Here is a 54,342-nt window from a genome sequence, read left to right as displayed (position 1 = left end):
CTTTGAACCTGATGCGCTGCAGGACTTTTGGAGGTGATGAGGCATTTAAATTGATTTTAATTGTGCACCGTTTTGAGGCTCGTTTGAAAACGTTTCTTGTTAACACATTAGTTTGTGGGAAGCAGTTCCTTAATGTGTCTGCGCGCCCGTGTGTGAGTGTATAGCTTTAGACAGACAGGAAGAAGGACGCATATTTTGCCGAAGGATCTGAGACGCGCCTTACAAATCGAACGCTCCACCACTTGCCCACGCGTCGACGTTGTACCGCCCATTGTTGTTTGTGGTCTAGCTTTATGGACGCATCCTTCGGCGCACTTCAACCACAGCACATCCGTTCCGTTCTTGCGCTATTCGAACGCCATTCGGACCCACGGATACCGCAATAAAACTGTAAACCCTTGGGAAAACCGCACAGGAAACAGGCGAAGCCTTATCGGGGCCCGGCACAGCGCTCCCTATCCCGACCGCCGTGTGTCCCAGAAAGGGGCGGAAGGGCTCTTTCACAACAAAAACAACAACAAAAAATCGACAATATTTACCCCCAATTAGCCATTTGCCGACACCGGAGCACATGCTGCGCCCGGTGCTGGAGGTTGACCTGGAGGGACGGGTCACAAAGCCTACGCGCCGAGCTCATTAAACCAGGGATGCCTGTGGTTGTTTTAGGGTGGATTGCTGTTGTTTTTTCGTTCTATTTGTAGGTGCTGCTTTTTGGATTGTCTTGCTTTGTGCGCGGAGCCCTTTAAACCTAACCAGCGGGCCCACCGTCGTAGTGGGAAAGCGGGAACCTTACTGAATACATTTGCCAAAACTAGGAACACAACCTGCGCCAGCAACAAAAAATCATTCTACACACACACACACACACACAGCCCTCAACATCAACAAATCACACGAACCCGAACACAAAGGCAACACACAAAGGGAGCGTCACGAACGATCGCAAAAATCAAACGCTCGACACCGGCAGCCGCCCAACCAACCGGACCCCGGGCGGAAAGGACGACACAAAGGGAGGGACGGGGCGCGCAGCAGGAGCGGACACCGAAGGCACTATCCTGAATGGTGAAGCCTGCACAACCTGACAGGACCACCGAGGCAGCCAGCGGCCCAAGCGATCAGCGATTTGCGTGCGCGCGGCCAACGTCGAACGCTTTTGACAATTTGCCGCCCCGTTCTCACAGGATGCAGGCAGGCAGCCTGACGGGCAGTGGCGTCTATTTTGACACATTTCTTTTTCCCCTTTAAAACGGACGGGTGTGTGTGTGTGTGTGGGCAGGGTAATGGTGGTATCAATGTTTTGACACACAGCAATCTTTTCGGGATCGGTAAGTGGCCGCAAAGGGCGGTTGGATGAAATTGGTGCGGACTGGCTTGGCCTTTGTTGCCGTCCTCTTTTGCTTGGGCGGTCGTGGGAAAGGGATAGCGAAATGTTTGTGAGTTTTGGGTTATAACACGTAATGTTGCAGTTATATTTTATGCATCATAAGTTGAAAGCCCTTCCTTAAAACGATGCAAATAATTAACTTTAAGCACACATGATTTGAGACAACATTTAAAGAAGTAAGGCTTAGCGACCTCAGCGACCCAAAGTAACATTAAGCAGCAGTATTTTCACCTTCCACTGCTTGAAACATTCAACGCAAAGGCGCCAGCAAGCGAATTAAACTGGAATGTCTCACCGGGTTCGGGGTGCACCAAACACGAAACGCGGAAAACAACCCCAAAACCAGACTGGGCCGCAAAAAGGGGTGCCCAAAAATCAATTACCTTATTAAAACAGTCCCGAGAAAAAAGAGAGAGAAAAAAACGCCCGGTACGATGGCATGAGGTACGGAAATAAAACATGCGAACAGACACTCACCCACGGGCCATCAACGGGCCCCCGTCGTCTCGGAGGGAGTGGGCAAGCGAACGGGCCTGGGCAGGGATAGCGTCAGGTTAATAATCAGTTAAGCGACGCTGAACAGTTTTAGGGGTGTGAGATTTCGGACGAAAACGGAACTTTAGGGCGCAACGGAAGGGACGACCGAAAGAGAGAAACAGCACAGAGATGGGCTGAGAAAGCGAAAGGGAGGGAATAAGAAAAAATGACTCTAGACAACCGTATCGATGCTTAGTTTAAAGTTCATAAATAAAACACCTTAAAGAGCGGACGCAGCTCCCATTGCCCCTATTGCCGGCCTAGTAGCGGCAACTATGTGGCCGTGTATTGGCCGGGCTTGCCGTGGCCGACTAGCCTCGCAGTAGTGGGCCCGACCGTAACAAATCGTGATCGACATCCCTGACAAGAGGACGCAGCAGTGCTTTGCGCGAATTTTGCGCGAATCGATCCCGCGCAGAAGGCTCCAAACAAATTCACCAGAAATGAATCTTCCGTCTCCGCTGGCCGGGGATCGGAGCTGCACATTCGCTGGACGCAACGGACGCCGTCCCCCCTCCCCTCCCCTGTGAAAGCTGAGCCGTACCGTGCCGTACAGGTATCGGTTCGATCGCAAACGTCGGTCGGTCGGTTGGTCCACTTGTGCCGTTTTGCCCCAGAGAGAGCGGGACAGTACTTTAAAGTGAAACGAAAAGTCACAATCCTGCCGACGTTGGGGATGGAAATTGAAATTATTCTAGAAATAGGCTTCTGTATAATTCTGCAAACATTATGATCACTTAGCTATCTGTAAGTGACCATTATGAAGGTAGCATTTTTGTAACACAACTATCTTTCGTCATCTTTTCGTAGTGCTAACGCTTCCTTTCACCATACAAGCCTATCTTTTAATTAGATTAAGCTTCCAAAAGTGTTTGCTCAGACAGTTAACCCCCTTCAAACGCTTATTTGAATTCACCCTGTAACACTTCCTTTTACATCCAACGGCGTAATTTGCCGTAATTGCTCAACAGAACCGAAGATCGTTGATCTTTAGTTCTTCCCAGCGCAGCGGTATCTCAGAAACATCTTCCACGCAGCTCCCATCTATGTGGCCTGCCTTCTTTGGAGCGAGTGTCAAACGGAAGATAATAAGCGTGCCAATTAGCATCATTTAGATAGGCTCTAACTGAAAACGGGAAAACTAGGTCCAACCGAAATCACTGCTAATGAAGAGAGCGCGGAGCATACGATCGAGGGTGTGCGGTTTTTGGGCAAAGCACTGGCTCGGCACCTTTCCGATCCACCTACACTGAACGGTGCCCGGGGCTGGACAAACTGGCGGGCGTATCATTTAGCATGGTTGGCTTCCGTCCTTCCTGCCTGCCTGCCACATGCCTGCAGTTGCTCCTGCAGACTCCCCTTCTTCGCTGTCCATCGCGACGATCTCACCGTGTCGTGGTGTGTGTGTTTGTGTGCGGGTGCGGGAGCAAACCTCCGGCGGACGGATACTGTCCGATCGATTTTGCTGTTCTTGTTGTTTTGTTGCGTTTGCTGTTGTATGTTGCTTGTGTTGTTTTTTTTGTTTTCATTTTATTTTCATTTTATCTTTAGTTTTATTCTCTCTCTTTCCCTCTCTCTCTCTCTCTCTCGTTCTCTGTATCTTTCTTCTCTTTGTTTCACTCTCCCTATGTTGCTTGTTTGCTGCGGGTGTTTGTGTTTTGTACCTTTTTTTCGCTTTGTTGTTACTTTCATACTTCATATCTCTTCTTTTCTTCTCCCACATTATCTCTTTCTCTCTTTCTCTCTCTCTCTCTCTCCGACTCTTTCTTTCACTTTACCTTTTCGCCCTTTCTTCTTTCCGTGTGTTTGTTTCGTCGTTTTTTGTTTTCTTCTCCTCTCTTAAACTGCTGTTACTGTTACACACAAACACACACACACACACACACACGTACACCGTCTTTCCTTCCTTTCTGTGTGCCGGGTTTGTCGGGGTTTCCTTCGCAGCTTTATCTTGTTCACCTTTACTTTCCCGCTCCCGCTACTACACGGTGTGCATGTTGCCCCGGTCTGCCCTTCTTTTACTGCCCTGCCCTGCCGCCCTTCCGGCCTCATCTTCCCACCGCCTTCGGGCCCGGGCGTCGTTCGGGTTCCCGCTGTTTCATGTTTTCCCATTCTTCACCGCTTCACACACAACACTAATATTCAATTTAAAATATTTTGAAAGGCCCATCTCGCAGGCAGAGGGGTTGCGGCCGAGGGGCGGCCAACTGCCGACATTCCTGTGGCCCAGCGCACCACCACCACCATCACACGCCGATACACAGAGCCCGGGCCAGGGGGTTTCGGCACAGGTTGACCCCTTGGTTGGTTAGCAGGGGAAGCGTGTGGGAAGGGGGAGGAGCAGCGATGATGCTGGCGGGTGCAGGACCGTGGAAGGCCGTGGCGACGACCGCGGGAAGGGGGCGTGAGGCAGCGGGCAGCAAATGATCTCAACGGGGATGAACGAGCGAAGAGCGGGAACAAAAGCGAATCAGCAAGAAAGACGGGGTCGAAGCGAAGGGAAGTGATCAAAAAAAGCGTACCGACGACGGTGATCGCGACTGACAGGACCACACACATACAGGCACGCGCGAAACCGGCTTCTCTTCACACCGCAGGCAGCCAAGTGGCAGTCAGAATGTTATGTTGAATGTTGCACGGGAATCTGGAGGGGGGGGGGCACGGGACAAGGGCTGACAGTGGGACAGAGGGAGGGGTGGGGGTATGGTTGAGAGATGCACACACACGCACCCCTGTTTTGCTGTTGGAGCGTGCGAACGGGAGGCGGCAAGGGAGAGCCCGTTTAGGAGGTGATGACGATCGGACGGGCCCAGTTAACGATCATGGGAAATGTGCAATGATTATGGGATTTCGACCGTTTTCTCGTTGCTTCGTCCTTTGCTTCGCTTCCACCGCTTCCCTCCACACCACACCACACCCCATCTCCCTTTCCCGTCCCATCGCCCTGCCTGTTTGTTGGGCTCGTTGTCACTGGTTCCGTTCCGTTTTGCAGGCCGAGTGGATACTTTTTGTTGCTTTCCTTGCCGTGGCTGCTCCAAGTGGCTCCACTCGTGCGGGGTGTTGTGACCAGCCACTTTACCTTCTCCGTTTCCCGTCCCTCCCCCCCCCCTCTCCCAGCGTCGCCATCCGATGGAAAACGATCTGTACACATTGCAGGAGCAGCAGGAGCCGCAGCGGATCGAGCAACCGAAAAACCAGTGCGTCCATCATTGTCTCGATCGGGCGGCGGTGGATGGGTGGGTTGGGTGCGAGAGGTGGGGGGTGGGAAATCGTGTGGCCGTTGAGACCAGTGTTTGTGGCTGATCTTTACCCTTGTCTACGTACCCACAATCTCTCACACACATACAACGAGTTTTGGACGAGAGCTACATGCAATGGATCATGCAGCATAGACGCAATCGCTTGAAAGCTTTGCTCCCGATTTACTAGAAGAAACGGAACGAAAGGGGCACGAAGGGTGTGGAAGGGGAAAGTAGTTGATGTTCCCGAAAGGGGGGAGGGGGGAGGAGAGAGAGGATCGGCACAAGGAGCATGAGATCATGTTGTGAGGAGCCGTTGTTTCTCCGTGGCCGTTGTCGTAACATGCATTCGATTTCCGCCGGCTTGCGACGGTGACGCTATGACCTGCACTGTGGGCTGTGGGGGTTTCTCTTTCACTCAACCAGCAACCCCCCCCCCTCTCCACCCTTGTTCGGTAACATGGTGGTGACCAAACGTGCCATTTAAATTGAATGTGGCAAACGTGTCCGATCAGGTTCCTTCGGTGCGCTTTTGCGTCTGGTGAGGCGAGTGGTTTCGAGCGCAGAAGATGAATGGACTGGTGGCAGATGAAATATGGGCCTTTTTGGTGGGTGCAATCGGAACAGTTTTTCCGCTCGGAAGATTTGTGAAAATGGCTCCATTTCGGGTAGTTTTATTGCGTCTTAACGTTCGGCATGGAGACGGCACAAGCACTGGCAGTCAAATAACGACCGATTAAAACGTTGTTGTACTCATATTTTCAGTCACGTTTTATGGTTTGTGTGAAAGTGTTCCTGACATCATGGCTTACAGCCATATGAAAAAAGAGTTTTAATTAAATCAAACGGTAGGCAACCGGATATATAACAGCACTTGAGATTCCGATTCGATGATGATAGTAGAATATAAGTGGCTTGATCTATCTCATTCTCTTCCCAACATATTACAGAGTAAATTGTTCATCCAAAAGAATCTATCGATCAGATGTCAAGGGTTGTCTCAAAGGTTTCAAAAGCCAGAAGCATGGAATGTTACTAAAATACGCAGCACATAGCAATAATTTAATTGTTTGCTGAATATAATGTATAGATGTGTAGATTGCATCGTTGTCGAACTTTTCTATGCAAAACTGTTCAAATCATGCAACTGTATTCTTCCTCATGTGTTGTGTGGTGTTTGACACCCTTGCTAAAGGCCGTTAGGACTTTTACACGCAGCGAGAATCGGAGCGGAAATTGATTTGTGAGAAACGTACATTTCTCACTAACGCAACACGGCAGACATTATTGTTGGTTGAAATCAAAGAATGGTAGAGTTTCTTCTTTCACATGTAAATCAGACAAATTATCATTTTGGCGTAACGACCAAGTAACATTTGAACATTTTTTTATCTGATATATTGGTGCTACACACACAATAAATAGTGGATTAACCAGGTTCAAAGCGCCAATATATCCCGTGTGTGTGAAATAGAGTTGGACAAAAATTCCAATAAAGTGGATCTGGGTTCGGACGGTTTTAACAAATTTCGGACGCAGTTCCAAAGGTTCAACTCGACAAGCCGGAACCACCCAGAATCGTCCGGAATCGTCGATATTTCATTTGCAGTGACTCGCAGATCGTGGTGTGATGGATGTTCTTTCCATGCGATATGGATAGTTGTCAGTAGTGTTATGCACTCTGAAGCTATTGTTAGTCTGATTTCGACTCCGACGAAATCGGAATCACTAGCTCCACCCGGAGTCGGAGTCAGAGTTGGAGCGGTCCCAAGTGCCACAAATCCACTAAACGACCACTAAACGGGTTCTAAACGTCTCAAACTCTCAACCTAAAAGGAATCTAAAAAGACTTCGTTTAGCAGTCGGTAAACCACCGATAAATTGTAAGAATAGAAGATAAGCAGGTAGCGTCATCTGTTGGTGAGATTGTCACATAGTAGAGCTCTCCTCGCTTTGAGAGCTTCCTTCTATGTAGGCCATGAATAGATAGAGCTAGGCGAAACAATTTGCATGAAAAGGACGAAAAAATCTGGCGAAAAAATTGGCATGAAAGGGACAGCAAAATGATGAGGTACTAAACGCCATCTTTTGAGCAAACCAGTGAAGCTATGGAGCCTTCCCTTTTTCTATGGATATTTGATTTTCCAGTCTGTTAATCTGTGGCGCTTGGGGTGAAGAGTGGGAGTTGGTGACTCGGACTCCGGACGTCTCCAGACGATTCCAAAAGGCTTCGGATAATGCTGGACGGACCTGGCTTCCGAAGTCGGTTCCGAAATTTTCCGAAGTCGGATCGTGATCGATCGCTGATATGATTTTAGTACCAAGCGAAATCAATATTCAAGAAACGTTCTTTAGCATTCTTTCATATAATTTTCACGGAAAATATGCGATGAAAGTTTTGTTTATTTAATAATAATTATTATTCGTCATATTAGATGTTGTACTAAAAACTTTTCATCAAAATATGTGATTGTGTAGACGCGATCTGATGCAGCCAATATTTTTAGGGCACTATGGGCAATGAAACCAAACACAACACTCGTAAAGAAATACCGGAAACAGTTTTCGATGCATAATCTCTTATCTTCCGCTGTTGCACTTGGTAAAAAACGTGTAGTTTGTGAATTTCCAACAAAACTTTTGCAAAATTCATGTCTTTGCTCCACTTGCAGTCAAATGTCACTTCAACGGAGAACTATGGGCCTATCAGCAGCTCAGGCCTGGTCAAAACTGTCCTGGCCCGTGACAGCGTACAGGTGCACACTCGACCGCGGAAATGAGTCCAAAAAATCATTGTGACGAAGATAGGGGCATAGAATAACAGCTCAACGGCAAATCTTCGCACTGCGGATTCAACCGAAAAGCAGTAGAGAGGGCGTTTGTTGACCAGATGAGCAAAGATTCGCTTCTTGGACGTGCTGTTTGATAGTGAACACAAAATCGCCAGCCAATTCGTGTGGTGAATGATTTAAAACGATTATTGTGCGATAAATCACATCAACATTTGCTGATAAAAAACGATACAAGCGTCGGTTGCGGAAGACCCAAAACGATCTTGGAAATTGGAGTGAAGCTCTGTCGGGGTGTGTAGGTTGAAGAGTAGCTTTTAAAAACGCACACATTTAATGCGCATCAGTCGAGTGTTGTTCGTTTTTTTCCCTCTCGTGTGATAGTGTGCCAGCTGTTTACATTGCCGTTACGTTTCCGAGAACCTCCTGCCTTAGATTGCACGCATTAATCACACGATACTTCCGTGGGTGTGTGTTTGGAAGCGCAGTTTGTTTTTTTCCCCCATCCCGGAGTGCGAGTGCGAGGTGACGCGGTGGAAAATTTGGATCCGGAGCACCGAGCTGTGTGTATTGGATTCCCGCTGGCTGACGAAAAAGCCCTGCGCCATTACGTTGTAAACAAAGCCGTCGGTCGTTCGGTGTGTGCGTGTGTGTGCGTGTGTGTGTGCAGTGCGGTTACACGAAAGGTGCGTCTCTTGGAGGGTGCAGTGCGCGTGTGTGAGTGAGAGTCTTTTGTCTTTCCAGCGCGGTGCAGGGTTGTACGCGAGTGTGTGTGCGTGCAGTCGAAAGTGGTCCGAGCCCGAGTTTGTTGTTTTGCAGCGCGGCCTACGTGACGTAGCGCGCGAACGTTTTCGGGGTGGTGAAAACGCCAACGGTTTGAAGCGTACGCGTCCGTTTGCTGGCGTTCTTTGTTTACAAAACAGCACCAAACCAGCGCACTCACGATTGGAGCGGAGTTGGAGCAGCGAGCAACAGCCAAACACAGCGTTATTGTGTGCGTGTGTGTGTGAGTAGTGTAGTGGAAAAAGGGATCACGCCACAGAGAGGAAAAAGGGGGGAACTTGATCTCGCTTTCCCGTGGAGAGAGGCATGTTCCGTACGATAAATCTGTCCACCGATAAAAACAGCCTGCTGAGCAGCAGCACCAAGGCGACAATGGCCACGTCCACCAGCAGCCAGCTGTCGAAGATGGGTCCGGAAGAGCTGGGAGGTAAGTAAGCTGGGTGGGGTGGGTGGTTGGCCGCGAATGCATCAGCGGACTTTCCCCGCTCTCCCCACAATCACGGAAGGCGCAATCAATAATTTTTCCCACGCAACCAGAACGTGCGTCGTCGTCGCCGGGAGAGAGGCGATGCCTTATTGCGTCGTAGGCGATTGCGTTCAAACACTGTGTGCATGTGTGTGTGTGTTTGTGGGGGGGAGTGTTTGCCTCCCTTTGCAACGCTATTTTGTTTTTTTTTTTTGTAGGCCCCGCGCCGGTGAAGCATGCTTTGTTGTCAGTTAACACTCATCTCATCGTTGTCGTCGTTACGGTCGGCTGGCGATTCTGCGACGAGGGCCTTGATAGGGAATCTAGCAAAAAGTAGAAATTGAAACCAACCGCCGGCCTCCTTGCCTCGCACACCGGCAGCAATGGCCATTGGAATGCACTTGCCGCGTGTTTTCTGTGTGACGACCAGGCGACGCCGAAAACGCCGGTTCCGCCTGTTCTATTTCTGTTGTTTTCGATACCTTTTTCTTTTCTTTCGCGGTCGCTGTAGCTGTGTAGCGGCGATAAGAGGAAAACCAGTACACGGTGGCAATGGTCTACTGAGCACGATAATGCACGGTGTCCGACAGCCACTCACTCAGTGGGACGATGACCTTCGGTTGGTAGGAAAACATGATAACAAATACGTTTCGTGCCCAGAGCTCTGTCTCTCCTGAATTGGGTTTCCGGTAGCAGTTTCGGTTGGGCTTCACAGCGGTGAAGAAGCCACCGAAAAGAGGGAACACCAAGAGGGCACTTTTGCTTTGTCAAACCTGTTTCGAGCTTTTACACCGGCCAGGGTTTGACATCCTGTGTGAAGTCCTTTCGAGTTCTTTCGGTAGCTTGTAAGAGTGAGTCACATGCAAAACATGGGGGAATGAATTTGGGTCACGTATTATCAACAGCGAAAAAGCGTGCACAAACGAAGCAAGATATTACATTCAGGCAACATCGTTAGCAACAGTGTTGCAGTGTAGTTTTGCTGTTGTGTACGTACATTAATAATATTTGAACTGTAAGTATCAGAAACACACAAAGTATTAAGTGCTTGTTGCTTAATTACACCGTTCGCAGCAATAGAACAAAAGAGAAAAGAAGCAGATTAAACAAACAAGCGAGTTGAGGAGCGATAAGAAACCACAGGCACCTCACCACAACCATTCCATTCCAATCCCCATCGCCTGGGTGTCGCGCAATGTTGCGCAAAACTAAGGCCGCCCAGACACTTTCGCCGATCGAGCAACGGGGTGATGCAAATGGTTCGTTTGTTGTGGGCGAGCGGAGAAGATTCCAATGCCAACAGGAGGCGAGGGAGAGGCAAAGGCGCGCGATAAGAGCGAAACACGATTCGATGCTATTGCTCTCTCTGTCTCTCGCTCTACGCCGTGGTCGCTGACGCGTTCGAAAAGCGAATAAAAAAAGGGTCTTTCGATCGGGTTCGATCGGGTCACTGCTAAGGGCTGCTACGTATGGTTTGCTGATAAGATATCATGTGCTTTAACCCGACGAATGATGATGGGAGTTGTACGACGACGGCGATGATGATGGTGATGATGTAGTTGGAAACGGTTTTCCAATGATCGACTCGATCGTCTGTGCTGACGATCAGCTGTGATGACGAATTTCTAATTCGACTGTAGAATCAGGAAGAGAAGGGAATTAAGCTATAGAATCGAATAGGATTCTTCTAGATGCCGCTGTGTACTTGTATGCTTGCAGTTTGCACAGTTCCAGTAGGAAATCGGTCTAGGCCCTTCACCAGGAAAACGATCAACGATCTATGAAGAACGAACATTGACACAAACGGAACTCTCTTTGTTTTGTTTCTACTGATCGATTTCTGTTCTGGTCGCTTCACACTTTGCCACCAACTTTCCAGCTGAATCACCACAAACAAAAGACGCTTTAAAAAGGAAAGCATTTAAAATTAGCAAATGTGCCAGCTCGGCGAGAGCCATATGTTGAACTGCTCTGCCAGCGCCGTTTTTATGTCTGTTTATGTGTTTATGCACTTTTTTGCGCAGACCAACCCGCGCCCCATCAACCCGGTTTGGATGATTTACAAGCGTATATGTTTTTGTTTTCCATTGCGCCACGGCTTACTCTGACACAAACACACTGGCGTGTACTGCAAGTGTGTGCAACGCTCCGTACCAAACGCACCAAAAACCGGAAACTGGGTTGCATTTGCTCCATTGCCAATTGCACTAAGCATGCAGTGCAGCTGTGTTTCTGTGTGTGTGTGTGTTCGTATCGTGTGCACGATCGGTGAATGAACTTGCGCCGATGATGATGATGATGCGCCAACCGAGGACTTAGAGGCGCAATTTTTAGCGCCAATAGAAACCGAATTGATTGTACCTGTTGGGGGAGGGAGGGTTATTTTTATTGCATGATTAGTAGGAATTGGTTTAATTTTGGACGTAAACACGACCTACGAGCATTTGATACCGGCAATGAATGCAACGGCACACGCTCTGAAGAGGGAAACCCCAAAAATAGACCCCTGACGACGTAGTTGTAACGCTGTGTAAACAAGCAGAAAGATTAACGTAGGCCTGCGACGAGAAGGGGGCATTTTGGGCCCGTTTTTTATTGTGGCACCTTCTGGACGGAATTCGTGTGCGAATGCAACGAAACAAAAGCACGTTTTTAATGATAAGCGCCATTTGATGCAGTCTGTCCCGTTGCAATGTGGGTCATCCGTTATCAAAAGCCAGTGGTGGGGTAGAATCGTTGATTGCGTCAAAACACTCTATTTTTTAACGTAAAATTTGCCTACAATTTCGATGAGTGGAAACAGAGATTGGAAAACGCTGCTCCTCAATTTGATCGTGTTTGATCTTGTTCTGCAATAATGTCGCCTTGCTCTGTGCTACACACACACACAAACACCAGTCTCGCCATCGTCAGTCAATATTAACCCAGATGACAAACGTTCAAATGGTCAATAAAAGTGGGACATCATCATCATCACCATCATCAGCGAATGTTCCGCCACGTTCTCCAACACAACACAATGCCACCACTCAAGGAAGCGTCGTCTCCTTCCCATTTTGCGCGGCATTCGGTGGCGTTGTTGATGGATGCCGTGACACCTGGCCCAGCCCCCTCCCCTTCCACCAGCGTGTGTTGTTTTGAAAGAAACTGCGACGAATCTGTGACGGTCAGTTTGCCTCTCGACCGAGCACATACCCACACACCTGAGTCACCCCGGACACGGGAGCTGGTGTTGTTGTTAGGTTGGATTTTAATAATCTCCGGTGCAAATTGCAGCTGCAGTGCAATGCAGAGTGCGGTAATGGCGGAATTGCTTGCCCCCATCCCTTATCACGCATTAATCGTTTGGCTGATGGGCGAATGCACCCCATGCTCCTTGCTGGGTGATGAAAGGGACGAGGAGTAGGACGGTGCATTGTTGTTTGTGTGGCGAGCTTGTGAGAGTTTGTACATTTATTTGTATACGAGATCAGGTCCCTCGGTCGGTCCAGCCGAGTCTAGACGGGACAGAGATTTATTGTCGGCTCTCCTTCACGGAGGAAAGAGTGTTTTGGAAGCGGGAAGGAAAATCGCTAATTCACCCACGGCGCTCTACTTCGCAAATGTCCATTTTGCAAGGCGCTAGTAAAAAGAAGAAAACGGTGTATGTGTGTACATTGATAGCGGTTACGCTTCGAGCGAGACCAGCGAGACGTTTGCGTTTTGAGTGTGTGTCCTCTTGCTGTTAGTTTCACTTGTCCAGTCTTGGTGGACCCTCCAAATAAGACGAGCGGTAGGCGGCCACCCCAACGCAACTGGCTCTACACTGATAAAGAAAAGGTGGTGGAGGTTCGTTTCTTTTTGGGCAGTTTGTTGATGTTACGTTCGTTTTCTTAAGTCGTCGGTGGGTTTTTGTTGTTGTATGGTTTCATATGGTGTTGTTGTTTCACGTACTTCGCGCCTTCCGTTGGTCGATGGAGGTAGATAACCGCCACAGAAGAAAAAAAAACATAGAAAACCTCCATCAATACCGACCAAGGATGGGGGAATTGAACTGAGTAAAGCGTTGGCTAGTTTGTTTTGTTTTACAATTTGAGTTTTTTGTGTGACTGGTGGTGGTTTGAAAATGAGGTCAACACACATTTGAAGAAGCGCATACCGCTGTGAATTGTGAGTGCGAGTGGGGATCGGGTGGTGGTAATGTGTGGTAATGTGTGTCTTGCAACGAGTGTTGCCTTGTGCCTACCTACGGCTCCAAAAGTGCGTCGATGCGTCGTTGAGTTGGTGTTACATTTTCCACATCGAGGGGGGGGGGGAAGGTGTGAGAAGAAGCGTTTCATATGCGTTTGATTTGAAGGCCCCAATCGATTGATCGTACGATGAATGGAATGTAAACACCATTGCAGGAGAGCATAGAGAACGCTTTTCCATTTGATTTGTCTCGAAGAGTGCCCAGTCCAGTTACTCGCAAAAACTCTTGTGTAAACACACAAGCAATGAACTGCACCAAATTAATTATAATTATTCTGTGCAATTGGTCAGAGCAGCATAAAAAAGGGAGTGATGAGTAAGCTAATACGGTCAATTTCCTTAATTGTGCTAATGTCTCATTAATAAGGGAGGGGATGAGAAAAATGGGCGTGCAACTGCAATGGCAATTGATTTATGTTTGTGTCATTTACTTCACAAGTGCAACGGAGAGCTGCAGCGCACAGTCATTGGAAGAGGTGCAAACCCATCATCATCATCAGCATGTGGTGCATGGAAATTAAAGCTTAAACTACGTACAAGAAGGTGTGAGAGTAATCGTCCGAACGGGATGATGGTGGATTGGTTCAATCGAAGCGTAGTAATTAATTAACTACGCCTGCTTGCCGGATGCGTTTCCGTTAATTTACGTCATGAAATCGATGCGACATATCTAGTGATGTGCTGTCTGGATGTGCTTCCATGACTCCGACTTTGATTATTGGTAGTCCGATTCCAACTCCAGCAAATTCGGTTCCACCCAGAGTTGGAGTTATCTAGAGTTGAAGACGGATGGAGATGGAGTCGGCTCAGGGGTTGGCTCAGGATGACTCCACCGGCAACTTCTGATATCTCCGACTCCGACTCTGGATGACCTCGATTGCGACTCCAGATGACTCCGACTGTTACTCCGGCTGATTTCGACTCCGGATGACTCCGACTAAGACTCTGGATGTCTCCGACTCCGACTCTGCATGACCTCAACTCTGACCCCAGATAACTCCGACTCCGACTCTGGATGACCCCGTCTGTGATTCCGAATGATTCCGACTACGACGCTGGACGTCTCGTAGGTAGGACGTAGGTCCCAATTTTTTGGAGTCATAAAGGATTCGCCTCCGGATTTTTGCCAACTTTACTCATCACTACATCACGCCGAAGTTCGCGCTTGGGTCAGCAACACCTTGTCTCAATGTCATACATCCATCTCTGCGCCATCTCTCATACGATGGTGTGCCGACAGGGGCTGCATGACTATGGAACGGTTCATAATCAATCGATTCATTTAATGACTCGATGGAACTGTAGTTCATAACCCCCACCTTCAATTTCAGTCTGGCTTTTCACCGTCACCTTCGCAGTCTGGCAGGATTAGAAAGATTAGAATGCAATAACTTGTGATCCACGGTGTGATGCGGTGTGATCCACGCATGCATCCAGGCACTGGCACAACGTGGTAGTAGCGCTGGACGTGCTGTGTTGAACTGCCAGTCTATGTTTCCTTGAACTTATCGGCATCGGGGCCGGGACGACCGGGGGGTGCGGTTTGTTTTGTAATTAAACTTGCTCGCGAGCGCACCATCAGTCTAGACAACGGCCAGTAGCGCTGAACTGCCGGTGTGTTGTTGCTGCCTCCTGGTGGTGGGCCGTTTCACTAACTTGTTTCTAATCCCTCAGTGCAGTGTCCGTACATCGTGGACGTGATCACGGAAGCACCGAAGTGGCAGAAAAAAAAGAAGGAATGATTTACTCTCGAGAGGTGTAGAAATGGCACACATGGTTGCTCCCTACACTCACGGCCAGGCAAGGCGGTTATTGCCTCTTGCGCGCGCTGATGTCCGTGTGGGGGTGGATGGGATCAAGCTTGACCTACGCCAACACAACGCCACAAGCGCCGCATTGGCTTCCTTGGCTGGCTCCCTGGCGTACGTGCTAATGTGAGCACACGAAAGCGCATTTGCAATCAAACGTGCAAACGTGCAATGCGCGCAGTGATTTGTTTGTTTCGTGGCTGGCGACAATAAAGGGTATTCCCCCACATCACGAACACACTAGGATGGTTTGGCGTGTTGCCTAGAATTTACTTGGGATGTACCTTTTCTTTCCGTTCATTCATTCACAGAAAGAGAGTGGAAGTTTCGGCTGTGATTAGACGATTTATTAATAGGTTGCGACAACATACGGGAATCGGGATTTTTTTTTGCTTAATGAAAAGTGCATCCAGTCGCTTCATGCGAAGAAATTTGTATGCGCAGTCTCCACTTTGTCGACGAGGCTGGTGGCCCTGGAATGTAGGACAAAGACATCCCAATTGAACTGAACTTTTCATGGCGAGTTTTTTTTACGACCAGACAACAAGGAAAATGGTCTTTGTTGTCCTGGTTTGCTTTTGCTTCTCTTATTCCGTGCGATAGACAACACGCATGCATCGATGGTCATTGACGTGTTTTCCATCGTTGCTCCCGTCACACTGGGAAGGATGTGTGTTTCCTTGCGTCTTCGACTGGGGTCGAACGGATTGGCATATTATGGTGTCTGTTGTGCACCACCACGTCGGCGGTGTGCAATTGACGTCATAGACGCTGGGGGAAAGGGAACGTAAACTCCCCTCGGAACGGTGCTGGATGATGCGGTTTGTGGTACATTGGCTGGCTGACGTCTTCCCTTGAGCTGGTAGTGTGTACGAGTTCTTGTAGCTTCGTATACTCCCGTCAAAGGGTAGAGGGAATATTTACCTCTGTTCTACTTTGTTTACGTCGCTTTGTGTCCCCCGATGGTGCCGCCAATGCAGTGCTGGAAGGGAATAAGGTGCTAAAGGAAAACAACACGCTATACCACCTCACTGCACTGCCTCCAACATACATAGAAGGTGTTATTTTAGCGCACAATCGAGCTATTTGTTTGGTTCTTTCTCTTTTGGTTCGGCAGCGTCGGCAGTGGGGGTTGTGAAGCGGTACTTAAGATATTACTTTTGTTGTGTTTCCATTTACTGCGTTCTATGAAGGCAGCAGCGGTGGCGTGTTATCAGCCCTGTTTGATGACCTTAAGAGTCTCGAGATGTTTGAATTTCAAGTTGAAGTTCGAGTTGTATGCAACCTATAGAAACTATAGGTACTTGACTATTGCTGGTTGAATTGTACAGTAGCTTTGTTTTGATTAAAGTGTAGAAAAAACAATAATATTGAACCAGGAATAAAACCAACAGTTTGTGTGGAAACAAAACTATCACGTCTGATCGTGGCCAACGTGGTCACGTAATAAAGCAGATGGTAAATATCGTTTACGAGCCACGCAGCCGTGTGCATCGCGATATAAAAAAAACGGGTTAATTACAGGCCTCGTGAGTAAACACAATTACTAAAGTCTAATGAAACAGCGGATAGGCGACAAATCCAGATGGCGATTGTATGTGTTTTTCCTCTTTCCGCCAGTGGAGGGTGTATGTGTGTGTATGATGCGATTTCCTTATAGAATCGTGTTGTTGGAGGTTGAGCTGGGATTTATTTATTGGTTGTACGGTGTTTGTTTCTTGATGCTTTTTGGTTTCGGCCTACCTTCACATTGGAATGCACGTGAAACTCGCGTGGCATAGAAGAGTAGGTAGCAGTAGTAGGGGATCATGGATAAAGCTGTGTTAGTGTTAGTGAGGTTGTTAGGCCTGTCTATTTGTTTACCAAATTTTGTTCGAATTTGGAGGGGGTTGTAGATTAGTGTGTGACTTCTTCACGAAGCTGGTATTGGTAAGGCAGCGATGGTGACGAAGAATTTTGGAATAATATTTTACTGAAGTTGCTTTGAACATAATGCCACATTGTTCTTTTTTCTAACCACGAACTTGATGCTCTTCCCTGAGCACATTCATCCACGGCCATTGGTGAGTTATGGAGCGAGCGGGTTTTAAGTTCTTGAAATAAGTTCCATGGAGATGACCTACATTTAGTGTGTGCGTTTGTGTGTCTAAGTTTAGCTACCAATAGTTTAGCAAACAATGCCCCAATACAACCAGTGCCGGTGTCGAAGAGGGATGATCGTCTTGAGCAGGGTTCCTCGCTTGCTGCACTCTAACGAACGATTCCACCATTACAAAGGGTGTCGTTGTGTGGCGGACGACGCGTGTTCTAGCGCATTTGGGCATTGAAGTGTATCCGATGCGCAAACTCTAATGGTACATTGTCTATCCAAACCATTCATCCTCCAACGGAGCTCTCCCCTTCCATCCTTCCGTATCGTTCGTACTTCCAGCAGTGTTCTGGTGCTCTGAGTGCACGACACCCCAGCACACACTAATCAGTATTCCGAGCTGACCTGACCGGGCAGTGGAGGAGAAGGAAACGAGCTGCTTAACCAGCGCGCTGCGCGCTTCTTCGTGATAAATATTAATTTGTGTGTTGCCCTTCGGCTTAGCCTAACGGCAAATCACACACACACACACTAACAGGGGCAACAAAACGTGAAACTAAACGAAATGCAACAACAAAACACAACGAACCGAGCTCGACAACGCTGGGGGACGACGACGCTGTAGACCTTGAGCTGGGGCAAAGCGCATTCGTGGCTGGGATTGTGAGCGAAATGCCGCTCCCGCGTTTCACGAATCAGGGGATGAAGAAGAAAATGTGGATAAAAACACAAAATGGATGATGTTGGTGGCGTTGTTGCCAATGTTTCAAGGTCACACCTGTTGTGGGGGCTCCTCCACATCCGATCCGATCGTACGGCCGGAGGGGAAAAAGGTTGCACAATTATAATTCCCATCTTCCCGGTTTGCGCAACGTTACTCGCATTTGCCATTTCTTTGCTTCTTCATTTTGTTTTTTTTTTTGTGTTGGTTTGTCGTCATGCTTTAATCTCCACATTTCTCTTGTTTACATTTACGCGCAGAGTCCTGGATCGAGCTGTCATCGAACACAAACACGGGTGGAGCAGGAGCGACGAGCGGATTAGTAGGCGCAGGAACCACCGCTGCTGTTGTTGGTGGTGGAAGTAGCAACAATTTCGTCCCCACCGGCACCACGATGCTGGCCGGTGCTGTTGGCACGAAAAGTCCGGACCGGACGACACCGCTGGCGTTTGCCTCGGTCGAAGAATACATAAGACTGCTGCGGGAGGCTCAGCGCGACGAGTCGAAGGAATCGAGCCGGGTCGCGTCGCTGACGAGTACGCGCAAAAACTCGCCCCGCGGAAGTCCCAAATCACCGCCCAACAGTCCAAACACGGAGCTGGCCGCCACCGAGGAAGATCTCCGGAATGTCTACATCAACTACGTCAACAAGGTAACGCTAACGCTTCGTGCAGAGCGTGTACGGTTTGATAATCGGATGCTGTGGGCAGAGAGAGAGAGAGTGTCAATGCGAGGTGAATGGGGCGACATTTCAAATGTCAAACGGAAACTCAACCCCCCAAAACGCACACACACACACACATTCACGCACCTGCCTGCCCGTTGGGTTGGTTGACGTAATGTGAGAGGCCTTTCGGTTGCGGTGTGGCATTGTTTTTGGTGGTTTTGTTTTTTGGTTTTCAACCATTTGGTAACATCATCCGCCGAATCAGATTCGTGGCGAGGTTTTGTTTGCGGTCAACTGGAGCGTAACAAAGCTGTCGGGGGAGGGAGATAGATTTCAAGCGCAACGGAGCTGTTAGAATGCAAAATGAGGGAATCCATATTAGTTTGAGGGAAATTGGCGACCTTCAGTTGGAAGTTTTCAAAGCGATTGTTTCTACTCCAAACGGTCTCGAATGGTGCTGCAACACAATATGGATGTATCGACATGCTCTCTAATTGCTTTGTGGTGCTATCAGTTGTTTTATATCGACAGATGTAAATGGTGTTGTTGTTGTTGCGTCAACTTTCGTTCTGCCCAGCCACACAGTCCCTGGCACAAGTTGGCGATACACAGCACCCTTCAAACGAACGAAGGGGATCACGTTCCTGTCGTAGCCTATGTTTGCGATAATCTTGCTAATTAACTGAGAATTTATTAGAATTGCATAACGTTGTGCGGGCGCTGATAGAATTGGCGGGACACGGACAGCACGAACGAGCACGATATTGCTGTAGCCAAACCGGATGAAATGAAGCGTAATAATTGATTGTTTTTCTTTTTTTACAGGACGGTGACATTGTGAAAGACACAGACTGGGTGTGGGATTGGAGCAGTCGGCCGGATCAGCAACCTCCAAAGTGAGTGTCAATTGACGCGCGCGCGCGTGTAATTCTCTGCTGCTAATCTAATGGAAACACTTTTGCGTCTGTCTGTCTGCCTTTCACAGAGACTGGAAATTTGAACATCCCAATCAGACGCAGGAAGAGCGAAACAAACCCATCCACGCCGGCTACTCAATACGGCAGGTCCGTGTTGGGAAGAATTCCCTGTTCTCGCGAGAGTTTCTATACTCGATCGTGCTGACGAACGTCCTGTCGCTGCTGCTGGGTGCAGGCATTGGGTGAGTTTTTTTAAAGTTATTTGGAGGCATGGGAGCTTAAGCGGATGAATGCTAACGTGTGATTCGTTTTGGTTTTTATTCCAGCGCCTGGCTACAGAAACGAGGTTTGTTGCTAACTCGCGTCTCGATCGAGTAATGTTGCACCCGAATGCAACTCGAACCGACGAAACGCAATTTGGAGTCGTCGTCGTCGCTTGTTTGGGAAAACGCACTGTGTAGTTGATCCGTATTACGAGCGTATGCGTGTGTGTGTTTCTGTGCTGACGATAATAGTAACTTTACCCTGAAATTGGCTTCAATGCAGGAGACATTCTAACAACCCACACCAGCAGCGCAGTTCCCCAATAACACTGCTGTACTGTGTGTGAAAGTGTAGTGCAGTAGAACGCATTTATTTTGTAATCACATTCGAGGAAATCAGATTGGTTAGTGGGTTATATCATCCAGGTTCAGCGTCTCAATTTTAAGCAGCGAAAGAGAAGGGGCGTGCTTTACGCAGCAGACGACACTGATGGAGGAGGATAGTTGGCCAAAATCATGGTTATATGTGTGGAGCATTAGAGGATGAAAGAGAGGAAGGAGTAGCGAAGATCAATCGTAGAAGCCCGCACTTTCGCGTGGAAGAATCTTATGGTAGAGGAAAATGTGTGATTAAACCAAAACGAACGCAAGAATTTGAACACGTTTTAGCTAGGATGGAGTGAAATTCGGACGGACCACGGGGGCACCAGGTGTCAGCAGACATTCAGTTAGACGATTCGATGGCGATAGAGGGAAAGTTGAGTGTATTTCTTTCGATAGGCTTCAATTCTAGAGGAGGAAGTGAGAGATAAAGCGAAGCGGTGATCAACCGCGTGCATTAGGTGAATATAGAGAAGAGGATGGAGAGGATGTTAGCTTTATGAGGAAACAATCAGAAAATGAAAGAGATTATACTGGCCACGGGAGTCTGGAGCGGTGTGTGTGCGCATTGAGGAAGGGGAACAAGAAGTAAGATTTCGAACGATTTCCGTCAAGGGCCATGTGTCAAGAGGGTGGCGTTTGGAGCGACACAGTAGATTTGATTTGATATAACGATCATGGATAGAGAGGGAGTGTGTGTACGGAAGCAATGTAATCCATTCGAGTAAAATTCCATTTTTTCATACATTATGTAGCGGACAGTTTTTAGCCGTGTTGTGCTTGTGTGTGTGTTTGCAGGTGGTTTTGATTCCCACATACCACAGCAACGCACAGCAACGACACGAGCCGCTTACAAAAGCGACAGGCCAAGAGAGAGAGAGAGAGAGAGAGAGAGCAGGAGTAGAATTAAGAACACGTATACACATACCGACCGGAAACGGAACGCGCGCGCGGATATTGTCGCGACAGGATATTGCTTTTCGAATGTTGAGCTTGATTTTCTTTTATAAATTAGCTACCGCTTGTTATACTTTATAACCATTTTTTTAATAGTTTCTGTACGTTTTTTCTTCTTTCTTAAAATGTCGCACGTTTTTATCGTAATTTTTTTCTATCCCGAACGGTAGCGCCACCTAGCGGGCTCGGTTGTCGATTCGCGCGGGCGGCATCTAGCGGAAGTCGATGGAAGTAGTCGAGCAGTGGCACTGTCGACACGAACCATCTGCTCGAGCAGTTTCGTTTGAAACCGTCGCTACGCAAGGGGCCGTTGCGCCGGACCGTTGGGGATTCGAGCTTGATTCGTGCGTTTAAAAATCGTTTATTAATTTTTATGTTTTACTTAACATACTTAGACAGTATCAGGATGATTAATATTTATATTGCTTGCTTAAAACTCTATTGTTTTGATTGTGTCGCTTTGTTTGCTACGTATCCTGCGTATCTTCGTCTATCAAATCTGCGTCAAACATCTTGATTAACATCACACAAACACCCACACACACCTTTACTGAATCTGCGGATTCATCTCCCGATGCCAGCGTGAACATATTTGATGGCCATCATTTCGCTAGGAAGCGTAGGAAGGGGATCCCCATACAACACTAATTGGTATTTGTAATTCAAACGACCATTACTTTGTATTATTCCTTAAGCATTATACACATGAAATAATGAAATAAATATGAGAAAAAACGAACAACTGGATGATCGCTTATTGTGAAAACGTTATGAAACCTCATAAAGGCAATTCCATCTGTAAAGGGCGCTTGTGAGCAAAGAGGCGAAGAAGCGATTCGAAGCTTATCTCTCTAAGGAGCGCGCTCCGAAAGGAAGGATGATTTCTTTGCTACCGCACATTGCACGCTTTTGTTTGGAATGGAATGTGTTTCTCTTGCACGACCAAAAACGTTGCCCACGCCCTTACTCGAAACCGTCCCGCGTCCGTCTGTTGCTGGTGGTTGCAGCATGATGATGGCAAGTTATTGGGAATGTTTCATCGGTCGCTATTAGATACCTGAAATTGAAACCGATTACGCTTTCGGACCCCATGACCAATGATTTCCCAAGGACATTCGGGTGCCTCGTTCAAGCTGCTCCGTCGAAAATTCCGTTGCACTGCAGCACAAGCAGCAGCAGCAGCAGCAGCAGCAGCAAGAAAGGGGACCAGGTTTAAGTTTAAGTAGCTTGTTTGTTGCGTCGAGTAATTGAATTCGACCGAACACAAGGGGCATTCCCTTCTCTTTCTCTCTTTCTCTCTATTGAGGAATGCTGCACCTGGAAAACTGGGCAAACCGGGTTGCAGGAAAGAGAGAGAGAGAGAAGCATGAACTAAATATTATCAACGATAATCAAATATCTTTCATTTTCGACCATGCTCGAACTCAGCTCGGTCGGGTCGGGCCCCGTGGGTCAGACCCCTTTGGGGTGCACATTCGATTGTGTTTTACTAGCCTCGTAATGAAATTTGCTCGGCCCGACGACGACCAGAAGACAAGACAACGGAACCGAGCCGGTCGAAGATGCTGCGTGGAAAATCTGTGTGCGTGCGTGGACACAGAACCGACCCCGGGGGCACCAACGCAGCAGCAGGAGGAGGAAAAAAGGTGAGCAACCAGCAACGCTTCTGTTTGGGCTTTCTTCGCTTTCGCTCGAAAGCTAATTATAAGGGACAATCAAATTTCGCCCCGTCGATCGCTGAGCCACATCTTTGGGGACGGGCGGGCGAGTTATTTTTAAGCTTTGCCCCGCCCAGTCCCGCGCAGTGATGAAACGCGCAAGCAAGTGCTGTTTGCGTTTGCTGTTCGCAGGCCTTAGTTTGTACGCGCTGTAAACGCAAACCTGGTAGCTGGGATGATTGATGGGAGAGCCCAGCGCTACTACTTCTACTACTACTACTACTACTACATACTACTGACACTCACCACGTGTACACCCTGGCTGAGAGTGAGGTCTAGAGAGGGTGCTCGTTTTGCAATCAGCCTTGATTACGCTTATTGACATGTAAATCATCGATAATTGACTACGCAAGGCAGGCTGCACCATGTATATGTGTGTGTGTGTGTGTGTGTGTGTGCAGTGCGTTGCACAAATTAATCGATACACATAAATCAGGGCCACATCTACTGCAACGAGAGAGAGAGTGTGTGTGTGTGTATATGAACGGAACACGTTGCAAGGATCCGGCCGACTGTTTCGCCTGGCTTGTTCGCTCGTTCGCCGTTCGCCAGGATCCCGGTGCCCACAAATTGATCAAACATTCGATGGAAATTAAATCCGGGCATGCAATTGCCACGCCGTCCGTCGCGTACTGCTGGCTGGCGGTGGTGCTAGCGAGGACTAGGACCCTCTCCTCCCCTCCCCTACCCCCTCGAACGCGATGGTTGTTGATGCTTTGCGTGCAAGGAAGCTTGTAAGTGACCTCCTTACAGACAGACCAACCCGGTCTGTGTGTGCGTGTGTGTCGGCAAGGATGGATGAGATGTGGGCGTGCGCTTCGGTGAAGTGTTTGTGTGCTTCGTTGTTCATGTTTGCCTCGTTGATTTACCAGCCCGAGCGCTATAAATCTCGTCTAATGAACGATAACGCCCTCTCTATCGATAAGAAATCAACCGGTGGAAGTAAGTAAATTTACATTACGGATACACACACACACACACACACAGAGGGCCAACATTCGTGTGCCTGGCGCGATCGAGCGAGTGCCCTAGTGGACCAGGAAGCGGACCATCCCCCACTACTCCGCAAGGAGGTTCCTTATTGCTAATTAAAGCTACACTTGTACGCCGGCTTTCGGCTGCGGTGACCGGAAGTCAAATGCGAAGGGAGGGCCTCGGGGTTACCTCGCGCAGAACACGGTGCTAGGATGCAGTCGGTGGGAAAATTATGACTTGGAGCGATTTACGATCAACCTCCCGGTTTAGTGTGGGTGTGGAGCTTTCTGTAGTTCATTGGTGCAGGCATGAAAAGTTATGCCCGATATGCTGGCCGTTGGCTGGCTGTGCGGCCAGATCGGAATAATGAAAGTTAATGAATCGGAATCGGAATAGGAAGAGTCTGTCTTCGGGAAGGGGAAACAACCTCACGCACACAAGAAGAGTGACGAAAGCGATGGCAACATCGAGCGAAAACGGCTTCTTGGCAATTAAATGATTGGCTTTATTGGAGTGTCGGATTGAGCTTTCGAGAAATAGTGACTCAAAAAGCTAATTGCTGCAGCACAGGGAAGCAATTTTCTACGGAAGAGCTGTCCGTTGAAGAATGTCTGTGAAGAATGGTTTCTGATTGACACTGTCACACAACTCTTGGGCATGTGGTTAACAAAGCATACTAGATTGACAATGTAAGCTAGCTGGAGGTGGCCTCCAGGTGAAGGGAATTACTATTTTCGAGGACCTTGCAGTGTTTCGCTCACTATTGTCACTCATTCTGTGTCGAAGAATCCGTCACTTGCCAAGCCAAACCGATGGAATGTATAGATTGGTAGACATTGAGGACAAACTGATTTGTGGGACAGTGAGGTACATTGAATGTTGAATTTTACATCAGTTGCAGCCGACACGGTACGCTTAAGCCAAAGCGAACACACAACGAGGGAGCTTATTTGCCAGCGAAATAACCAAAGTGAAGAGACGCTTTGGTGACAGTTATGCAAACATTCTGCAGCACCACCGCATACAGCGAGCTTTGGCATGCTGTCCTGGTCGCATGTAGCCAGGTCTCTGTAACCACGTCGCAGTGTCAGGTCAATGTTGAATAATGCAGTGGATGGTGAAATTATTACACACACAGGCTTGACGGTCCCGGTCGGTCTTGCCACATCATCCACCTGCCTTCATCAACGATGCACCTTCGTTTTGCCACATCAAACGTCCACTGGTCGCGAGCGCTGTGCCAAAACCCCCCAACGCAATGCCAACGCAGGCGCGGGCTGCACAGTGTCGTCGATCCCCGGCGCAAGGCAAATAATTTCACGTGTCGATCCGCCCTGCTCTGTCCCCTTTTGCGTCCGGGGCCTCCCGTACTCCTTGGCTGGCAAAACCATCGGTTTCTCATTAGTTTACCAAGAATTACGAAGCCCTCTTAGGGCTTAGGTGGGGTGCAGTGCTGTTGGTGGTGCCGCTGCCGGTAGCAGGACGAAGGATGGGCTGTCGCTGGTTGTGCAAATGGAGAGGATGAAAGTTAACCCAATGGGGGAAGGGGGAGAAGGAAAGGGAAGCCCGCTACATCCGGGGATGGTTAGAAAGATGTCAAATCGAATTGACGGCAGCACCCAGCAACGTCACTCGCGGAAAAGGAGGCGCCCGTTTGCTTCGGAGCGCATCAACATCGTCTTACTCACACACAGCCACCCATGACACTTTGCATGCATTTCCACGGGAAACGAAAGCTTTTGGGCAAAAGGCAAGGGTTGCTATGTGTGTGTGAGGAAGCTGGAAGATCTGTCTGTTTGGTTTGCTCACCTCGTGTGGTGAGCGACTGACACATGCTCGCTGTTTGCCAGTGTGCCATTTATGTGCTGTTAATATTAATATTTTAGTGAGCAAAAACAAATAAATTAATTGCTGCAAATCCCGCACCATTCAGCGAGGTGTAAACGCGTGTCGGAAAATAAAAGCAACACCGTTGTTGTCTCTATCTCCATCGAACGCCGCGTGGAGTGACATTAAAATCTCTCTAGCTGCGTTAATCTCCCCCGGGGGAAGGCACGAGGCGAGGGGGTCATAAATCAAACAAAATAAATGGTCACACACACACTCACACACGCACACCGAGAGTGGTGGTGAGAGTGAATCGAAGACAATTTTCTACCCCATCTAACACCATTTCCGCGTCCGCCTCCTGAACGCTTCGAAAAGGATTCCCAATAGTGATGGGGAAAATGAAGATTTCGTCGGAATCGATTCCGGCTAGCTCCGAAATTTTCTGGAATCGATTCCGGATAGTAAGTCCGGAATCAGTTTCCAGAATCGATTCCGGAACCAATTTCGGAATCGGCTCCGGAATTTGTTCCGGAATCGGCTCCGAAATAGGTTCCGGAATCGGCTCCGGAATTAGTTCCGGAATCGGAATTGAATCCGGAATTGGTTCCGGAATCGGCTCCGGAATCAGAATCAGCTCCGGAATCGGAATCGGTTCCGGAATTAGATCCGGAATCAAAATCGGTTCCAACATCGGAATAGACTCCGAAATCAGAATTGGCTTCGAAACGGAGTCGGTTTGGGCATCTTCATAGGAATAGGCGTTTGAGTCAATGATGCTATGTGTTGATAACGACAAACAATCAAAATTTACTTGTAACTGATCTATTCACATGGAAATTCGCGGGCTTATTTCGCTTCCCACACTTCTTATTTCAATTCAAACCATTCCATTTCTGGAGTCAAGTTCTGATTACGAAGCCGATTCCGATCCTGGAATCGATTCCGGAGTCAACTCCGGAGCCGATTCCAATCCTGGAATCGATTCCGGAGTCAATTCCGGAATCGATTCCAGTGTCGGCTCCGGAATCAGCTCCGGATTCAACTCCACAATCGGCTCCGAAACCAACTCCGGAATCGGCTCCGGAATCGACTCCGGAATCGGAATCGATTCTAGCATCGGAATCGGCTTCGGAGTTGATTCCGAACACGGAATCGGAATCGAGTAGGTCCGATTCCGAGCTCCCACCTCTAATTCCCAAAACGACCCGACCTGACCGTGCTTGTCTCCTGTTCAGTGTCCAGTTTCAATTTTCATACCGAAAGCGCTCCATTACTTAATGATTTCCTCAAATTTATTTACGACCAATATTTCCTGCTTTTCCACTCCCCCTTTCCCCTTGGGCCGGGAGACTCGTCCAGCGTTGCTCGGTGTGTCTCTCGGTGTTGGAGCAAAACCTAATCTTCGGTTGTAGTTTTCATCTGTTTACATTATATTCCCATACGTCACCGGATTACGGGTCACTCTGCTCTTCGCTCCCCCTTTCCCCTCGTCATCCATCCTCAGTGCATGTGCAATCCTTGGGGGGGTCTCGTACGGGTACGTACGAATGGAACGATGATGCTGGCACACAGCTCACACGACATGCACAGCCCAACCGGGCGAGGGAAATAAACCGGAAAACTGATACGCTTGCTTGGGCTTCGTTTTTGATGCGCAATCGTGGGCAGGACGATGTATCAGTGCAGAGGTTTGGGGTTGGGTTTGTACACCTTTATTTCGATTGGTCGTGTCTCCCCCACTGGACGGACAGTGGCGTCCAGTGGCCAACTTCCGGTGCTGTGGAGCTGTGTGGTTGACGAAGTTCTGAATGCGACAGGACCACCGAACAGGCGGCACCAGGTGGAGGTAGGAACGGAAAATGGCACACGATAATGTACGCTCGTGTTGGTACCATCGAACCGGAACCGTAAGTGTCGGTCGGTGGTAAGATTATCGAAGCAAGAACGTCTCGGAACGAACCCGGTTGGACGATGGTCGTCTAGATCGCTGGATCCAATGGAAAGGCTGTGAGCGTGTGTGTGTGTGTGTGTTTGAGCAGGAGATGCTTCCACCTTCTCCTTCTCCTCCCAGCGGAGTTCGAAAGGTAAGTAAACCACTCAGTGGCGAAGGATTATGGTCAGACAGCCACTGCCGTTGGTTGTTGGTGGCGGGACGAGTGACGCGACACAGCACAACAGGACGCTCACGTGCCAATAAATGTACGCAAACGGTGCCAATGATGAGCCTGCAATGACGCTGGCGGTGGACGGACGATGGCTGACATTAATGACGATGATGGCGAGGACGACGACGACGACGACGATGGCAAGCACAGGACCGTCGAGAACGGCAAGAGACAGGCGGGCGAGATTCTGGGGACAAGCTCTTGAGTAAACATTGTTGTTACATTTACGAGCGCATCTGTCAACAGCGCGCCCGTCCAGCCCGCGCGGTCCCAGCTGTGTCCCAGGCCAACACACGGGCCAGAACACGCGACGTGTTTGTATTTCCTGTGGTTGGGTTGATTTTTCGCTCCGGGTTTTGATGATCCGTTGAAGGAGCAGCGCTTTATCCGTGTCCTGGGCGAGCAAATAATCCACCGATCTGCTCTTGGGTGGACTTAATCCGATTGAAAATCGATAAGTAAACTTTATCGCGGTAAGTGTAATGGAGGGGAGGTGGCTTCGTTTTTGGTGCTTCTGTCGCGGGTATGAACCGGCAGTGCAGCTGCAAACCAGGGAGTGGTTTAGAGACGGCTTTTTAGTGTATAAAAGGACTTTGGGAGTGTGCTGTAGTTGAATCCTGTTTTGAGGAGTTATAGCAAAACTTAAAGTCAATCAATCGCTTCGTCGGAAATCAATAGGAAGAGAGCTTTAAGAGGAAAAAGCCTTTGTTTTATCGCTTGTACAAGGAAGTTCCTTGCAAGAGAGTACAAAAAGCAACAGCATCACTGTATCTGACCGCAAAGAATGTTCCTATCTTACACGCACAATCTTCAATCCGTTGGCTGGCGTAAGATCAGCACTGTACGATAGGATTGTTCCACAGCATGCGTGTGTTGTGGTGCAGAATGGAAACAGCCACGGCCTATTCGGATCCAATTTGCCACCAAAGCGTGCTGCATCCGTTTGATCTGTGAATCTATTTTATAAATTAAACTGCAAGTAATAGCATTCGAGGTGTAAAGTGCAGCGTTCCCTGGGTGTATGGATGTGTGTGTACGAATGTGGGGCCGATGCACAGTAATCAATCACTGTCCAGATGTGTTGTCCGTCCGTCAGGGTCGTTCCATGGCAAAACGCCCTCCAGAGATGTATTTAATGAAAAACGGGAGCATTTCAGCATTTGTGAGATGTGACCCCACCGAGCACCGAGGGTCAGACAGATGGGGGGTTGTGGGTGTCGATGGCACGTGTATGCCCACTTTCCCGCAGGCGACAGTATGCGATTGTGATCGAACAATCGGTCGAGTGGGCTGCGTAAGTGCACTCGAGCAGGATGAAAGGATGCAGCTTGGCAGATAATGAAACAAAAGCAAAACCCCGCTAGAGGAGTGTCGGAGGGGAAAGTGTGTGCATTGATTGGAGTGGAATAAAATGTGGTATATTTGGAAATCTATTACCAGAGTAGGTGCGATATGTAATTAAAATTCTTACTCTTGCCTTGATTACAAGGACTCTGCAAGGGATGTGTTGATATGTGAGCCCAGTTTTCGTTCAAGATTGATTGTTTGTGATGTGTACCTTTATGTTCCATTAAGCCTCGGTTGAACGCGCAATAAGAATTCTCCTTCTGGACGCTTTTTTGTACAGCGCCATCTATGTGGCATTGCGTTCTGCTTTGAAGACACTTTTCTATCACAAATCACCTTTTGAAACGGAGATGGAAATGCAATTATTGCACTGTTCCAAAAGCCCCTCAGCATCAGTTTGTGTTGCGATTACGGTCGATTGCGGGTTGCGTTGGATGCGTTTCTCCTAAAACGCCAAAACCATCAATTTCCGCCGATCGCCCGGGCGCACACCGGAGAGAGATCATCTCGCGCTTCCGATGCTTTGGGTTTTCGGGGTTTTCCGCCAGTTGGTTGCGCGCGTGCACTGTCTGTCGGGTTCGGCCGCAATTTATGGCACTTCTTTCCGATGATTGTTTCAGTCGTTGTCGGGATCTTTGCCGGCAGGATTTATTGCCGGCCGCTTCTCCTCTTCTCACGCTCTCTCTCTCTCTCTCTCTCTCTCGTGCGCTCGCGCTCAGACCCTCAACAGGCAGCCGCTCAACCTGGACCGGGTGAGATATGGACCGGCTCCGCACAACAGACAAAAAGACAAAAATCAACGGAAAACACATCCCAATAAATTTGCTCACTATCACATAAATAATCGATACTTTTTTGTGCTTTGTTGTCGAACGGCGGGGAAGGTTGTTGTTGTTGTTGCTGGGCCCGCAGCCCGCTTCTCAACCGCTTCACGGTTGTTTGTCGGTGCGGGCGTTTTCGAGTAGCTATTCGCTCATCCTACACTCGTAAGTCGACTAGTGAAGTGAAGCTTAGTGGAACCGCTTACAAATTTATTTATTGCCCTTCTCACACACACACCGGCTGCTGATGAAGCCTTCCCGGGGGCCACCGCGTTTGCGGGGTAAAACTTTTCTAAAACTCATTTATCATGCTGGATGGGAAAGGATGTATCGAGCGCGGGAGCAAAAAAAAAAAAAAACATCGGTCCATGCCGGGGCGTCACCACCGTTTGCAACGTTTGTGCGTTGTGGTGGTCGGTCGCCGATTCATTGTGTCTATAATTTGATTAACCCCAAAACAAATCGACCATTTGTGCGGGAACAAGTGTTGCGCCCGGTGCGTAGGCAACAGTTTACGTCTAATGGCAGACATGATGGGAATGAGTTTGAACGGTGTTTTCTTCCGTCCGCCGTTAGAGCACCGTTTGATGCTCACTAACGAGGTGTTGGGTGTGATTGTTTTTAATGGTATCGTTTTTGTGGGACACCAAAAAAGAGCATGTTGTTCGGCGCAATAATAAGAGATTATGTGACGCAATTGTAATGAGAAGGAGGGTTTTTTGTGTCTGTAGCTTTTGTTTGAGAGCCGTTTCGTTCGCTTTCAAGTAAAATTAGTTCCTGGAAAGCACAGACTTACTTCCTGCTTATTTCGTACCCTGCGTCTGCTCGACACAACGACACAAACGATAACTCCTTTGAAAGTAAAAGAAAAAAAAAGCCCTATTCAACGTAACCTGCCAATGCCAACGCCAGATTTGAGTTTCGCCAATGCTTTAGAGGAAGTTTCGCTACCGACTTTTAAGTTAATACCAGCCCTCTTACTGGCTCTGGGAGGACTGCTGTACCAAGCGGGAATAGTTCTTTTCGCACTGGGAGCAATCGTGAGCCCTAGGGGCTACTACCGGGGCGGGCTTCAGCACCTTCGTGGCTTTTAGTTTCCGCAGAAGCACACTCACACACCTTCCCACATGCGATAGAGACAACCCGATGGCAAAGAAAGAACGCTCGCAACGGAAGCTGCTGTAAGATGCGCGATGAAATTGAGCTACGCCTGCGGCAAAGTTATAATGAATTTTCAGAAAGTTTAATGAGCTGCATGAAAGGTATACCAAAACTACCTACAAGACCGCGAGCGCGCGAGCACACACACGACCCGGAAAAGCCGCACGGAAACCAGTGGTAAGCAGCTTTTCTCTGTTGTTTCATATGTAATTGTGGGTGTTTCTGTGTACTGTGTGGGGTTGTTTGATGGTTGTTTTTTTCACTGAGCATCGAAGGTATGTAATTGAAGGTCCGTTGAAGTGAAAAAGGCGAATATTGTTGGAAGAGAAAATTGGCAAAATTATGCAGAAGATTGAATAGAAATTAAATGTTTATCTGTAAAACTAATAACGATTGATGCAAAATATACCGGAATTGTGTAAATATGTTAAAAACTGAGTAGAATCTCCTCACATTTCTACCTCCCAATCACACTGAAGCGTGTGGGATTCGCAAACGCAAAGGAAACAAACTCAAATCAGATAAGTAAATCCCCCGAAGTCCTTTCACATTTGGTCGCACGTCGGTCTATCGCAAATGGTGCTCAACGGCAAAGTCTACTGCACAACGTTAATAGGGTGGATAAACCAGTGGGGTAAAAAATCTCACTGCTAAATGCTAAAATGTAAATCTGATTGTGGTGCTGGTACTCGTGAAACAGCTCCAGCAATGCAACTGCCACACACCAAAAAAAAAAAAAAAACCCTGGCAAACCCACACGAAAGGAAGTCGGGTAGTGCCCACGTCCCCACACAAACACACACACTCAGCATGTGCCGTCCGTCTGTCAGAAACAATCCAGCGACAACACATCAGAGAGAGAGAGAGAGGGTCCCATCGTCGCGCACAAGTATACCGCATAATGGCATCAAGCAGATTGAAGAGTCCAAGTGTGTACGGTGGGTCCAAAAGTCACCCAAGTCAGCAAACCCGCGTCGACCCCTTCTGGCGCGGGAATTAAAAGCGAAAAGATTTAATGCACTCTGCACATACACACACACACACACTCCAGCAACTCCCGGTAAGCCCGAGGTTCCCGAGTTCCGGACAGTGAAATGGCTCGGGGAACGAAGAATTGAAGGCAAAAAAAACAGGGCGGAATTTTACCGGAATGCAAGATCCGAATGGGTGCGCCAGCGACGCCCGGGAAGATCCGGGCATCGGGGGAAATGCAAACAAACGAAACACACGGGAACAAAAAAAACGGGGGGGGGGGATTAAAATCCTACAAACTTGTGTAAGATCAGTAAAGCGAAGGCCTCTTCCCCCCCCTGGGACACCGACGATAGCAGCAAGGGCAGCAGCAAAGCAGCAAGATTCATGGCTGCATAGTTCTGCTCTGCATAAATCCAGTTAGAAGCTTTTGTACTTACTCCGTCACATGCATTTTCCGTCTGCATGTGTAATGCCCCGTGTGCAGTGCTGGCTGGTGGATGGCCGTTTTTTGTGTGTGTGGTGCGTTGATGTGCTTTTTTGTGGTGCCGAGGAGCGGTAACTCACCATTCTTTACCATTCTCTGGCCCTGTTTCTTCTTCGTTGGGCTGCTAGGGACCGTAATGGCACCGTTTCGCGACACTGCCCAAATGACGACCTTTGGTTTCTTTTCTAGAACGCACACACAGACACGAAAAAAGCACCCAGGACACTACTGCTAGTGACCAGCTTGTGGGTCCTCCTGTCCACTCTGTCCTCCACAAGCCCCAAGATGCGCAAATGGTTTCCCATGTGATGGAAATAAATTTTAAAGTCAAATAAGGATGCGACGGATGCGTCCGAATGCAGTGTGCAGTATGCAGTGTGTGTGTGATGCAAAGTACTACCTGAACTGTGCTGTGATAGAAGGGAGTAGTTCAGCAACTCTACAAAGGAAGTTGAGTGAATGGCTGTTGGAGTGAAAGTCAACGTTTTGCGATGCGTTCTTCAAGTGGAAAGGAAGGTAAACTTTATTCTGACTGACACATCACGATTCAATTGATGTTGGTGTAGAAACGCTCTGCAAAGAGTATCCATTTCATGCTGGGTTAATGGGTCTTCGATGTACCGTATTGCATATATTCTAGGTAATGTTGTTGATGGTCTGATCTTTGAGATGGGCAAATCCTCCAGGACCATGGAATAATGATAAGTTTGACGCACTTCGTACCCTTCATTGTAGAATTTCTTCTTCAAACAGGAAATACGATACTCACAGTCACAGCCACTTGCCAAATGCTTCTCCAGTAAAATGCAAAACATAAAACATTTCACAACATCAGATCCATCCATGCAGAACAAGTAATCTGACCTCACACCTGAGAGAGATGTGAAGAGCTTTCTGATGACTGAAGTCATCACCCTAAGGAGACACATACATATATGTGCTCCACTCTCACCGAAGGTGGTCCCAGGCCGTTGCCATTACCCAGCGGACATCACAAGCCGAATGTTATTTTAAATTACCTCTCGAAAACTCCAAAAACTCCTCCCAAATGTGAATGTTTGTATTGTTTTTGCTTCAACTTGTGCAACGTATTTTTGTTGATAAATTGCAAACTTTTTCCACTTACCGTGGAGGTGAAATTGATTCCAGGGGCGCGCTGTTGACGTTTGCGTTGAACAATTAAGCAACCCACGCAACGGGTTACCGGATGCTTCTGTCTCTTCCCTTCGCTTCCCCCGTGTCATGCCAGGGACACCGCCGAGAAGCAATCAGCACAGGAAGTGCTGACAGCAGCAGCAGCGTAGTACGCACACCGCCTTCACGGAACGCAGCGCAGGTAATTAAAACGCAGAAAATTAAAAACAAATAATCACTTCTTTTCCAATTTATTTATTTATCTTTTGCGTTTGCGGATGTATGGGCGGGACCGGCAATCCATCAGGCGGTTAGGGGTTAGGGGTCCGTTTCGGGTGTTGCGCGGGCACGAGACCTCCGTGGTGAGCTTGGAGGTCTCGCGGAGTAAGATTTATGGCCACCCGGCACAGGTGATCGACGAAACTCGTCGCAGCAAGTCTTGTGGCCGGAGGCGAAGTAGCGAAAATAAATTAGCGTCTTGGTGTTGGTTGTGGTAGCGGAGCAGCAGGGCGTACATGTGTGTACCTTTGCCAACTTTGCCGACTTGAGTGGCTGGAGTGTGTCGCTGGCAAAATACGGTTTTGATGAGTTGAGCTGTACGAAATCGATGCTAAAAGTGTGTGTTTCATTTGCTGCTGCTCTCGTAAGTGCTTCTGGGCAGGGGTGTAATGTAAACTGTCTCGTAGTGTCGAGCAAGTGTAATAAAACGCATCACCATTCCCACCCATCCGCCGGTGTGGTGTGGTCAATCGAATGAAGAAAAAAGATCCATACAGCTACCATCGAAAGAGCCCATCGGTTCTGTGCCCCTGCTGCAAAGTGCACTATTGACTACTTTACACCTGATACCCCCGCCATATATGGGTAAACGGGAAAAACGATCGCTTCTTCTTCTGCAGCTCGAAAAGAGACTCCCCTCAGAGGCAGAGAAAGGATTGCAGTCTCTAAATTTACAAGCAAACTCTTCCCCCTTCGGATTCATTTGCGTAAAATATATCAATTTGCACCGATCTACCGACAAACAAACAGCCTCGAAAGCTCAGACACACACACATACACACAGGCAGAGCGTATGGGGTTTGGACATTCTTTGGATGGAAGAACCACCACCATTTGCCGTATCGTACAAGTGCAAGCGTTGCGTGATGCACCATCCCATCCCCACCCGAGTGTAAGGATGTGCTGTAAACAAATGCAAATGCAGTCCAAAGTCAGTGCGACTGGCCGCTGGAATGGTTTGCTACTGCTGCTGGAGCTCCTACGACGACGACGAGTCCAGACCATTCCGAACCATCGAACGCGTTTGGGTACGGGCTCGATATGGGCCAAGAGTCTTTTGGCCCAAACCGTTGCATTCATTTAGTGCAGAATGCTGTAGCATTTCATTAGGCACTGGCACTGGCCGGGACGGGTGCCGGGGGTTGTTGCCCGTTGTGGTCTTGTTCTTCTGCCCCATGAAACGCACACGTCCGTCGGGGTTTGCACAAAACCCGTACACCCATTGTACGCGTTGGACGGTAGCACGACGATGCTGTCCTTTGCTGCTGAGCTGAGCATGGGGCAGGATGTTCAGGCAGGGGACGAAATTTGCTAAAACAATTATCGTGATTTCTTCGTCCATTCCCGGGTCCAGTCCGGGTCTGCCGGGCAGTTGGACGAAAATCAAACAAAGCATTTACAGTGCAGGCAGAGGAGGGGAGGGGGAAGGGGGTGAAAGGTAGAAGAGGGAGGAAGCGTCATGCTACAGTCCGAGCAATCGGCCGTATGACCGATTGAAACTGACATTAATTCTGTTAAGAAGGCAAAGATGTAACTGTGATACTGATAAACCCTTCCGGATCTTTCGGTTGTGATGAGAGTACCAAGTACCTCTCTGTGTGTGTGTGTGTGTGTGTGTGTGTGCTTTTGCATGAAGAAGCGGGTTTTGGGCAGAAGCTTTGGAGCAATTATTTTTCTTGAACTAGCAGTACCCGTACCTCCAATTTCATGAGATCTTTGTGTCTGTGAGCTGCAATTTAATTGAGGATGCTTGGAGGATTTGTGCATTCGGCATGCGTGGAGCAGTGTTTGCTGTATTCCGCACTGCCGAAACCGGAGCTTATTGTTTGAAGTATTCTAGACCACTGGGGAAGGCTCCATTTCATCGTTGGGAATGCCTTTTTATTCCCTCGAAAATCACATAAACAAACAATTATCGTTCCCATGCATTCAAAGCGTCACGCACACGGTAGCGTTGGGCATATTAGCAGGGCCGCCTGTTTGACCATAATCGTAACACGATCAAATAATGGACAAGTCAATAGTTGACCCTTCTTCGCCGAAGGATGTCGAGGATGGTGTCTGGTGCCCCAAGATGCGGTGCCGCTGTGTCACGTCCACGGTGCGTGGGACAGCAAATTCGCGCCCCCCGACATAAATCACATATCCTTATCGCAAGATGACACCGAATGGGTTCCACGTGACCTGCCTCTCAAATGCGGCCTTTTTGTGGTGTGGCCATTATACAAAAAAAAAAGAAAATTCTTCCCCCCAACCACACCGCTGACGACTGTTCACGACTGTTTCGGATCGTCTCGGGCACGCTACCCTTCAGCGGTTTCAGCGCCACCGTGTTGTGGTGACCGATTGTGACAGTAAATCCCGTTCGCTCGCACTGGTAAAAGAGACATCGAGGAAAAATATGATGAAAATAAATCAGCTCGTTTGCGGGGTGTTTCCTCGCTCAAACCATCGCCTGTTTGTTTTTTTTTGTCCCCCTCGCCCTGCTCCAACCGTTGTTATTGAACAGCCACGGGTAAAAGGGGAAAAGAGAGCAGAAACACACCGAGGAACAGAGGCACGGGTTGGGTTGCAGGGATTCGTTTCCGGTATCGTGACAAATCAACTGCTGGCAAAATGGTGATGGTTGGTTGTGGCGTTGGTGTGGTGCGAGCTGCGCCACAGCAAATGGGTGACATAAAAATGCCGATCCTTTCCGAGTCAAACCAGGCAAAACCCCCCAAAAACGGTGGCCTCGGGTGGGATATTCCGCTCCGAGAGCAAGCTGCTACAGCAGCGACTGACAACAACGAAAAAAACAAAAAAAAACCGCTCTCCCCGAGAAGCACAGAAAAATCAACCATAAAATAAAAGGGGAGCAATAAATGGACACCACGACACAGCTGGCGGTAATGAGGTTCCACGATGACCTTTCGAGCATCCGGTCCCGGTCAAGGGTGCAGCAAAATCAATAGCCCAAGTGGGCGGGCGAGCGGTTGGTTGGGTCGTTGAAGCTTCGAGAGGTCGAGAGCAGCACCCGTTGGACGTTGGGTCGTTAGTCAAACTTGCGGCGAACGCAGCGTAGCGCCCCAATTTCACTGCAAGGATAATAAATTCCAAATGACGCTATAATGATGTGCCTGACCGGTTGCATCAGCTGTGCCCGAAACTCGGGCTCCCCCCCCTTCCTCTCATGTATCCACCCACCCGATTAATGCCCGATCGGTTCGGGGTGCCACTAACCGGTGTGGAATTCATCGATAATTTGTCGATTGCGTAGAGTGGTGTGATTAGAAAGTTTCGTTTGCGCTTCGGATCTTAGTGTCTTAGAGTCCTAAAGCTGGGAGGAGAAAACTTTTCTGCAAAACTATTCCGACTCGAGGGGGGAAGGCCATTTGTATGGATTTGGCAAGCTGGCAAGACGCTCTGACGTTGGTGCCTGTGGCAAGGCGAAGTGGTGAGCGCCGGCAGCCTTAAACCCCGGGCAAAGGCGCTGGGACTGATGGGAAATGGTTGCAGCTGGCATTTGCTTGGCACGGCACACTGCCAGAAGTTATAATAGGTTTCGGTTCGGGCAAAGTTCCGGCCATTCGGCCCTGCACCGGACTGCAGCAAGCAGCAACAGGGGATGGCGCATGCACCCGACACAAAACCAATGCACAAGTGTGTGGTGCAACCGCATCATAAATCTCATAATGACACTGTGTGCTACAACACCAGTGTTAATGGTTTGCTTTAAGCACACACACACACTGAGGCATGGTTGGAAACGCATTCACCTTTTGTTGTCGGTGCAGCGACAGCTATCTGGCTGTCGGGCTCTGTCGGGACAATGGGCCCGGCAACGTCCAAAACCGGTGTGGCCGATGGGCAAAAAAGCTCCATTGTCTATTGTACATTTCCGGCAAATTAAGCTCCCGGATGCACAATGAACCCCGGATGCACATTTTTGGGATGCAGGGCCAGAACCCGGGGGGTGCGGAGTTTGTAGGTGAGCTGAGCTTTTGGCTGTAATTCCATCGACCGTGCCCGACCGTGGTGAGGTGATTGTGTGTCTTCATTTTAATGTTTTAATGAGTACTTTTGTTCGGCCTTTTTTTTTTGGGCTCGAAACTTTCGGCTGCGGTGCGTAGGAAGTGTGTATGGGTGGTATTGTTTCGGCTGTGTGGGAAGTAAAGCAAACGCAATGATAGGGTAGATAAGTGAGGAAGAGGAAAATGAGATTTTTGCTGCATTTTTGGAAGAGATTCTATGGTATAAATGAAACGAATTCCAAGTAAAAATGCAGGGCTATGCTTTAGGTCGATTGTTTGAAGTTAATTAAACAAAAGTATAATTATGCCACGGAATGGGCCTTTTTGAATGGGTCGTGTGGAATAGCAGTGAATTTTTATTAACACCGTAAAATTAATTAAAAAATTTAAAAGTAAAATTCCGTCTGATGGTCTAGTTGGCCTAGGAACTGGAAGTACGTCACTTGGTCATCGAATGTTACCTTACAGCCGATGTAATTAACAGCCAATTTGATTGTTGAGTTTCTCTTTCCAATTCTTAGAGTTTTCTTTCATTCTAATTACAAAAAACTTAGCTCTGATTTGTTTTGCATAAACAACCATTGAGCAGAAAAATGAGCAAAAGTGTAACAAAATCATTAACGCTTCAAAACTCCCACAGTCAGTTACATAGTGTACCGTGCATCACCTCCAGCTTCATCTCAGTTTTATTCAACAAACTAATCCACACAAATTAATTAACCCGTCTCCGGTAGAATACGCTTCCGGGCGGAATGGTGGACGCTGCTCAACCATTGCCGGGATTAAAACTTCAACACTATCATAATACGTACCTCGCTATCGATCCCTTGCTGGCGATGGCAGGAGGCGGTGTGCACAAAACTGCAACTCCAAACGAAACAAAAAAAAAAACCAAAACGAAACATCCAAAGCTTTATAAGGACTTTGCTCCCTGCCCACATTTCGCACGAAAATCGGACCAAATCGGATTATCGGAGCACGGGCCCGGGCCGATGCGATTCGATGTCGCAGCAATGCAACCTCACCCCGTTTCTCTTGAAAGCAAACTCCCACTCACCCTCCCACCCCCCCCCCCCCCCCTGTCGTAGATCGAACCAAACGAAACCTAATTGTGTCAGCGACTGGGTTTATCTTCGTCGCCCGCCGCGCGCTATCGGTGCGCCGGCAGTATCGGTTTAATTACGGCAACTTGTCTTACGGCTAGGGAAGGATCCGTGCCGGGCTCGTGGCTATTGTGCTTTCGGCTTAAAGAAACAAAACGCACCGAAAACATGAAAGGTACAAAAGAACAGACAGAGAGAGAGAGAGAGAAAGAGAGAGAGAGAGAGAGAGAGAGAGAGAGAGAGAGGAGAGAGAAAAATGCAAAACTTTACCAAAGCCACAAGCCGTAATGAGCGATGCGGGACTAGGGCTTCTAGGGCCGAAGGGAAAGTTTCGGGCTGTCTTAATTCTTAGTCACTTGCCGCACTCGTGCGGAAACAAAATGGCTACGCATGGAGCGGAGAAGGTGCAGGATATAGCAGGCCAAACCCGATCCCTTCTCATCTTCAGCCCTTTATATAGCGTCGCGCACACGATCCAATGTGGCGGAACTTATAATAAAGCCTCTCACAAATGATGATAGGAAAAGAGGACCGCTTCCGCGCACCTGTCAAACCAAACCACCTTCTTCACCTGGGCCGAAGCGCTCGCCTACACACACCGAGAGAGTGGGAAGCATTTCTGCTGACGATAGTTTATTTATTGGAGAAATACCGGAACGGCAATACTTCGTGCTTTGGTACGATCGGAAAAAGGAAGCCAGCAGCAGCAGCAGCAGCAAAGACACGGGGAAAAAGTTGCTCCTTTCATCCGTATTCAATTAAGAGCGTCGCGTTGTCCGACCAACCAAGAGGGAAAGCAAGGGGGAAGAAGAAGTGTAGGAGCTGGTTGTTCTTTTTTTTTTTCTCGTCGATCTCTCGAACGCAACGAAAGCGCAATAGAGTGTCGTCGAGATTTCGTGAGCCGAGGCGGTTCGATGGATGGCGAAGCGATAGAAAACGGATATAATGTCGGCAGTGTTCCGAAAGATGCGCCCTGCCGTCGGGTGCTCGGGTTGTGCAAGATGGACGTTGTATAGTTTAATTAAATTTATTATGTTCCTTAATTTCTTCATATTTCCCGTGCGGCTGGGAAGGCTCCCCAACCTTGAGTCGGGAAGGCTGGCCGCTCCCGTCTGGGGGAAATCCGGTTGAAAGGAAAACGGCACGGCAAATCTGCCTTGTCTTGTCTGCCCGAGCTGAAAGGTGCTATGGATGGATGGTGGATTTTCTCCGCGCATACTGGCCGGATTTTAGCTGGTCGCCCTGGTTTGACAGTTTCGCTGTCGTTCGCTTCGCTTCCCGTTGCTTTAGCGTTTGCTTTGCTGAGAGCTCCCGGTGCAGTGCAGCAATTTTCAAACTGTCGCCTTTTCGGGGATGCGATGGCCCGAGCTCTACGATGGCCAATTTCTTTCACACACACACACACACAGGGGAAGGGGAGGTGCGGGAGCCCGTCCCGTGTACGTGTTCTTCCGACTGGAGCGCTACAAAATAGACTGAAACTCCACTTTCTTCGGTGGCGCCAGTTTTTTGTGCTGTCTCTTCGAACGGATTCCACCTGTTTTCGCTTTTTTGTGTGTGTCTCTGTGGGAGTTGTGCTTGTTGTTGCTTCATTTCTTTCAATTTTCTCTCTCTCCCTCTCTCTATGACGAACTGGAAATGAACCGATCGGTTCGAGGGATGGAAAAAAAGGAAATCCGACAGGAGCTGAAACCCAGTGCCGTCGAACCAATTTTGTGCCGTTGATTAGTGAAGCAGTCCTTTAGGTGTGTTGTTCCCTTTCCCAGCAGGCTGTGGAATATGGTATGGTTGTCTAGTGCTGTGGCGCTTTTAATTAAACAAGCAAATCAGTTGAAGCATTCCGCAAGCTCCAGAAGCGTCACCTGCTGTCTTTCTGATCGTTGGGAGTTTATTTTATTTTCCCCCTGTCTTTCTGTGCATTCTAGGGATGGGTGTTGTTTGTCTCTTTGAATGCAAACATTAGAGATTGAATGTTATGAAAATTAAAATAAAAGAGAAAAGGAGCACAATGAGAGTTCACCAAAGCATTGATGTTAAAATTAAGCTCAGGAGTGGTGGATATATCAAGTTCAATAAAAAAATGTTGCATCAAACGATAAATATTTGCTCTCTTGTGTGATCTTCTAAGCGTATCATTCTTCCAAGCGCTCCTCTAAATACCCTTTTTCTAGCTCCTGCTCGAATGCAGAACTCGAATGAGCAGCACACTGTGTCTGCGTCACTCAATAAATAACAAACTTGTATCATTAAATGTAAAACACAAGAGCGGCTAGAAAGCCCTTCATCGCCTCATTTTATCGTGCGCACTAAATATTGATAGTAAATCACCCGATCTAGCGCCACCCATCCAGCGATCTTCTCGCTTGCGCGCTTTCCCTGGCGCGCAAAAATGGCGTGAATGGCCTGCGGACAATGAATTAAACCCCCCCGTCAACGATCATGAAGCGACCGCTTAAACTGTCGGCCATTTGCATTTTGCGCCAGGCGAGCGGGCGGCGGCGGCGGCGGCGAAATGATTTTAAAATCAAATTAATTACGCACAGTCGGGGCCGGTGTTGGAGCGCGAACCACCGCGCCACTTCAGAGCTCCGGAGCGGCACGGGTTATAATGAAGCACCCTTTGGCAGTGTGCACTGTTTGGAGATGGAGAGCCACTTGAAGTCGGCTGGGAAGGGAGGGGGGGAGTGTTAGAAATATGTGCAGTAAAAAGAAACTCTCATTTTGTAGCTGATAGGAATGCGCGTGGATAGAGTGATTTTGCACGTTCAATTTGCGGTGCAATAGTGGTAAAGTTTTCCACATTAATGTGTGTGCCAGTTCACCAGTTTCCTTTTTTTTCTATACATATATCGACGCTCTTCTTCGCTTATCGCCCCTTTTTTATGCCCCTTGAAACGGGTTGTTGGCATGTTAAGTGCTTGACACGGTGCTTGACGGAACAGTAGTGCTGCGAGTTCGAGCGGGCCGAAACTGTCCCTGGCCCGGTGGCTGATGAGTCAAAACTCCAAAACGACACCGACACGGTGGAAGCGTGTTTATGATTATTGCGAGTATTGTGAGGTTTGAGGTCGTTTTCGGCAGACGGCAGTCAATTTCGGCGTTGTCATTAACATCTTTATGATAATCATCAAACACGAGCTATTCTAGTTTAACATCTCTTGGACGGGTGGTGTGGTTTTTGTCACCTTTAAAGCTCCGTTTCCTTCCCTCTCTGCTGCCGTGCAGTAGGTAACTCTCGTTGCACTCGTTCCCAAAGATTAAGTCCAGGGAGGATCATAAATAAGGGCAGCGCACGGAGCAAAGCACGACGCTGATGAAGATAGTACCGGGTGGGACCGATTATCCCTTCGGTCGGTTTGATGGACGGTCGGTAAAAAAACCGCGTTTCATTTGTCAGATTTGGGCTGGCACGAGTTAGCGGACGTTAATCGGTTCGCGAGCAAATTATCGCATGACCTGTACCCCTTCTGTTTTTTTTTTTCTTATTCACGCTCCTTGAGCCCAGACTTGGTCTCGGCGAGCCAAACAGTTCGTTAGGTGAGTGTGCTGCGCTTGGTAATCTCCAGCGGTCAATGTCTTCCGTGTCTTCTTCAATTTGCTCGCCACGATGCTCAGTCTGAAGCTCATCTCATTAGCGGTGCCACGACTTAATCATCTTCACTCTTGTTTGAGCACTTCTGACGGCCCCGGGAACTAGCGCTGGCGGATCGCATCGGAACGGCACGGGAACGCGTGAAATTTGTAGACAAGAAATTAAAAGCTAAATTGGTAGCATCACCTCCAGGACGGACCGTGTGGACCGGACCTGGCACCGGTCTTCGATGAATGAAAGCGAAAACGGAGAGCGAAATCGAAACAAGCTCAGAAAGTGACTGCTCCCAGGGACGGTCCCAGCGGTTGGACGAATGCCAGGGAGCGAGCAGGCTGGCAGAACCTCAATCACAAACACCGGGCTGTCGGGATGAGCTGTCCGTGCAAACTGTGCAAACAACGAGCGGGGGGAGATCGGGTTCTAAGGCGAGCAAAACTCATCCTCATCGGTCTCGTTTGGCTAATCCGAAAGATGATTAACAAGTTGCCGACTTTTCGCGCGTCTGAGGCCATGGCCCATGGCGGACTTGGTGAGGGTTATTCCAGCGCGCACACGAGCCAACCTAAAACCCCTTCTTGCAAAAGGGAAGGGTTTTTGCTGATAGGAAGGAATTTTAAGAGCATTTATAATTACAACACAAAGTTCTATTCGCTCGTGACCCGTGGTTGCCGGTGTGCTGTCAGTCGAGCGGGATGAGCGAAAGGGTTTTGGGTTGCCGTCGAGAGCCCTTGCTTCTACGAGCCGATCGAAAAACCTCCGGACAGGTAGACATCATAAAACGAAACCTCTCGGTCGGTCTGGGTTGGTGTGAATGTTTGGTTGCCTCCTCGTGTGTGCAGGAAGGAGAAGGGCAAGAGAAAGAGAGCGCCCAAAACACCATAAACCCAAAACGGTGAATCGGATTTTATGTGCAGTGGAAAGCAAAAGGTTTAATAAAGCTCCAATTTTACGATGTTTTAAATTTCGTTAATTGACTCCCGGTTTGGATACTGTCATCACGCTGCGGCGGTGGGAGTGAGGGCGCGGTGCGTTGAAGAATGCCGCTCTGGTTCATCTCATCTCCAGACTCCGCAGACGGCACTGCACATTATGCGCTTGGAACGGCGGCATGTCTTGCCCATGTGTCGTGTTTATTAACACGGAGCATATACCGCCGGTGACCAGAGGGGGGCGCTTCGGGCTTGCAGGCGCTTCATTTGAATGTAATTGGGTTGAAAGATTAAAGCGCTCTGCCACGCTCAGCAGGAGTGCGGCCAATCTCCACCCCACCGATTGTTTTGATGGCGTCGCTGACAGTCGTAAATTATTGACTGGTTTTAATTGATGGGCTTTATCTTTATGATGTGCGCTCCGAGCGGGCTGATTGCGTGTGCGAACGCACGGAGCAGCACAATTAAATTACTGTTTGGTGCGGGTAGGGGGGGGGGAGGGGGGCGGTGGTTGTTGGAATGAAGCGTCAAATAAATTAGTGTACCATTTTATGGCACACTTCCTGCCAGGAGTGCACTGCTTTTTTCGGGGTGACACGCTGCCAATGGTGTTGCTATAAAACTATCACTTTTATATGATTTTACCACACCCGCGTTTGCTCGATTGTACTTACGATTGTGTACGGTGTAATTGACGGAGGGGTGGTTGTGTATGCAGAAGCATTGATTTTATGGAGCCCTGGACAATGCACCTATTGATGTGGTTGAATATTAGAGAGAGCATTGCATGAGCGTAAATGTGTTCGAAATTCAGGATTATTAAGGCATGAATGTGGGGCAGCTTATTAGGGCTACGCGAAATGTGTCAGCATTGTTTTTCGTAATTCTGGAGGGTATTAATACTTCTGAGTAGAGAACAATAAGAATGCATGTTTCAACAGATACCTGGTTGTGGGGTCGCATTAAATTACACAGTTTTTTACTTTCTTATGAAAATTTAAAAAAAAAATGTACATTTAAATTAATCGCTTCTCTAAATAGCATAGAATTTCCACATTTTACATTTCACATATAGACTGTAATCTAGTTGCTATAACAAAATCATCAAAGTAGGCCAACTGTTAAGCAACAAACGTCACTTTGCGATCCTAGAGGCACAAAAGTCCATCCCACGTCCGTTCGGAAATAGGACTCTTAAGCCATTTGCTTGGTGAAGAATGCCAGATCAATGCAAAATCATGACCTAATGATTCATTCAATCGATAGCCTACCCACTCCGTTCCCCCCCCAAAAAAAAGTCCTGCAAAAATATGTAAAAGCACCTGCCGAACTGTGCCATCAGGTCGTTTTGCGTGTCGCGTCTAAGCCATCGCGTCGCGGAATGCTAATAACTCGTCACACCGAACAGCCGGACCACCGCACCCAGACCTCATCCCCTCCACCCCTCTCCACCCATAGCTGTTTGTTCTTAAACATTTATCTAGCGCTTTTCCGGTATTGTTTAAAATTCATGGAATAAATTTGCCGCACGCTGTTAAGGATTTGCCACCGCATCGCATCGACAACAACGGGAACAGCGTGGTGCGTATGACTCGGGCCCGACCATTTTGTGGCGCTGTGTTTTCGGAAAGACACATTTTTGTACGGTATTATGAAGTTCACACTTTGCCGTATCACACGGCGCGCTGATTGTTGTTGGATGGTTTCGCGAGACATTTGCCGAGGTTTGCCACAGCGGGCGGAAAGGGTTTTTTGGCAGAACAGTTGTCCTCCTGGTGGACTCGCAACGGAGGGCCAGTTTTATCGCTTCCCTTGGTTTGTTTTTTGTTCACCTTGGTTGGGTTGTTGCTGAGCTGCTGCTGTCCTACTGTGACGGTATTTTGCATGGTAGTATTAATCCGTCACTCGCAGCAGCTCCGTACACGGTTGGGAGCTCCGATGGTCCGCTGGTGCGCTCTCGGAACGCACAAACTGTCCCCATCGGGCACTCGACATTCGAATTGATTGAACAATCAGATGATGAATCGAGCAGTTTCGCGTGTTTTCTGTCACTTCCCGCTGTCGCTGTCGGTTCCCCACCAATTGTTGCTGTTGTTTCTGCAGCGCAGCCTTTTTTTCCCCACTTCCGGCATGCGTGGCAACACCTGTCACCTTGCGTCAGTGCGTAACGCAAGCATGTGGAGCGGGACAAAAAAAAACCATCCGCCCGTTATGGGAATGGATCGCAGCAGGATGACGTCGAGACGTGCGTAACCCTTTCATCGCTGATGGGAGCCTTCTCTTTCGCTCTCTCGCTCTCTCTCTCTCGCTGTGAGCCTTTTTGTATGTGTGTGTGTGTCCCCGACAGATCGTAGCACCCAATTTGAATTTGGTTAAAAATGCAGGGCTTTTGTTTGCGCAGCCTCTTTGCTGTCACAAAAATCCACCGAAAACCGCGCTCGGAATCGAATCGCGGGGGGGGGGGGGGTGAAGTGCGGGGTCAGTATTTTTGTGAAAATTGGCATCCATCACACTTGGCCAGAGCATGGGGGAGGGATTGGGTGCTTTGGGAGGAGAAAGCCAGTCACCAAAAGAGTTGCCCCGAGGGTGGGTTGAGCCCAAAATTCTGTCGCGCGTTGATTTACTTTGGTCTCGTTTGCAATTTGAAGCGTAACGCTCGTGTCCCGCCGTATTACTTGTTTGTTTCCTTCCGCTTCGCTTGCTCCACTCCCGGTTGCTTTTTTTTAAACTGCCTGGGAGGTGGGATGGGAGATATCGATGTGGTTTAGTTGTTGGTGTGTTTCCGCTTCCGGTGCACTAAGCCCTCCGCCCTCGGTCTGCATGTATACTGATTGTTGCACCGTGATTTGCCATTTGCCTTTCGGCACAAACGAGGATTATGGTTTTCATTTGTCCTATCGGCGGATACGAGAGGGAGGGGGCGGAAAGCGTGCGGGGATTTTCAGCGGTTTTTTTTGGCCTCACTGCTGGGACATTTTGTTTCGCTTTGGTTCGCACTGGATACAGAGGAAGCGGATTTACGATGGTAAAGGACTTTTTGGTTGTGAATTATTGTAGCTCAATCGTTGTTTGGTGCGGGAAAAGGGGTGGTTTTTCCCCCCCTGTTGCTTTGGCTCTCTTTCGCACAGTGCTTAAACAATCGCCCGGGATATCGGCGATCGTTCAGGCATAATGATTGCATTTTTAGACTATTGTGGTACGGGCCAGCGTGGATCGGGCTGGATGGATGGAATCTGGAGCAGCGCTGGCAATTCGATCCGAATGCGAAAGTGGTGGTTGGTGGGAAATAGCACAAAAAATTGGTTTCGTTTTTAGTCGTTTCGGAGCCCTTTTCATCAGTTCAATCAAAACGGAGCGTTAGTGTAAATACATTAAACGAATGAAAAATCGGCTTTCGGTGGCCGGCTTATAAAAAGAGACACTCTGGTTATTCTCTCAAGAGTGTTTGATATTAAAGTACGTGAAATTTTGGTAGCTATGACACAAGACAGGTCATAGAATTGCATTTTTATTATTCACTTTAAAAATATATTTTTCAAAATGGTTCTCGAATCGAAAAATGCTGAAACTCAACATGCAACGAACGAAATTGAAAGTATATTTTTTTGCTATTCAATTGCGTCCCCTTTTATCATACCTTCCCCATAGTCCTACCAGTAATCTATGCTCCATCAGTATTGCAAATCACAACCAAACTAAAGGTGGATGATGGACGTATCGCATTCGCACATTATGGTTAAGTGCTGAAGTGAATCATTTCATTCGCCCCAACAAACGAATCGGCCTCTGACACTGTACGACGCAGGGGCTGGTTGTGCTGTGGAAAAGGGAACCGAACAACAATAGAAGCAAGCCCTGCTGTTGAAGCCCCCCAGTCCTCCATCATCCCTAATGCGGGAGAACTCACAAAAGGGAGGGAAAGCGTACATCCTTTTTGTGTCAAAAGTTCAGCCTGTGCCTTTTGGAAGCCAATTTATTTTACTTACACCCGTCGCCCGTGCTTTCCTTCGACTCCTGTTGCAAATACGTATACACTTACTGCTGGTATAAAAAGGGGTGGGAATGGGGGGGGGGGGGGGAGAGTGGGAATTGGAAAAAAAAGTCGAGCAGTCCGAAATAACAATCCACCACCACACGCCCCCCCTGCCAACGGTTCGCCGAGGTCAAACCGTTCGAAAGAGTTCAAAAACATGTCAAAGACATCAAGAAATGTGTGTATTTGGAACCTTTTTTTCGGAGCTTTGCTTTTTGTGCCGGGAACAACAAACGTCCCCGCACCGTTCCCGCATCCCAACAGGGAGACCAGTCTTCTTGTTTGCCTTTTGCATGTTGGCTCAATTCGTAAAACCTCTCGACGGGGTTTTGTGAGCTGCTCCGAGGAGGGAAAGGAAGGGAGCCCCGGTGTCGTCGAAGTGGTACCGAACTTGAAATGTCTTCATCAATACAGGCACACACACACAGACGCCCACACACACACACACAAAACTGTTATCATTATTTTCATCATCCCATTCCAGCGGGGCCATTTTGGGGTTCGGGAAAATCGGCTTTCCTTTCTTGGGCTACCCTTTTATGCAAAAGGCAAAAGGGGACACACTCGGGGGAGGGCTGCTGGCCAACAGATGGATTCAACTGGAAGGGCAACGCAGGCAAGCAACAGTAAAACTGGGGTAAAATGCCATCGCTCCCGGGTGAATCCGAGAATTCTTCCCATTCAGGCGACCCCTGATTTGTTCCCCAAATCCCGATAAACATTTCCCCCAAGGACCGGCCGGCTTTTGTGCTGCAACACTTTCCCAGCCAGCCAGCCAGCCAGCCAGCCAGCCAGTGGGCGCCAACTGAAATAAAAATGTCTTTCAACGACCAAATCGCCTTACGCCACGTGGATCACTTTCTGTTCAGGTCGGCTCAAGTTGGAGGGGGTTCAAGGGGGCACACAGCACAGGACGGCACAGGTGAGGCGAGAACACGATTGCAATCATCGCGAGCGCCAGGACAATGCCGTTGTGGCAGATTGTCAAGACATGGGCCTTTTTCGCTGGAAGAAGAGTGGCTGCCAGTTGCCCACTGACACACATGCGAATGCGCTCGCTTGAGAGGCTTCGCCTGTTTGTTTATTATTGTCATAATCAATAAAACATACCCTTTCGGTCTTCGATTCCTGCCGGTGCTGCCATGGCGGGGAGGAGATAAAATATTGCATTGAGGCCGGGCCGGTTATTGAGTAGAGCTTTTGTGCTCGACCGGACCGGTTGCTCGGGAAACGTTGACTCGGGAAACGAACAACAATGTGTCTGTGCGTCTTTGTGCCACACAGGACAGGACAACGCAAGCACAAAGACGCTCACCCTTGTCACAGACAGATAAACTCCTCCAACCCGTCCCGATGGCCAATGCGATCGGTTTGGAATAAATATTTAAAATTGAAGATATTTTTCCAATCCCCCCCCCCACATCGTGTTTCCTTCTTCTTCTTCTTTTTCTTCTCCTTCTTCACCACCACACAAGCCAAGGGCCGAGGGAAAATGTATCCGTATGGCTGCGGGCCGATTTCGAAAAATTGTGAGTTGATTCAAGATTAGGCGCAAGAGCGAAGGAAAGAAAGACCTGCACGGAGCTCCCGGCGAGGCTGCTTGACGGGAGGCATGATAGTTGGCGGTTCGTTTGTTTATTCGTTGATATAAAATGAACAGGGAATGGATTTTTCCATTGCCTTTCCATTTTTCCAACGGCAAAAGGGGGAAACGAAACCGGGAACGCTCTGCACCGGGCGACCAATCATCGGTTGTCATCGTTTTGTTCCGTTTTCCTGCTGCTGCCCGGCGGGTGATTGCTTCCAGATTTGTACGATTACGATTCGAACAGAAGGCAAACAGACGGGCGGATGAAAACCGTTCAAAAGCCCAAGCAGAGGGTGGTTTGAGTTTTCTGTTCCGCACCTCCCTCGATGCTCATGCTCATGGCTTCAATCCAGTTTTTTGGGGGGGGAGGGGATTGGTATTTTTCTTGGATACGACTTAATCAAACAAAGACACGCTTTCGTCTGCGCTGGGCCGGGCTTTGCATGTCCCTCGGCAAGGATTGCTTTCCCACGGGCGCAGGGACAGGGGCGCTGCTGTGTCGGGCCAGCCAGAAACAGAACGCAGAGAAGAAATGGAAAATCACCACAAAAGGGAAACGCGCGAAAGGAAAATTGTTTACTCAACGAGCGCTGTCCCCGAAACCATTTCACCATTGCGCTCTTTGTGTGGAGCTGAAGCAGTGTGAATGGTACATTTTTCCATAATTTTCCCGGTTCTCTCCAGTGCTTTTTTTTTTCTCGCTCAAATGGCAATTGGGGAGGGGTGGGCAGTTGTGACACGACAGCTTGTAGTAATTTGTTTACTATTCAAACAAGTAATGGCATCTTTTTTTTCGGTTGCAGTTGGTCTGTTGGTTTCTTTTCTCTCGATGTCCGTTGCTTTCGTGGGTAAGCTTTATTGTTGCCGAAGGAAAAAACACGGACCACAATTACATTAGGGGAAAATTTCCTTCTATTTGCATTGGTGTAGCGATATGACCGAGAGAGCTTTTAATTGATGTGATCTTTTCGATGTGACCGTTCAATTCAATTCTAATTACTAAATCGACCCCAAAAATGGTCCATCTCCAATACGCACCATTCATTCGCTCGATACAAGCGATCGCTTCGATGTAAAACTATCAATTAACGAACCATCGAACCAAAGGTTACCAGATGTTAATTATTTAAATTGCTATCGGTTTAAACCAAACACGGCCGACCTGCCGACCGACCGCCTTTCCCGGCTGTTCCATGGTTCGCTTTAAGCTTGCTCGGGGGGGAGGATAAAAAAAAAAGCGGAACGATACTTACACACGGTCGATAACACACCGAACAACCGATCGGCACCCCTTTCGACTCCCCAACCAATAGCGCACACACTAATGAACCATTTAGTCTAATGAAAATTTGATCAGTTTATTAAAACTTTGCCTGCCGAGATTGCACCGCCCGACTTGCGGAATCACTTATGGGAATCACCCTCTCCGCGTCTTACCGTCTGCGAGCCCTGCGCAATCGGTGTGCAGAACATTTCTAGCGCTCAAAGTTTTCGCCTTAACACGAAATGCGTCAGACATAATTTTTACATAACTTTCGCCAAACGACCCATGAACTGCGCGATGGATGTTGATGACGTTCTGCTTTTTGTGTTTTGTGCGAACCTCCATTCAGTTTAATGACAATTTCTTGTCGTTTAAAGAGGAGCACAAGAGAAGCCGACGAAACGAACTCGCCCCATCGCCCATCTCGCATCGTCCTCTTGGGTGGTGGAAGATTATTGGCTCGCGTCAACATTCCCGCCCCGAAATAAAATCAATTGATAAAAATCAAACTTCCTTTCCCCGGTCTGTCCTGGCCCTTCTTCTTCCACCGGGGGGGAAAAAAGTCGGTGAAATTGCACAATGTTGTTGTTGCCCTTGTTCTTGTCATTTCCGTTTTTGCCAGTTTGAGTGGGAGCATTTTTTTTCTCTTCCTAATTTAAGACACCGAAAAGAGACGGCGAAAGCCTCCAGTTGGGGGGGGGGGGGGGGCAGGCGCTTTCGGCTCCCGTTCGCTGTCATTATCCGGACGCTCGCGCAGCTTCGCTCATTGGGCCGCTCCACCGGGTCGAAAGCAGTTGATTATAATCGTTTACCGGCGTTTGGCAAAGGAAAATGGCGAGAGACAATAAAAGAAAAATGGAAAAGTTTTTCCGCCTCACTTGCATTTTCGTTGCCAGTTCCGTTTGGAGAGGACGGTCGCGCTGCGCGTTGTTCACGCGCGTTTCGACGACCGTCTTTCGAATTTGGGAGGTTTTTTTGTTTTTTCCGCCTTTTTTACCGGGGCGGGCGGGCGGGCGGTGTCGTGTGTTTCCACTTTGTGAGTGTGTGCTTCGATGTGATGGGGATTTGCGGGGGGAGGAGTAAGGAGGGTATAAAAGTGAAAAGAAGGCTGCAAAGCTTAACGCTACGGACTGTCACTCAATCGACTGTCGGTCCTTGTGTCATCCTAATGACTGGTGATGTGATGGGTTGGGTCTCGGGCGTCGGGATTATATGGCGGTGAAATGTTTGAAAAGGCAGCCGAGAGGAAGAGCAAATTCACCACTTTAACCGAGGGATAAATTTGATAAAACAAAAAGAAAAAAAGGTACGAGGGAAAACCGAACGAAAACACCATTTAATAAGATAGGAATGCATCAATTTTTAACGAGGATCCAAAGGCATTTGACAGATGTTTTTCTCGTTGGACCGTTTCAATCACCTTTTTCCCCGGCCTTTCTCTCTCTCTCTCTCTCTTTCTCTGTGTCCACGCGAGCCACTTATCGTGAGCGTCCCCGATTTGCGGCATACGGAAAGTGATGAAAAACTTACTTACCTTCGATAACCATCACCCATCGACAGCACATTACGCTAATGCCCGGACCTTCTCGGGAACGCCGGGATAAGTCCGGTGGAAAGCGTTTTTTATTTGCTTCTTTCTTCCCTCGATGAAACAGGGAAAAAGTATTCAAGCATGCCGGATATCGGTGGAGTTTGGGGTCCACTGGTTCCCCTTCCTTCTGTGGGTTCAACTTTTCCGAACAGGCCACCGGAAATCGGAAAAACGGTTTGGCCGTGGAAGCAATTAAATTAATTCGATTCCAACCTGAAAGGATCTGGTGCGGTTTCTTAAGCCGCTTCAACCCGGTGTGCGTGGAAACGTCATTCCGTTGTGGATGAAGGGTGGGCCGAATGATTCCCACATGAGAGAGCGAACGAGTGAAGTAATTAGACTGGTTCGAGGGGGGGAGGGGGAATGGATTGGCCCCCATCTGACTGCGCCCAATTAAAAGTTTGATACGGAGGAAATTATGGGTTTGCGAGTAATAAATGGTATTATTTCAGCTGGAGCTGAACCCAAACCACCCAGCAACGTTGAGTGGAACACTCCTGTCGGATTAGAGAAGCAGTCCGGTGCCGAGTCGGTGGATGGTTGATTGGAAAATATCGTGGAGTTTGGGCTGGGACTGGGTGGAATCAGAAGCAGCAGCAGCAGCAGCAGTTTGATCTCACCTTGACGGGGTACCGTCATCATCCATCCAACAGTTTGGCTTGTTTGGGAGAGGACCAAACGCCGCGCCAAGGAAGGTGGTGGTAAGGTGTTGTGGTGTACTTTCTTCCCTCCCATTCCCTGCGACTGACCCGAATCGACTCTCCCGTGCGCCAAGTGCTAAGTGGAAGGCAACCAGGCAGCAATGTTTATCGAAGAGTAGCTCTGGTAGAATATCTGGTCAGAATTAAGGTATTAAGGCGTGGGCTAGACCACCTTCAAGGGTGCGGTTTTTAGGGTGAACCCTCTCCTCGCCTTTGCATGCAAATCGGGTCTTGAAGCATCGTTCGGGCGCAGCACACGAACGGGTGGCGAACGGGTTCATATTTATGGGTTTTTGCCGGTGAGGTTTTTCGGAAAGCACTCGGTTTAACGAACTGCAGGTTGATGAATTGGCACATTTTCGGGATGGAGTTTAGGGGGAAGAGGACATCATCCTTAGCTGAGAACAGAGAACGTGGGTCGCTCAATTGCAGACAAGTGCGATGGCGCTTTAACCGGGTCAGAATGGTTAAAAGCTGAGCAGGAGGTTGATGAACGTGTGCAGAAAAACATGTTCTGTGAAGGCACGGGTAATTAAATGATTAGGATCGTTTAATTAGCTATGTTTAAAGTTTTTGCCCGATAAGACACATTCCAAGAATCACTCATTCAAGTACATCGAACCGAAAGTACATGATATACAGCAAAGCAATGTTCAGTGCAGCAAAAACGAATGTTCTATTCCATATCAATTAGATCCTTGATTGATGTTTTTAAATCACTTTTCTCAACCAACCAAGATGTTGATCTTACAAACAGATTCTCTTATGCAAACGCACGTATTTCCCGTACGTGCATTGATGTGGTTGTAATAGAAGAACTTGAAAGAATGAATGAAACCCTCTCCATCGCTCATCCGGCTCTTGCATCAAAGCAACCAGCGCATGACCCACCGCCGCGGGGCGAGCGTACCCCATTAATTCTACTACTTGCATCTACCTTGGTAAACTAAACACATCACCACATCGTGAGGAACTGGCCAAAGTTTTTAATCCCCATCTGCAACCATTTTTTCATTACGAAATGTGATTTTTGGCGGGTTTGTTGGTAATCTTCAATTTCTTAAATGCTCCCAAACAACCCGCCGCCGCCGCCGCCGCCGCCGCCGCCGCACGCGCAGCAAACAAAAACATCACAAGGAAACACAAACACGGAGCATAAATCACCGCCTGCTGTGCGATATGGGGCGACCACGGCGATGGTGCGCACTCTTCTTCCACAGCGCACGGTGTAAGATCCTCTCTTTTCCGGGGGAAGACGTTTTGACGCGCAAACTATGCGGTAAACTAGAGCGAAACTTTGATGGAACGGTGCTTCCAGCAGCATAAACAAACGCACCGAAATGCGCGCAAAGCAGCGCGGAGAACCTTTGCCCGCTGGAAGGTGTGGTAAAAGAATCGAAATTCT

The 54,342-nt window shown here is 48.5% G+C and overlaps 1 protein-coding gene across 1 annotated transcript; it reads left to right on the top strand.

Annotated features, from left to right (window-relative positions):
• Positions 1-7,936: 7,936 nt before the first annotated feature.
• On the top strand, positions 7,937-21,177 carry LOC121587857 (BCL2/adenovirus E1B 19 kDa protein-interacting protein 3). The gene is made up of 5 exons (XM_041905076.1): positions 7,937-9,162; positions 18,310-18,701; positions 19,542-19,612; positions 19,702-19,875; positions 19,960-21,177. Exons 1-5 carry the CDS (start codon positions 9,042-9,044, stop codon positions 20,009-20,011), a joined length of 810 nt encoding a protein of 269 aa, XP_041761010.1. The 5' UTR covers positions 7,937-9,041; the 3' UTR covers positions 20,012-21,177.
• The last annotated feature ends 33,165 nt before the right edge of the window (positions 21,178-54,342 follow it).

This window comes from Anopheles merus, chromosome 2R (genome assembly GCF_017562075.2).
Source record: "Anopheles merus strain MAF chromosome 2R, AmerM5.1, whole genome shotgun sequence".
Classification (NCBI taxonomy): Eukaryota; Metazoa; Arthropoda; class Insecta; order Diptera; family Culicidae; genus Anopheles; species Anopheles merus.
This window is presented reverse-complemented; position numbering and strand designations above follow the sequence as displayed.

Excerpts from the sequence above, each read along its gene's own strand:
- LOC121587857 (XM_041905076.1), top strand. The coding sequence starts at position 9,042 with ATGTTCCGTACGATAAATCTGTCCACCGATAAAAACAGCCTGCTGAGC. Across the intron at positions 18,702-19,541 it reads ACATCAACTACGTCAACAAG|GACGGTGACATTGTGAAAGA; the intron begins GTAACGCTAACG and ends CTTTTTTTACAG. Across the intron at positions 19,876-19,959 it reads CTGCTGGGTGCAGGCATTGG|CGCCTGGCTACAGAAACGAG; the intron begins GTGAGTTTTTTT and ends TTTTTATTCCAG.